The sequence below is a fragment of the Mytilus edulis genome, chromosome 4 (assembly GCF_963676685.1).
Source record: "Mytilus edulis chromosome 4, xbMytEdul2.2, whole genome shotgun sequence".
Lineage (NCBI taxonomy): Eukaryota > Metazoa > Mollusca > Bivalvia > Mytilida > Mytilidae > Mytilus > Mytilus edulis.
Window position 1 is genome coordinate 36,157,772 of NC_092347.1, and position 72,089 is coordinate 36,229,860.

General features: G+C 32.0%; 2 protein-coding genes and 2 long non-coding RNA genes across 5 annotated transcripts; all 4 read left to right on the top strand.

The window, feature by feature from the left end:
* The first annotated feature begins 3,479 nt into the window (after positions 1–3,479).
* On the top strand, positions 3,480–9,833 carry LOC139519570 (uncharacterized). Of its 2 annotated transcripts, XR_011663626.1 has the most exons (5): positions 3,480–5,524; positions 5,687–8,200; positions 8,697–8,851; positions 9,247–9,315; positions 9,661–9,833. It is a non-coding gene; the product is annotated as an uncharacterized lncRNA (long non-coding RNA). The 2 variants fall into 2 exon arrangements; XR_011663625.1 differs by having other exon boundaries at positions 3,480–8,200.
* Positions 9,834–9,947: 114 nt separating this feature from the next.
* On the top strand, positions 9,948–14,848 carry LOC139519571 (uncharacterized). The gene is made up of 3 exons (XR_011663627.1): positions 9,948–10,293; positions 11,358–11,422; positions 11,672–14,848. It is a non-coding gene; the product is annotated as an uncharacterized lncRNA (long non-coding RNA).
* A 26,866-nt stretch (positions 14,849–41,714) lies between these two features.
* Positions 41,715–47,249, top strand: LOC139519572 (uncharacterized transmembrane protein DDB_G0289901-like). Its single transcript, XM_071311739.1, has 5 exons — positions 41,715–41,852; positions 42,154–42,225; positions 44,280–45,341; positions 46,334–46,597; positions 47,132–47,249. Exons 2-5 carry the CDS (start codon positions 42,162–42,164, stop codon positions 47,140–47,142), a joined length of 1,401 nt encoding a protein of 466 aa, XP_071167840.1. The 5' UTR covers positions 41,715–41,852; positions 42,154–42,161; the 3' UTR covers positions 47,143–47,249.
* Positions 47,250–60,778: 13,529 nt separating this feature from the next.
* LOC139519573 (uncharacterized) lies at positions 60,779–64,647 on the top strand. Its single transcript, XM_071311740.1, has 5 exons — positions 60,779–60,835; positions 62,036–62,128; positions 63,064–63,798; positions 64,059–64,127; positions 64,521–64,647. Exons 2-5 carry the CDS (start codon positions 62,041–62,043, stop codon positions 64,532–64,534), a joined length of 906 nt encoding a protein of 301 aa, XP_071167841.1. The 5' UTR covers positions 60,779–60,835; positions 62,036–62,040; the 3' UTR covers positions 64,535–64,647.
* Positions 64,648–72,089: the final 7,442 nt, after the last annotated feature.

The window sequence follows — 72,089 nt, forward strand, 5'->3', positions numbered from 1 at the left end:
AATATGAAACATGAATTAAGTGGAATATACATGAATTCTTAATAACTGTTTGGAGACAACAAATAAATGTTCTTAAAATGCTAGTCACTACCTATATCATAGTATAATCAAGTTTCCTTCATTCAAAATTGTTTTTTTGTGGTAATAAAACCCTTTTTGTCAATATGAATAAACATGAATAAGAATGAATGTTTGGACTTAGAATTTTTTTGCATACATTTCATGAATAAGAATGAATAATGAGGAATAAATTTTGGACTTAGAATATTTTTCCATTGTGTGACAAACATGAATAAGCATGAATAAAGCTGCATGATATTATGACTCAGAATTATTTGTGGCAAACGGCATAAAAATTGATAATGAAATTTGTTCTAGGACTTTTGTATGTATATTTTTACTTGATTGTTGATGCTGAATAACATACATGTACATGTACATGTATGTATTCCACAGTTATATATGATATATAACTCGATGAAATACTTTGGAAAACCAAGTGCACATGACAAAAAACTCATGAGTAGTTTGATCATTTAGTGATGAAAAACTGTGAACAAACACTTGTGCATTTTAAAACATTGTTTTTGAAAATTAAAGCAATAATAAGATACTGATGCATGGGCAGTAATTTTGGTAGAAAAAGTACTCATATTAAATTCTAACAGCTATTATCAGTACAATTCATTTGTACCCTGTCCATATAATTTCAACGTTTTGAAGGCTATGTAATATTAGCTTGGATCGTCTGTAAGTCAGGTCACCTGTTAACTGTTTAAGTACTGTTCATCTTGTCAATTTAGTGTCATTATGATCTCTAAATTCTAAAGTAGTGATTTACCGCGAAATGCATTGGCTGAGCATTGAATAGAACATTTCACCTAATTATTAGGGGAAAATCATTAAAGTATGGTATTTTTTATTTTTTATTCCTGCAAAATAAAATTAAAAAATAAGATGAAATACTAGTTGCAGCTGAATTTTACGATAGATTTCATTCACAATACTAAAATTTACAAAGAAAAACGTATATTTGAGTTAGAATAAATACATTTTAAAATATTTCTAAAACACCCATATTGAGGGGAAGTTACTCTTCGTGATTTTAAATTTCAACTAACCAAACCCTGCAAATCGGCCGTAATTGCGTGACCTGACTGGCGGCCTGTTTTGAGAAGTTTCACTGAAACGCCGTTACGGGGACGAATCAACTTCGGGCCGATAATATATGGGGCGAGATTGACACATTGACGGAAACGCACTGGCATACGTCATCAAAATACGCTGGATAAACAAAATGGAGAATCACAACGCAAATGTTTTCAGATAAGTATTTTAATTTAACCTATAATAATTATAATAATTATAAAATGCAATTTGTTTAGGCACTATTATAATACATTTAGGATTAAAATCTCAGAAAACACCAGAGAGTTTTGACAGACAATTAATGTAATGAATGTATATGTTGTTGTCACATTCATGTACAAAGAGAAACTGTAGGTTAATAATGTGGAGTCAATAACTTTAAAAAAATGCACTACCACATTCTACTTTATAATGTAGAAATTAAATTAGGTGAACAAACTTGGTGAAAACTATAATCTTCAAGGGATAAAAAAGGGGGGGGGTCTTAATTTGCGTTTAGGCTTCCAATGTAAGATACAATACATCTGCAAAATGCAATAATGTTTCTATACACCTTATCGCTATTCCCGGCTGACCCGTCTGCTTGAACTTTTGACGTCAACAACAATCACTTTTCCATTGTGGCGTCAGACATTTTGTTTTATGACGTCAAAATATTACGGGAACCTGTGTGATTTCCAGCAATGGCGGACAAATAGCGATAAGGTGTATTGAATTTATTGCTTCATAACCTCTTGAACAATTGATTCTTTGTGGATATTTTTGTACTTTTAGGGGATTAAATATGAGCTGCCAGCAATTATATGAAACAGATTTTATGCAGACAACATTTTAACACCTGTATTCAGCAATTCTAGTTGGAAGTATAGAGACAGCAAGTTTTAAATTACAGAAAGGAAGAGAAGTTTATATCTGACACATTAGTTTTAATATTATAGTTATTAAATCAGTTTTTGAGTGAGGTTTTATTAAGCTGACCATAGTCAATGTTTTTATTCTTAGGTTTTATTCCGATAACCATGCAGGCCATATTTTTTTCATGGATAGGATGTTAATGTTATTATTTATTTAAATATTTGAATATGATCAGATAAACGATTAATGTGTTTAATCCATAATGCATGGCAATTAAAGCACCAATATTGAAAAAAAAACAAAATATACTAATATTTGCATTGATTTTTTTAATGACATTCTGATAAGAATGATCTCATTTGTTTTTTCCCCACAGATCTTTGATATAAGTTAGCTCATTATCATGTCAAATGTACAATGTATGCTTATCATTAACTTTTAACATGTTTAAATTACCCACCCCAGGCCATTAAAGTCTACATTTAAGGTTTCAATTTGTGTTAAAATCATGAATTTTTATAATTTTATCTGTAAAGTCACTTTTATTGATCTACATGAATTTTAGATCCAATAGCCACCCATTTATAGTATGGATCCCAATTCCAACCTTATCAAGCAATACGGGATGCATGGTTGCATGGGTGTTTTACTATTTCAAAAAAATGTGATACATACATGTACTACAAACGGGTGGATATTGGATCAATACAGTGGCGGATCCAGAACTTTTCATAAGGAGGGGGCACTCCAGTCATGCTTCAGTGATTCCCTATATGAATTTTGATCAACCAAATTTTTCCAACGAATTCATATTTCACAGCTATCATGATTTAAAAATATTTTAAACTTAAATGTCTGTATTTGCTTTTGGTTTTCAAAAAACCTCTCAAGGACACTTATTTCAATATTCATGGTTAATCTACAATATTCAACCATTCAATATTCATGGTTATTCTAGATTATTCAACCATTCAAATGACAATATTCAAGGTTATTCTAGAATATTCATCCATTCAATATTCATGGTTATTCTAGAACATTCAACCATTCAATATTCATGAAATATTCACATTCAAGGTTATTCTAGAGTATGTATTTAGCATTCAATATTGGGATAGATATATATTTTTCATTCATGGTGATTCTAGAATATTCTATCATGCATTATTCAAAGACATCCTATTTCATATTCATGAATATTCTATAGATAATTATTCATGTTAATTCTTGGTTATTCAGTTCATACAATATTCATGTATATTCAAGCTTATTCAGTTCAAACAATATTCATGTATATTCAAGGTGCCATTTAACATTCATGAATATTCATGAATATTCATGAACTGTTACCTTGAATATTCATGAACATTCATGAATATTATTCATGAATATTCATGAATTGTTCATGAATATTCATGAATTATTCAAGGTCAGGAAAGCAGGGTAAGGTAGGATTGTGTGGTTGTATGTTTTTTTCTCCAAATTTCCTCTAGGTGGCGTCAAAGGATCAGACAGCAGGTATGTTAAGATAAGAATGTGTGTTTGTATGCCTTTTAGTCCTAGTTTCTTCTAGGTGGTGTCAAAGGATCAGATAGACAGGTATGTTAAGATAAGATTGTGTGTATATTTGTATGCCTTTTTGTCCAAGTTTCTTCTAGGCAGCGTCAAAGGATCCAACGGACAGGTATGTTAAGATAAGATTGTGTGCATGTTTGTATCCCTCTTTGTCCAAATTTTTTCTAGGTGGCGTCAAAGGATCTGACGGACAGGTATGTTAAGATAGGATTGTGTGTTTGTGTGCCTTTTTGTCCAAATTTCCTCTAGGTGGCATCAAAGGATCAGACAGCAGGTATGTTAAGATAAGATTGTGTGTTTGTATGCCTTTTTCTCCAAATTCCCTGTAGGTGGCGTCAAAGAATTAGACAGCAGGTATGTTAAGATAAGATTGTGTGTATGTTTGCATGCCTTTTTGTCATAGTTTCTTCTAGGTGGTGTCAAAGGATCCAACGGACAGGTATGTTAAGATAAGATTGTGTGTATGTTTGTATGCCTTTTTGTCCACGTTTCATCTAGGTGGCGTCAAAGGATCCAACGGAAAGGTATGTTAAGATAAGATTGTATGTTTGTATGCCTTTTTGTCCACATTTCCTCTAGGTGGCGTGTTTGTATGCCTTTTTGTCCAAATTTCCTCTAGGTGGTGTCAAGATTCGGACGGACAGGTATGTTAAGATAGGATTGTGTATTTGTATGCTTTTTTGTCCAAATTTCCTCTAGGTGGCTTCAAAGGATCGGACGGACAGGTATGTTAAGATAAGATTGTGTGTTTGTATGCCTTTTTGTCCAAATTTCCTCTAGGTGGCCTCAAAGGATCAGACAGCAGGTATATAAAGATAAGATTGAGTGTATGTTTGTATGCCTTTTTGTCCAAGTTTCTTCTATGTGGCGTCAAAGGATCCAATTGACAGGTATGTTAAGATAAGATTGTGTGCATGTTTGTATGTCTTTTTGTCCAAGTTTCCTCTAGGTGCTGTCAAAGGATCCAACGGAAAGGTATGTTAAGATAAGATTGTGTGTTTGTATGCCTGTTTGTCCAAATTTCCTCTAGGTGGTGTCAAGATTCGGACAGACAGGCATGTTAAGATAGGATTGTGTGTTTGTATGCTTTTTTGTCCAAATTTCCTCTAGGTGGCTTCAAAGGATCGGACGGACAGGTATGTTAAGATAATATTGTGTGTTTGTATGCCTTTTTGTCCAAATTTTTTCTAGGTGGTGTCAAGATTCGGACGGACAGGTATGTTAAGATAGGATTGTGTGTTTGTATGCTTTTTTGTCCAAATTTCCTCGAGGTGGCTTCAAAGGATCGGACGGACAGGTATGTTAAGATAAGATTGTGTGTTTGTATGCCTTTTTGTCCAAATTTCCTCTAGGTGGCCACAAAGGATCAGACAGCAGGTATATAAAGATAAGATTGAGTGTATGTTTGTATGCCTTTTTGTCCAAGTTTCTTCTATGTGGCGTCAAAGGATCCAGTTGACAGGTATGTTAAGATAAGATTGTGTGCATGTTTGAATGTCTTTTTGTCCAAGTTTCCTCTAGGTGCTGTCAAAGGATCCAACGGAAAGGTATGTTAAGATAAGATTGTGTGTTTGTATGCATTTTTGTCCAAATTTCCTCTAGGTGGCGTCAAAGGATCAGATGGACAGGTATGTTAAGATAAGATTGTGTTTATATGCCTTTTTGTCCAAGTTTCCTCTAGGTGGTGTCAAGGATAGGACGGACAGGTATGTTAAGATAAGATTGTGTTTGTATGCCTTTTTGTCTTAATTTCCTGTAGGTGGCGTCAAAGGATCAGACAGCAGGTATGTTAAGATAAGAATGTGTGTTTGTATGCCTTTTTGTCCAAATTTCCTCTAGGTGGCGACAAAGGATGGGACGAACAGGTATGTTAAGATAAGATTGTGTGTTTGTATGCCTTTTTGTCCAAATTTCCTCTAGGTGGCGTCAAAGGATTAGACAGCAGGTATGTTAAGATAAGATTGTGTGTTTGTATGCCTTTTTCTCCAAATTTCCTCTAGGTGGCGTCAAAGGATACGACGGACAGGTATGTTAAGATAAGATTGTGTGTTTGTATGCCTTTTTGTCCTAGTTTCTTCTAGGTGGCATCAAAGGATCGGACAGACAGGTATGTTAAGATAAGATTGTGTGTATATTTGTATGCCTTTATGTCCAAGTTTCTTCTAGGTGGTGTCAAAGGATCCAACCGACAGGTATGTTAAGATAAGATTGTGTGTTTGTATGCCTTTTTGTTTAGTTTCTTCTAGGTGGCGTCAAAGGATCGGACAGACGGGTATGTTAAGATAAGATTGTGTGTATGTTTGCATGCCTTTTTGTCATAGTTTCTTCTAGGTGGTGTCAAAGGATCCAACGGACAGGTATGTTAAGATAAGATTGTGTGTATGTTTGTATGCCTTTTTGTCCACGTTTCATCTAGGTGGCGTCAAAGGATTACACAGCAGGTATGTTAAGATAAGATTGTGTGTTTGTATGCCTTTTTGTCCAAATTTCCTCTAGGTGGTGTCAAGATTCGAACGGACAGGTATGTTAAGATAGGATTGTGTGTTTGTATGCTTTTTTGTTCAAATTTCCTCTATGTGGCTTCAAAGGATCGGACGGACAGGTATGTTAAGATAAGATTGTGTGTTTGTATGCCTTTTTGTCCAAATTTCCTCTAGGTGGCCTCAAAGGATCAGACAGCAGGTATATAAAGATAAGATTGAGTGTATGTTTGTATGCCTTTTTGTCCAAGTTTCTTCTAGGTGGCGTCAAAGGATCCAATTGACAGGTAGGTTAAGATAAGATTGTGTGCATGTTTGTATGTCTTTTTGTCCAAGTTTCCTCTAGGTGCTGTCAAAGGATCCAACGGAAAGGTATATGTTAAGATAAGATTGTGTGTTTGTATGCCTTTTTGTCCAAATTTCCTCTAGGTGGCATCAAAGGATCAGATGGACAGGTATGTTAAGATAAGATTGTGTTTATATGCCTTTTTGTCCAAGTTTCCTCTAGGTGGTGTCAAAGGATAGGACGGACAGGTATGTTAAGATAAGATTGTGTTTGTATGCCTTTTTGTCTTAATTTCCTGTAGGTGGCGTCAAAGGATGAGACAGCAGGTATGTTAAGATAAGAATGTGTGTTTGTATGCCTTTTTGTCCAAATTTCCTCTAGGTGGCGACAAAGGATGGGACGAACAGGTATGTTTAGATAAGATTGTGTTTGTATGCCTTTTTGTCCAAATTTCCTCTAGGTGGCGTCAAAGGATTAGACAGCAGGTATGTTAAGATAAGATTGTGTGTTTGTATGCCTTTTTGTCCAAGTTTCTTCTAGGTGGCATCAAAGGATCGGACGGACAGGTATGTTAAGATAAGATTGTGTGTTTGTATGCCTTTTTGTCCAAATTTCCTCTAGGTGGCGTCAAAGGATACGACGGACAGGTATGTTAAGATAAGATTGTGTGTTTGTAAGCCTTTTTGTCCTAGTTTCTTCTAGGTGGCGTCAAAGGATCGGACAGACAGGTATGTTAAGATAAGATTGTGTGTATATTTGTATGCCTTTTTGTCCAAGTTTCTTCTAGGTGGTGTCAAAGGATCCAACCGACAGGTATGTTAAGATAAGATTGTGTGTTTGTATGCCTTTTTGTTTAGTTTCTTCTAGGTGGCGTCAAAGGATCGGACAGACAGGTATGTTAAGATAAGATTGTGTGTATGTTTGTATGCCTTTTTGTCCAAGTTTCTTCTAGGTGGCTCCAAAAGATCGGAGAGACAGGTATGTTAAGATAGGATTGTGTGTTTGTATGCCTTTTTGTACAAATTTCCTCTAGGTGGCGTCAAAGGATCAGACAGACAGGTATGTTAAGATAGGATTGTGTGTATGTTTGTATGCCTTTTTGTCCAAGTTTCTTCTAGGTGGCGTCAAAGGATCAGATGGACAGGTATGTTAAGATTGTGTACATGTTTGTATGCCTTTTTGTCCTTGGTTCCTCTAGGTGCCATCAGAAGGATCCAACGGAAAGGTATGTTAAGATAAGATTGTGTGTTTGTATGCCTTTTTGACCAAATTTCCTCTAGGTGGCGTCAAAGGATAGGACGGACAGGTATGTTAAGATAAGATTGTGTGTTTGTATGCCTTTTTGTCCAAGTTTCTTCTAGGTGGCGTCAAAGGATCGGATAGACAGGTATGTTAAGATAAGATTGTGTGCATGTTTGTATGCCTTTTTGTTCAAGTTTCCTCTAGGTGCCGTCAAATGATCAGAAGGACAGGTATGTTAAGATAAGATTGTGTGCATGTTTGTATGCCTTTCTGTCTAAGTTTCCTCTAGGTGGTGTCCAAGGATCGGAAGGGTGTGTATGTTAAATTAAGATAAGATTGTGTGCATGTTTGTATGCCTTTTTGCCAGGTTCCCTCTAGGTGGCGTCCAGGATGGTGTTTTTTTTCTTTCTTTTTTCTATAGGTGTATGGTGTTTTTACCCGGTGGACATGTTGTCCACAGAGTTAAGTATATATTTTTTTTCAATTTACTAACTGTTGTCTCATAAATATTAAGAGGATTTAAGTTTGTATTACAGATTGATGAGCCCAGATGAAAGTTCAGTCCTACACCTGGAGGAAGATGGTTTCATTTTAGTTACCAGATAATGCTGATGTAAGTATTTGGTCATAACAATTGTATTTAAACTATTTAAAAAAAAAATTTAGGTAATAAAAATCAGTTTTTCCTTTGAAAGACCACTTGAAATTTCATTAAAAAATTGTCGATAATTTCTTGTTCAAATTTATTCTCTAATGAAATATAATTCTAAAATAATTATTCTATTTGTAAATAGACTGATTCCCCCAATTTAGGATTTGAAATAAAACATGCATCACATTTATTTCTAATTTAATTGTTACAACAAATAGACTTAATATTGACAATTTGGATATCTATTTACATATTTATTTACATTTTAATTGGGAAAATATGACTTTGTTTAGATTGTTTGTTCAAAATGTATTCATCAGATTGTTTTGGTTAGCCACCACATTCTGATAATTATCTGCATACCTGTACATTAATTTCAGAATTAATGATGTTATCATTAAACAGTCTTCATAATACTGCTAAAAAAGTTAAAATGAAAATGGTTAATGAATTACAGGCAAAAAGAGCAAAGACACAGAAAATTGCGTCATTGACACAGATCTGGATAAGAAGCTTTTAGGAAGGTCCAAGTTTCAGTCGAAATGACAGATGAGTAGCAACTCCATGGAAGATGTTTACTTAGATCTTCAACCAAGTCTTAGGCTTTGCCATGTAAGCAATCAAGCAAGTATATTCAAGCCAATTAATTCTGTACATTATCAGGAAAAATGTGATAAAATCTATAAGGATTATCTATAAGGCAACACACATTTTTGTTATTTTGCACATTTACAACACACAAAAAAAGATATTTATCAGTTTGATAAATGTTTTTCCACTATACACGAATAAAATTTAATGCCATGAAAAGTAAATCCTGATAGAATTTTAACTTCCAAGGGAAACTTATTGAGTACAATAAACAGCAAGAATATTTCTTCCATCAGGAGATAACTCACTACATGTATTACACAATCAGAATACAGAATAGATTAATAAAAATTTAGGCTGGCAATTTAACAAATTTGTAAAATATATAATTTGTGTCAATTTTAATTCCTTTTTAGGTTATAAAACAGTGCCAATGTTTTCATGAAGGGGAGTAAAACTTGTGGTATAAGATATCTTAAATATAAGTACGTATATAATTCCTCTATTTAAAGAAATTTTATCATCATAAAATAAGTTAACGGAAAAAACATGCACTAGGCTTAAAGTTGAAAGAGGTCAAATGGTTTTTTGTTGTTGACTAAAGGTTATAAAATTTTGAATCGATCACACTGATGTCATTGTAAAGACTTGTATGCAGGCTTTGGTTAAGCCACAAAATGAAGTACCAACAAAATTACAATTGTTCACCAAATAAGACGCTCAAAATGGCTCTATTGATGCAGGTCAGAATATGAAGTTTGAAGGAATGTCTATTTCATTTATATTGGCCAACAGCAGTCTTATAAATATAATCTAATTTATAATTTTAGTTTTTGTTCAAGAATCCAGCCAGTCCAAGTTTCAGTCCAGATGGCAGATGAGTAGCAACTCCATGGAAGATGTTAACTTAGATCTTCAACCAAGTTCGAGGCTTTGCCATGTAAGCAATCAAGCAGCTGGAATGAAGATTAATTATTACATTGATCTTCAAACAAGTCTGAAGCTTTGTCATGAAAAAAATAATGCAAGTATATTCAAGCCAATTAATTCTGTACATTATCAGGAAATATGTGATAAAGTCTATAAGGATTATCTGTAAGGCAACACACATTTTTGATATTTTGCACGTTTACAACACACAAAAATAAGATATTTATTAGTTGGATAAATGTTTTTCTGGTACATGAATAAAATTTTATACCATGAAAAGTAAATTCTGATAGAATTTTTACTTCAAGGGAGACTAGTACAATAAACAGCAAGAATATTTCTTCCATCAGGAGATAACTCACTATTACACAATCAGAATACAGAATAGATTAATAAAAATTTAGGCTGGCAATTTAACAAATTTGTAAAATATATAATTTGTGTCAATTTTAATTCCTTTTTAGGTTATAAAACAGTGCCAATGTTTTCATGAAGGGGAGTAAGACTTGTGGTATAAGACATCTTAAAAATAAGTACGTATATAATTCCTCTATTTAAACAAATTTTATCATACTGTCAATAAAAAGAAACAATCAGCTATCACTGGGCTTGAAAACTTTTGGTCAGTAAATTGTTTTAATATTTGATTTATTAGTACGGGTAATTGAAAATCTTTTTTGCTATGTCAACTTCAACTAGGTAGCGATCTTTTTCTGGTTTTATTGGTGTTTTCATAGGCGGATCCAAGCCCCCCTTTTGTTAGAAAAATTTGGTTGATTATATAGGGAATCACTGAAGCTTGACTGGAATGCCCCCCCCCCCCCCCCCCCCCCCCCCCCCCCCCCTTCCCTCCCTTATGAAAAGTTCTGGATCCACCACTGGTTTTGTAGATAAGTTAGTGTACAGGTCATATATTTAACTTTAAATTGTCATTAACACAAAATCTCCCCCTAAGCTGTCATTATAAGGCTGAGAGGGATTCTCACTCTTTGAGGTTTCAGATGTTGGAAAGAGTGTCGTATTTGTTAGTGTTGTTGGGATGTTGTCACATTGTGTTCTCTGCATCTTCTTTTACCTTAAGGAAGCTTGCTTGTCATGTTTTAAAATTTTTGTCAGATTTTCAGAATTCTCTAGTTTTATCCATTTGAATGCATTAACAAATTAAGCCTGGTGACACCCATTTTTCTTTTTATAATTCATTTACATGTATGAGCATAAGCTGTCTGTTAAAATCTTAAAAATTTTAATTATTTTTTAATAGTTTTTGAGGACTTTAACTTGTAAATAATAAAAAGTCAAGAGAGAACATTTTCCCGCCAAAATTTCAATGGCTAATATCTCGAAAACAAGCATGATGACCTATATTTTTTTTGCTCTTTTGATTCCTTTATTAATCCCCTATCAATATATTTGATATCCATTCTCAATTTTATTTTAGTGTTTTGAAAAGTTAATTATTTTGAAACTGAGAAGCCAACTCCCTTAAAATGTTGTATATCTATTTTTAAATTTTTATATATAATGTACATATAAAGTATACCAACAGTGATCAATTCCTTTTTTACTATTTTCAATGACTAAGCATTTTATTTTTCAGGCTAGCATTCCAGCTTGTACCTACAGATTGATGTTGGAAATGGCTATTAGAGTTGACTTTTAAAAGTAAGAAAGAACTAATAATTTTTATAGATTTATAAAATTTTCTATTTAAGATCATGTAAACTCCCATGTGATTTGTATAATCGTTTTGCAATTTAATATTTTCTGGAATGAACTGTCAAGTTTTAGGAAGGGAAAATTATTATTTTGAAAAGTTTTTCTGCTTTAATTGTTATTCCCAGTTTGCTATTTTTTACCTATTTCAGTTTCTTAAAATATGACAGAAAATTGAAAAGTGTATTTCTTTTTCAGATAAGTATTACTGTGGCTGAAGGATATAATGATGTGATTAATTCTCCATACTCCTTATAGAGATGTTGTGAAGGCTCTTAATATGTTGACAGCTGGGCACTCTCTTCACAAAACATCAGATTTAACACCCCATTCTGACACTGGACATGACTGCCAATTTGTATATCCTGCACTACCAAACAGACGCCTTTCTCTTGCAAGGATTTTACTGCCAGTCTGCAGAAGACCAAGAGTGACCATATTTCCCTTTGGGGTCTTTCTAACTCTACTGAACAATTTCCAATATGAACGGTTCATACAAATCTTGCATAAACAAGAGAAAGAATGTATAGTTGATAAATTATTAAATTATAAGTGTAAAGATTCTCCATTTTCAACAAGAGTGGAAGTTTTAATTAAGCATGTTAAGGTTAGTGTATTTTGTTTTGAATTTTCACTCAACTTTCTTTTTCTCTCTACCATTAAATGCTATGGATTTTTTTACTTGTGGCTCAACAGATAAAATGGTTCTTATTAAGTTAACATTTACATTGGTTAAGAATGGAGAATCTAAAAATAACAAAAATATTGTAAATTATTTAAGTATGGCAATCATTTTTTATGGTTTTATATGGAAATCAAAAATATTATGGTCAAAATTGGTGTAATTATACATTCAAGAGATTACATGTAGCAATATGTATGTAATCCTTATTTACTACCAGTCACAGACATTTCTTGACTAAAAATCAAGCTTATTGCTACAGGTACTCGACTCAGTTGTAATTGATCATAAGTTTAACATTGTGAAGGGGAGGTAATTCACCTATGTAATGCCTCATACTAGAAGTTTCTTTAGTGCACAGTTTACCAATATAACTTAGACATTCTCTTCTGTAATTTGAGCAGTATGTTTAACAAAGCATCCATTAAACTTTTCATGCATTGAGTTATGCTAAGCATTTTTGGCTGAATTTTTGAGAAGTCCAAAAAACAGGAGAATATTGATGAAACACCTTACTTTCAGGGAATGTAAAATAATAGTTTCTGTAAAACAATAATTTGTGTACAATATGTACTTAATGTAATGATAAATTTTGTATATTATTGAATTACAGACCACCTTAACATATAATTGTCCATATTTTGAGTTAGAGCCGATAGACTTTTCTATAATTTTGATATAATTTGTCCCACAAGTAGTGCACTACACCTTAAAAAATTTCAAAACAAGTGTAATTTATTTTATTTGTGTTTATTGTCTACAGTAAAAGAAATGCACATTAAAATAACTGTTCTTGGGCCTAAGAGATGAGTTCAGTAACTGTAGATTCAGCAAATTCCCTGATCAGTAAATGTAGATTCTGCAAATTTCCTGATAAGGAGCTATGTACATCAAAATTGAGTTAGTTGAATTCCATCTTAAAGAGTTAACTTTAAGTCTGTAAAAAAAACACTTTTCAAAGATAAATGTACCAGTTTCCTTTCATATGAAACTTTTTCTTCTTCTGTAGGATAGTTTATAGTGGTTCAAATATATGCCTGTTGAGAATAAAATTACATGCAAGTTTTTGGAATTTCCACTGAAAAATGAAAATAAAATTTGCATTAAAGAAACTAGCCCCTTACTAAAAGAGACACTTAAATTTGGCAAAAACTTTACATAATGCAGGCATTTATTCTTGGTACTCATATGTAAATCATGTCACAAGTCAAAATGATTTAGAAATTGTTAACCAAAAAAAGGATAAAAATAATAGGCTAATATACAAACAAAATTTAGAAAACTCCTATGAAAATTTATAAAATGATAAAATATTAAATTTACAAGAGAATAGCAATCTCCAACTTTTTAAAAAAAATAAAGAAAAGCTATAACTTTGAACCATACCTACTTTCTCAAAATTTTGAATATAGACAACTAATTCAACTAATTTGTAAATTTCGAATAAGTGACCACCGTTTATTAATAAAAACTAGTAGATACAGGAAAATTCCCAGAGATTTAAGACTATGTACACATTGTGATGTACTACATCATGAGTTTCATTTCTTTTTTATGCCCCACCTACGATAGAAGAGGGGCATTATGTTTTCTGGTCTGTGCGTCTGTTCGTTTGTTCGTCCGTCTGTGTGTTCGTTCGCTTCAGGTTAAAGTTTTTGGTCAAGGTAGTTTTTGATGAAGTTGAAGTCCAATCAACTTCAAACTTAGTACACATGTTCCCCATGATATGATCTTTTAATTTTAATGCCAAATTATAGTTTTGACCCCAATTTCATGGTCCACTGAACATAGAAAATGATAGTGCGAAATTCAGGTTAAAGTTTTTGGTCAAGGTAGTTTTTAATGAAGTTAAAGTTACATCAACTTGAAACTTAGTACACATGTTCCCTATGATATGATATTTCTAATTTTTATTCCAAATTTAAAGTTTTTATCCAATTTCACGGTCCACTGAACATAGAAAATGATAGTGCGAGTGGGGCATCCGTGTACTATGGACACATTCTTGTTTAAATGTAAAATAAATGAACAATTAAGAAAAGAATTTTTAAAGGAAAAAATAAATATAATAACTTAAATGATATAGATAAATTAAAACATATCCTCAATCCTGAAACAAAACAGGACACTTGCAAATTAGGCTCCTTTTAAAAAAAAGTCACTAAGACTGAGGGCAGGGAGTCCTTAACATGATTTAAAAAAATCTCTTGTTGTATATTGATTTAAAGAAAGACAAGGATTATAGTTCAAAGTGTCTGCATTGTTAATTTTCGTTGCTTTATATATGTAAACTGTATATTATGTATCATGTTTTAAGCCATTGGCCAATATGGGCGTAAAGTGCTTTTCAATAAAGGTTAAAGATTAAAGTACCCTGTTGGAAAAAAAGTTCAATGCAAGAGTCTTATTGCACTTAGACTTTTTGTATCATATATTGTCAATTAAGCATAGAAATAACCAAAAAGAAACAAATTTCTCTTCTCTATAGCTTCTATATGCAATTTTATATGTAAATATGTGTTACAGCCTAAATTGACCTCAACTTATTTTTAGTCTTGCATCGTCTTTGACCATTTCCTAACTGTGTGGTATGCTATCGCAACTTTTCCATCCTGAAAGAATTATTTATGGCAAAATTGCTTCACAAATTTTAATTTGATGGACAAAATTACAATTTTTTAGAAGCACCCCCCCCCCCCCCCCCCCCCCCCAAATACTCTTTTAATTTCATTTTGTGTAATGCATAAAATAACAAGCCCCCTATTAATATAAGGTGAAATGGGATAATATCAACTTGGTTATCAGAATTTGTGATTATCTCCCCTTATTAATTATTAAAAAGAACTTGTGCCAGTGTAGGAATTTTGCTGGAAATATTTCGTTGTAAAGGAGGGATTTTAATACAATTTGAAGTAGTAAGCTGGAATCTGAAAGCACATTTTTTTATGTATGAAATTAAGAAAGTTCGCTTGTCATGTTTTGGGATATTTGTCAGGATTAAAACTAAAGAATAGTACAAAATTCCCAAGTGATAATGTGTTCTTCACAATTTGTCACCATAAGAAGAAATTACAAATAGAGAGTTAAAGTAGGTATGACATTAAACTGGATTAAGAATGTTAAATAAAATATGTTTTGCAAATTTGGACGACAATTAATTGCAATTATGTACCATTTCAACAATAGAAGTAGTATAGACTTGCAAATCTGTACCATTATAACACTGGAAGTAGTATGGTTGTCTGAGCGAAGCCAATTGGAAGCACGTACCTCTTAGTGAAGCTAATTGGGAGCACACCCTCTGTCTTGTTGCGAAGCTAGTTGGAAGTAGTACATATATACCTCTGTCTGCAAAAGCTAATTAGAAGCAGTACCCCTGGCAGAGCGGTCCCAATTAGAGGCATGTAACTCTGAGGGAAGCCAATTGGAAGCAGTACCTCTGCAAAATTTGATTAAAAATTATTCAACCAATTTTATTTAACATTCTTTTTAAAGTTTACTTTCATACCAACTCTCATTTTCTATTTATAATTACTCCCCTTGTTGACATTGTGACGTGCAAATTATCACTCCACCATTTAGTAGACCATTCTAATAAATTACTACAACACACACTCAAGTATTGTTATAAGAGTAAAATATTTTATTAATTTTAGTTTCTGCTCCTTTAAACAATTACTTACTTTAACTTTTTGATAGCTAAGGTTCCTCAAGATCTATAGAGAGGCTGATATAAGTTTGCTATCAAGGGCATAGGATACAGTAACAGGGGAGGTAATGATGTCGCTAATGTCAAATGTTACTTTTAGCCATGTCAAATAGTTACATATCAGGAAAAGACCCATTTTTTTTACTGATTTAACATGAAAATGAATTCATGGACCCTCTTTTTAAAAATTACATTAGGCTTGAATATGTCTAAAGATTATTTATGCCAATTTGAAGAAATCACCGATGGAATTTTCTAAATAAGATAAATATACAGCCAATAATTATGTTTTTTTTTACTAGAATCATGTGCTAATTTGAAGAAATCACCAGTGATATATTTTAAATTAGATAAATATGCATCTAAAAATGATGTTTTTTTTACTGAAATCGTGAAAATATAATAAAAATGAATTCTTTCAAAAGAATTGTTTCACAAATTGTACTTAAAACACACTTAATATGTAGAGATGCTATTCAAGTATTATTTTTTTTTTAATTTCAAAACTCCACTTGTGTTTGTCTTTATTAACTAAAAAGAAAGTATGTCTTTCCATTTGATGGAAATATCCAAGAAACCGAAATGTCTAGTATAAAATGTCTGAAATTTGACCACTCATCTATAAAAGCAAATTAAGGTACCTGTATTATTACATGTTTAAATTGAATAAGTGAATAAATAACTTGCATTTGTAAGCAAGCTGTGTTTTTTTATTTTCAATAAATTTTATTTTAAAAATGTAAAATACAATAAATTTTTTTTTTCAGATTAAATTGTCAGAGGATGGGGCAGAATAATCGGTTATTTATAAGAACAGACTTTAATTTATATTTGTGGTCTTGAAAAATCATGATATCCTTGAAATAGAATAATTACTCATGGCACCAAATAGATTTTACTAGAAATTATTTTGTTATGAAAATGGAAACCCTTAATATTTCTTTTAACAATTTTGAATTATAAACTTTAAAAAAAATTGTTTTAAATAAGTGAAGAAAAAAGTTGACAATTTTCAGTTTGAATTCAAATTGCAGATTTGACATGATAAATTTATTATTTTTATTTACATTACCTAGTAAGCTTTAGATTAGAAAATCTTGAAAAGAAAAAGAAAAAAAAAGTGTACCAGCCGTGAAAGGATTAATAATTTTAGAATGAATTCAAAGTTTTCCCATGTATATAGCTTCACACTAGGAATTGGTATTTGTTTACTTGACAAACAGAGGATTTTTATTTTTAGTCTTCGGGTCATGTATTAAAAAATGGATTTCAAGAAACTTGGCTTTTGAGGCTTGAACTTCTTTTCTTCACACTATTGAACACCAACCAAAAAGATAAACTAGTTTTCTCCAACAGTGGTGTGTTTACTAACAATTCAAACTTTTTGCTATTTCAGTTATTTTTTGGATATAAAAATACTCTTTTACTTTGATAGAAACAAATCATCACAATTTCAATATCTCAAAACGGACACCATAAGGACTCCCCGGTTAGAATGTTGGAGCTCTACAGCTTTCACTTTGTTCGTCTGTCTACAATTTTTGTAAATGCAAAACCTCCCCCTAAAAATAGGTAAATTAAAGCAATCTTTACCATTTGCTGTGCTTGCAAACACTTTGATTACCATTCTAGGGTTATGCCCCTTTACATATGGAAAAATTCCTGAATGTTTTCGTTTCTGTTCTCTTAATTTAAGTTTGTCTCATATTATCACTAAACTCAGTTTAAGTTCAAATTTTGGCAGCTTCACTTTTACAGTTCTTGAGTTATGTCCCTTTATAACCTTGTATGCTAGTGGGGGCATCATCTGTGTCCCTATGGAGGCATTGCCCCCATTTATTTTTAATATAATGGAAGCAGATTAGCTGTTATTTAGGTATTTTGTAGCATGATGTATTATAATTAAATTTTGCTCGTGTTTCATAGACTTATGGTTAGAAATAGTTTGAAAACCTTTACTTTTTACCCAGAAATGTCGAGTTTCTTTTTATATACTCTATATATAGCTAACTTATATATTTACATGTGATTGTGTCTTTTGTTTTGAATAGTTCTCCTTTTTTATACTGTCCAAAGTATACCTCCTGAGACAGTTCTTCCAAGCAAATAGTTTCAAAACAGGTTTCCAACATTTTTCCACTACATTGATTTTATCTCGTTTTAAACACAGTTAACAATTATTTCATTAATTATCATTATGATTTTCTTTATGTGTATATTTTAATGCTTATGAGTTGTATTTATGTATATTGTATGTATGCTAATTTCCTGGGCATAAAAGTATATCAGGAATTGCACATGTGTAATACATGTACACATAGGCGTAGGAATTTTAGCACCAAAATATTTGGGTTGTAAAGTGACATCTTTATGTATTTTAGACTTCTAGTTTGAACTTTGAACATTGTATTTTTAAGGATGTTTAAAGAACAAAGATTTGCATAATTTTGTATTTTGATATTAAATTAATTTTATGTAGGTGGAATGGCTATTATATATACAAACATAATCGTATTTCGACTTTTTTGTACCAAATATTTTATAGCTGTAGTCCTAATGACCAGATTTCTTTTTTACTTACATATTTACAAACAAAATTATTTTTTCTTTTTCTCATTTACCTAGTGAGGTCAAACAATAGAGTTTCACTAGTATTGGCAAAAGGACACAGGTTTCCTAGAATAGGGTTTCCTCGTCAGCCACAGAACATATTGTAATATGTATAATTTCGCACGTTTCGTAGTAAAGGGAGAAATTATTGTATATCTAGGGTACTAGCGTAGTATTTTTTTAAGATCACGTCAGTAGGTATAAGACACATGACTAACATTATAACATTATAAATTTTTTCCCTGAGATTATCACTTTGTAGCCCGCTGCAGACAGGGCACCATTCAAGTTCCATTCATATTATGAATATACTTTAATACATGCATTTATATATTTTTCAAAACAATATACGTCCGAGTATGTCTCGTGAGACGACTTGTCGCATTGGGTCGGAGCATATATGACTGTTTCCGGACCCTTGGGTCGGACCCAGGTTTCCAGTTTCCCATTATTGGGTTTGTTTGGTTGTTCCTGGCCGGCGAGGTCGTTCATGATCGAGTTATTCATTTGTTCAGTTATTCAGTTTACATTCATGTCAACCATATTATATCTCTTGTTCGTACAAGGTGTACTTTTTCTAGCTAAGTTGTACCTAATAGTATATTTCAAGGTTTTTGTTATTAGTAGTAATTGTGGTTATTGCTTTTTTCATATGTTTATACAAATATATATATATACAACTCGTCTAAGCATTAACCCAACAATGTTAGATCTGTAAATTTGCTTTCGCAAATTTTTTTGTTCTACCCTCGCCGGGATTCGAACCCATGCTACTGAGATATCGTGACACCTAATTGCCTGCACTGTAGCCGTCCCGCTAGACCACACAACCACCTGGACTTCACAAAAAAATAAAGCTTTCGGTGGCCGTGCGATACCTTTCCTCGTCAGTTTTTATCTAGCGTCGTAGTTGTACTACAGTACATGATATATAAGGCATGAAGATGTTATTGTTACAGATCAGCTCAATTATCTATAGTAAAGGATCCTACAAATTAATGCAAGATAGTGACAGAAAATAATTATATTTATAAGTACGTCTGAGTCAGTGACAACTCTACAACAGATTTATCCATCAGATCACCAGCAGTGATGGTGATACATGGCTGTGTACATTATGTATATACAGCTCGTCTAAACATCAACTTAACAATGTTAGATCTGTAAATTTGCTTTGCAATTTTTTTTCCCTCACCGGGATCCGAACCCATGCTACTGAGATATCGTAACACCTAATCGCCTGCACTGTAGCCATCCCGCTAGACATTAGGTGTCACGATATCTCAGTAGCATAGGTTTGAATCCTGGCGAGGGAAGAACAAAAAAATTTTCAAAAGCAAATTTACAGATGTAACATTGTTAAGTTGATGTTTAGACGAGTTGTATAAACATAATGTACACAGCCATGTATCACCATCATTGCTGGTGATCCGATGGATGAATCTGTTGTAGAGTTGTCACTGACTCAGATGTATTTATAGATATAATTATTTTCTGTGACTGTATCTTGCATTAATTTGTAAGATCCTTTACTATAGATAATTGAGCTGATCTGTAACAATAACATCTCCATGACTTGTGTATCATGTACTGTAGTACGATGCTAGATTAAAACTGACGAGGAAAGGTAACACACGGCCACCGAAAGCTTTATCTTTTGTGAAGCCCAGGTGGTTGTGTGGTCTAGTGGGATGGCTACAGTGCAGGCAATTAGGTGTCACGATATCTCAGTAACATGGGTTCGAATCCCGGCAAGGGAAGAACAAAACAATTTGCGAAAGCAAATTTAAAGATCTAACATTGTTGGGTTGATGTTTAGATGAGTTGTATATACATAATGTACACAGCCATGTATCACCATCATTGCTGGTGATCCGATGGATAAATCTGTTGTACAGTTGTATCTGACTCAGACGTACTTATAAATAAATATATATATATATATATTAAGACACATGTATGTAATTATTTAATAAATTCCGTTGTCCACTATGCTTGCTGGGCTATCAGCAACACTATATATATTGTATTCATTTATGCCTTATAATAGATATGAACGTATAGGGTATACATATATTGTTATTCAAATGCAAAAGGTTGACATGAGATTATTTCTAGCTCTAGTACTGGTACAAGTTATTGAGTTCATATTGTATAGTGTATGTTTATATTGATAATTTGTCTTATTAAATGGCAGCTCACAATATGCAGATGCTGATCTCGAGCTAGTCAACAAACATAAGTCTGTGTTGTGTTTTTCTTTAAGGATTTAAAGGTTAAATGTTTTTTGTGGAAAAAAGACTAATTTAAGATCCTATGTCATTCAAGCTGTCTGAGTTATTGGTAATTATAAGATGTGGTATAATTGCCATTTAGGATCAACTGTCCACAAGAGACAAAATGACACTAAAATAAACAACCATAGGTCACGGTACAGCCTCAACAAAGAGCTAAACCCATACTGAAAAGTCAGCTATAAAAGGCCATGAAATGACAAATGTAAAACAGTTCAAACATTTGTTTGTTAATATAAAAAAGATGTATGATTGCCAATGAGACAACTCTTCACAAGAGACCAAAATGACACAGAAATTAAGTATAGGATCACCGTACGGCCTTAAACAATGAGCAAAGCCCATACTGCATAGACAGCCTATATATTTGAGGGTAAGAAGTTAAGGTTATATACTAGTATATAGTTATCAAAGGTACCAGGCTTATAATTTAATATGCAAGATGTGCATATATGTATACCATCTTTTCCTCAAGTTTATTGTTTTCTGTTTTCTGTTTGATTAAATCGATAATTAAGATCCATTTTATTACATCTAGTGAGCTGTTTATTTGGCAATTGCAAATGGCAGTCAGCAGGGTTTAAGAACATGCGTTGTGCAACCTGAAGTCAAATGCATTTTGATAAAATATACTTTTTCACTTTTTTGGTCTTTTGGAAAATGTTGTTTGTGCTGTATTTAGACCCCTCTGCCAAGAAATTTTGTTTTGCATGCACACATAAATTAAAGTCGTATAAAAATTGCGGTTTTTATCCAACACAATCATGTTTAAAATTTGTTTTCAATTTAGACTTGTTTATATTTTTTGTGTGTGAATAGACTCATAAATAAAATTAATTTGACAAAACCTATGTTAATACCCCTGCATAATAAAGAACGGTATATTGAGTGAGGGAAGATGCACATGTCCATCCATCCCTATGTGCTTCTGAAAAGTATAGCAATTAATGTTTGTGAGAGTAGCAGTTCTCATGAATATGACATCAGTTGTTGGATATCTCATTTAAATTTTTTGTCAACAATAACTGCTTAATAACTGTGAAGGATAAATAAACAGCTATGGAATGCTATTTGAATGTCTATATGCAAATTAATCATTAAAGCCTTGAATTTGTAAACTGAATGCTAATGAACAGATGTCAAGTAAGAACTGTGAATGCTAGTAAACTGCTTAAGAACTGCAGTCCACTTTGACTTGTCAAAATGGGCTATAGGTCACTGTACGGCCTTCAATAACGAGCAAAGCCCATACCGCATAGACAGCTATAGAAGTCCCCAGAATGACAAATGTAAAACAATTCACACAAGAAAAACAAAGTTAACAACCTAGTCTATTTACAAAAAAAATTAAGGGAAAACAAATATGTAACACATCAACAAATGACAACCACTGAATTACAGGCTGCTGACTTGGGACAGGCACATACAACGATACCGAATGTCGCAAGGTAAATAAACATGTTAGTGGGATCAAATCCCTCCCTAACCTTTGACAATGATGAAACAGTACAACATAAGAACAAACTATTATAAAATGCTTTGCTGAGCTCAGCCTGATACGCGGACCGCAGAGGTTGAACCCTGAACAGTAGGTCCAAATTTGGACACAATATTCAAGTTTGATACTGTCTGTTTTTGACCCCTTTTTGGCTCTGAATTCCTAAACTGTTGGCACCATAACCCTCAAAATGAATCCTAGCCTTCTACTTGTGGTATCAAACATTGTGGAACAATTTCAGAGCAACTGAAATACTTATAGACAAGTTATTATTCTGCCTGAAAGTAGAAAAATGCTTGTTTTGGCCCCTAATTCCTAAACGGGTGGACCATTACCCCCAAAATCAACCCCAACCTTCCTTTTGTGGTATTGAACCTTCTGATTAAATTTCAAATTTTAAATCCATTCATGTAAACTAAAGTTATTGTCCGGAGTGTTTTACGTATACGTCTCTTGATTCAATTCAATTCCTTATTTTCACCAAGACACAAAATATATGTTACATGAGGACATTAATTACAAATCAAATACAATATATATGACAGAATAGACAGGTAACTAATAACAAAAGTGTACATGCATCTAACTAAATGAAGGTAGATAGTTTCTTGATAAATATTATGAAAAGCATCACTGGTATTAAAGAGATAATAGTAACTGCAATTACGATTATCCCAATATGGCGACGGTAGATATAGGTAAAATCTTTACAATCATTTTTCTTAAATGTAGCATGCTTTTGTCAATAGTTACTCAGCTGCAAGGTTTATCTATACCAGTACATCATATTTGAATCGTAAAGGTGCACTGGATTAGTCTAAGCGCTTTGAAAATTACCGTCGAAAAATTCGGGATCCCGATGATAATCGTAACTCGGAAAAAAAGATAATCGTAATTATGGTATTTAAAAATGGAAAGATAATCGTAACTGGAAAGTGTTTTATTGATATTGACACTTAAAACATATATCTAATAGCATATAATGAAGTTATGTCGATGAATTATTTACGAAACGTTCCAACATCTTATGACATTTCTTTTTATGCATATATTATTAACAGTTCTAAGGAAAACAGCTACATATGTGTATTAATTTATGTTTTTTGATTGAGTTAAGTCTGCCAATTGATATTTTAGCGTGTGTTTTTCTATGTTGTGATGTTATGCTATTGTTTTTTTACACTAGTAATTTTTGGGCCCTTTATAGCTTGTTGTTCGGTGTGAGCCAAGGCTCCGTGTTGAAGGCCGTACATTGACCTATAATGGTTTACCTTTTTATAAATTGTTATTTGGATAGAGAGTTGCATGTCTCATTGGCACTCACACCACATCTTCCTATATCTACATACTAGTATATCATAAAATTTAGTTTTTTTTTTTTTTTTTAACATTCATAAATTCTTTATTGCACTCTTTGCTGTTTTAACAAATTACTTAATGTACAGCATTCCATCAAGTATCCCTGTTACATACAATTATAACTGATATCCAGGGAGAATATACAGTAAAACTTATCTTATTTTATACATAGCCATTTAATACATTTCTATTTTCTATCATTACTTTATAAATATACATAATATCGTATAAAATCTTATCGAAGTACTTAAAGATGTTACAGACCATGTGTCATGAAATTTACGGAAAAAAAAAAAACGTTATCGGTTCTTTTAATAGAATTTTGAACCATATGAAAATCTGAATGAGATACAGCGTGGTTACTGTTTCTGTTAACTTTTGTTAATTCGTACCTTTGGATTTATACAATTCTTTGGAAGTGTTTGTTAATACTAAAAAATGGTAAGTAAAGTATTCTCTTTGTATGTTTCTTATAAGCTTTTGTCATGATTTTTGATTTTACAAATTTGACCCAAATTTTATTACCTGTGAACAGTCTGTGACCTGTCTGTGACCTTTATATTGTAAACATTAGAATTATCCTTATTATTCTTGTACATAATATGTTCATATAGTTTCACATAAAAAAAAAAAAGAAAAACAACATTAAACATATGAAAATGTACATAATCTTTGTTGTACAGATATAATAGAATACATGTTGAATATTTATTTTTTTTACCTTTATCCCCCCTTTTGTTTCCAAATTATTTTTATACTTCACTTTCATGCAGACATAACTTACATACCTACATACATGCATTCACACTTACATATATATTCATTCACACATATGCTCTAGTTACATACATACATGTCCACACACATATAACATGTATAAAGACCTTTACAAAAAGCTGCATTCACATACATTGTACATGTATCTACATGTGTTTTCATACATTTTTTGTACATAGACACCTATACTTATATTATAGTATCATATTTTTTTACTAGTCCACTGGTGAAATATTGAAAACAAGTACACAATATTAACATTCTAGAACATACATTCTGTTTTTTTCCAAGAGTTAATTTTGTTTATTTCAAGATCTGCAACACTTTTTTAAACATTTTGTTTATTTCCATATTGGCCGTATAATATAATTCAACTGTACTCGAGATTTCATATTTAAAAATTTTCACTATATCTATTTTTTTTGCCTTATTATTGGATTTATAATTTGATTTATAGACTGAAAAAAACATTAAACTCAGCAAGTGATTGAGTCCAAAATAAGCATCATCATGAATCTTGTATCCTATTACTAGAGAGTGTATGCTTATAACATGTTTGTCAATACCTATTTTGTTAAATATATCTCTCATTGATCTCCAGAAGTTTGTGTTATATGCGCATGTGATGAAAAAATGTTTGTAGTTGTCTTGTTCATTACAATATGAACAAAGGCTGTTTTCAGAAATTTTCCATTGAAATAATAGCTCTTTATTTGCTAAGATGAAATGCATTAATTTCCACCTGAACATCTTAATTTTATTATCTTTTAAGTATTCAAAAGTGAATTTTATCGTGTCTTTGAATTCACTATTTATATTTCCTGTATGTAATATCTTTTCCCATTTCAAAAAACCAATGGGTGTTTCTGTTTTTATTCTACTTTGCACTATCTTATAAATATCTTTATTATTAATGCCGAGTATATCCTCATGGTCTCTTAATCTGATTTTTTCTCTGTTAATATTTACTTTAGTTTTGAATGATCTCTCAGTTTTAAGCTTCTCCTCCCAGTTATTTGGTATGGCTTTTTTAAGTTTTGAAAATTCAGCAATCCAATTACCTTTGTTTTTTAGTTTTAAATTGATTACTTTTTCTGATATTTGTCCTCTATTGTCAATTATGTCATTTATAAATAGAATATCACTTTCAATCCATTTATCAAAAAACAGACATTGTCCTTTAAATTTTATCAAGTTATTGCCCCATATTATTTGCTTTCTGATCTCTAAAAAGTTCCATGTTTTATTATTTTTAGCTTCATTCAGATTTACCTGAATCCATGATTTTATCAGTTCTTGATAGAATAACGGTGTATTGTTCCATATTTTTTTGTCAATTAATTTTATATTTCTTATATTTATCTTGAAAATTAGCAAATTTTTGCCAAACTTATTCAGGTATAGTTTAGGCAACACTGACCAGTTAGCATTTTCTGATTGTATTATTTTTTTAATCCATTTTATATGTATTGACATTATATAAGACTCCAGATCAATCATTTTTAATCCCCCTTCAGCATAATTTTTTGTTAATATTGACCTCTTTATTTTATCTTTTCTGCCATTCCAAACAAACCTATAAATTATATTGTTGATGATTTGCAACTTATCTTTAGTAATAATACCATTAGTAGCAAAATAAGTTAAATTTGGTAGCAGAAGAGCTTTTACAATTAAAATTTTTCCAAGCAATGTTAAATTTCTTTTTGACCATCTGTCTACAAGTTTTGTAATTTTATCCAAGATTTTTTCTATGTTCAATGTTTGACATTCCTTATTATCATATCCAAAATAAATACCTAGACTTTTGACTGGTTTATTTGTCCAGTTTATATTTTCATATTTATCTTTACTGCTTTTTAATCTCCCTAACCATATTCCTTCTGTTTTATTCCTATTAAGTTTCAGCCCTGATAGACTTCCAAATGTCTCTATTATACTGAGAGCTAGACTTATATCTTTACGAGACTGAAGAAATAGTGTTGTGTCGTCTGCTAATTGACAGATTTTTAAATTACAAGATTGTCCGTCTAATTTTATTGTTATTCCCTTAAGTTCTTTATTTTTTCTTAATCTTATGGCCATTAATTCAACAGTTATAACAAACAGTAACGCAGAAATCGGACACCCTTGTCGAATACCGCGGTATATTTTAAATGGACCTGAGACCCACCCATTATTCAAAATACACCCTTTAATATCATTATACATAGTTTCAACCCATCTGATAAATCCACTTTTAAATCCAAACTTTTTGAGAGTTTCTGTCATAAAGATCCATTCTAAGGAATCAAAAGCCTTACTGAAATCTAGAAATAGTACTGCTCCTTCTATGTTAAATTTCTCTGAATAATCAATTATGTCTTGAATTTGCCTTATATTAAAACCAATATATCTATTCTTTACATATCCAGTTTGGTCTAGACTTATAATAGATGGTAAAACTTTTTTTAGTCTTTGTGCTAACACATAAGCCAGTAGTTTTGTATCTATGTTAAGTAATGTAATTGGACGGTAATTATTTAATGAAAGCGGGTCATCTTTTTTATATATTAAGGAAATCGCACCTTTTTTTTGTGAATTGGTAAGTTCTTTTTTCTCATAATTATTATTGAATACTTTAACCATAATATTTTTTAAATTATTCCAAAATTGCCTATAAAATTCCACCGTCAGACCATCCAGGCCAGGGGATTTATTTAACTTCATTTTAAAGATTGCTTCTGTACATTCTTTCTCAGTTACTTCCCCTTCACATTGATTGCTTTCTGATTCATCTAGCTGTTTTGATATTTCTGTTTCTGTTATATACTTCTTAACCTCATTATCACAGGGATTAGTTGATTCATAAAGTTTTTTATAGTATTTTACTTCTAACTCTAAAATTTTATTTTGATTTTTAGTAGCCAAACCATATTCATCATATAATTCAGTGACAACTTTTTTTGTTTGACGACTCTTTTCTAGCCCCAAAAAATATGCACTATTTTTTTCACCTTCTTCAAACCATTTTACCCTTGACCTTATTTTTTGACCTTTAATCTTATCTTTATACAGAGTGTCTAACTTATTTTCAACATTCTGTATTTCTTTTTGTAATGTTTTATTTATATCAGTACTATCATTTATTTTATTATTAAGGTTATTCAACTTTGTTTCTAGAACATTTATCTCATCTTTTCTTACTTTAGCTTTTCTTTTACAATAGTCTAAACTTGCATCCCTTACTTCTATTTTCAAATTATCCCAAAGAATCCCCAAATCATCACAGTTGGTTAATTCTTTTTCATATTTAGATATTAGCTTTTTAATAACATAAACATATTCTTCATTGTTCATTATGCTAGCATTTAACTTCCAATACCCCCTTCCTTTATTTCCTCTTTCAGTATTTATTTTGAGTGACACTGCATTATGGTCAGTTATTTTTTGGACAATAGGTCTAATATCACAATTTTTGCAGTTTTTTTGTACTTCTTTAGAAACAAAAAAATAATCAATTCTGGTAGCTTCTGTTCTATCTTTCCTACACCAAGTAAATTGTCTAGTATTTTTATTTTTATTTCTCCAAATATCAATTAGTTTACATGATTTTATAAGCCCTTTTAAACTTGTTACAGGTTTATCAAATTTTTTGGAAGATTTAGTTTTATTTTTTGTATCTAGCAGTGACCAAATGTCATTAAAATCACCTCCTAGAATGACTTGCCCGAGTCCGTATTTATTAATAAACACTTTTATTGTTTTAAAGAAACTATTTCTTTCTCTTAATCTGTTCGGAGCATAGATATTAACTAATGTGTGAATATTTTCATCAATTTCAATATTAATCATAATGACTCTCCCTTCTAAGTCTTTATGTTCATCTATGTATTTGAATCTGGTTTTATCTTTTATCCATATCGCTACCCCACGTGAATTGCTTGTCCCATCGCTTCTAAAAAGATTTTCACCAAATTCCTTTTCTAATGTGAACTTCATTTTATTTGTAGAATGGGTTTCCTGTATGAATAGAATATCATTTTTTTGTTGATTCGACCAGCTTACAATTTTACTTATTTTTTCAGGTTGTTGCAGGCCATTGGCATTGACCGTGCTTATATGTAGATTATTCTTCATTTTGGATTAAAAAAAATTTGATTGAGCGTTTTATCTGGTAAGTACCATTTTCTAATCATAGTTTTCAAAATATTTTCCATATATAATATACAGCTGTTGCTATACATTTGTATATCATTTTTATACTTTGCTTTTTCATAGGGCTTTTTATTCATTTTTTGGCAGAAACCTTTTACCATATATGTAGCATTTTTATAACTTTTAAATGTATGTTTACAGAAAGGTTTTAAATGGCTTTTTCTTTTCATATACAGGTATATTTCCTGAGTATTTACAAAATACGCTTCACTGATTCTTACGGATTTAAATTTTATCGATGTACCTTTAAACAATTGTCTAGCTTTTACTACCGGCGATTTTTTGTTACGGTTTATCCTACATTTATTTAAATTTGCTTGCCTCTTTACATATGTTCTAGATTTTAACCTACTGTTATTAATAACTCTTCTATTGAGTCTAATGTTTAAGGCTGAATCGAATTTTGATGAGTGTTTCCATTGTTTTAATGATTTACACTCATTATAAACTATGTTATAAAATTTAATAGACAACCATTTAAGACATTCGTCAGTAGATCTTGTTGCAAGATACAAAACTTTTGAAATTGATTTAAAAGTCCGTTCAAGGTCGAATGACCTATATTTACTTGCCCACGTGACACTGTATGTAAACACAAGCACGTGTTGACACACTTTTTTTAACCACAAAATAATGCATGTAAACTTAGGCGCTTTTTGGCACAATATGCAGTTATCAGTACTCTTTTCATCATAAATATGATAAGATAATTTTATCACAATACATATCTCTAGAACGTATATCATTAGTATTAATAGATATAAAAATGTCCATACATAATAGCATACATATACATATAAATTTCTTATAACAAAAACATGTGATATATAGTATACTGTTTTTCTCAAGTACACAGTTTGAAAAATAGCATTTTTAGAGCTTTTACTATTAGGCAAAATATTAAAAACCTTTTCTGAAGCTAATCTGAGTATTGAATGTGTGCTTCTTATATATTTTACAAACAAATTTAACATTATTATCATTTGACAAGTCATAATTCGCTTTGAATAGAAAAGATTTGTTTTACTCAAATTTATTAAATGTAATTTATTCACTATCTTAGTACACCTTTGTTCTATATCAGAATCTTCATATTTTATTTTTACTTTTTTCTTTTTCAGGTTAAACATTTCAAACAGGATTAACTTCAGTAGAGTTAAAGAATCTGTTGAAACTAGACCTTCAATTCTCTTCACAACTTGCTGCAATAGAATACAGCTTACATCAAATTTACAGATCAAACATTTTAGATAGTAAATACTGGATGATATAAATAAAAACAGTGCTGTACAAACTATTTTGTGAGACATTTTAACATGGCAATGCATTTTTTTTAATGTTTATATATAATTTTTATTAAAAGTATTTCTATCTAAAGTTTGTATTTTTAATATCATCATCATCAAGCTAGCGTCTCTTCTTTGGCTTCTTTGCATCTCTCGTTGCGTCATGAAGATTTTCAGTTGGCGTCACAGGAGATTTTTCAACGTTTGGATTTTTATTTCTTAACTGTTTAGGCGTATCATTAATATTGTTAGTGCTGTCTTGATCTCTGCCTTTTGTTGATAGATATCTTGTTATGCTCTCTTTGTGGCCTGTGTTTTTGTTGTTCTTTGGTGTTTGACCTTGTTGTTTCTTGGACAACACACTTTGAGTTTCAAGGATTGACTGAGACTGTTCTGGATTGTTATCCGTCTTCTTACTTTCCTCGATACTCATTGACGGCTTTGTTATATTTTGGGAATTTCCTTCCTCAAGAGACTGATTGTTTTCACCTGTGCAATCATCATTGCTTTCGTCATCATCGTCATCATCATCATCATGATTTTCTTTGTTGAACGTGTTATTCATTTCATCACCATCATCATTTACCTCACTATCAGAATTCATATTTTCTGTACATTCAAATTGTTTATGCCCAAATTGCCCACATTTTTTGCATTTCCAGCCATTTGGACATTCTCTTGCTGTATGTCCTTCATCAAGGCACTTGCTGCATTTTGTACTTGGCCTTGTTGTATGAGGTTGACCATAATGATTTATGTTGGCCCAGTATTTCCCAATCTGCATAGTTTTAGGTAAGGGTTGTTCAAAAGTTTTGCATATCAATATGCGGTCACCATTTTTACAATTTGTAATCTTGTTGTCTATTCGGAGCCTATCCCTATAACAGCTAAGAACCTCACATTTACTGACAGAAGTTTCTAATGTTCTTATTATTTGGTTGTCGTCAGCTGAGAGGGGAATGTTTTTTACCCGTACTCTGATTGTATCTTCCTGTTCACGAAAAGTAATTTTTGGATTTCGAGTGTACAGGGTAACAGAAATCCTTCTGATTGTAACTCCTTTGGACAACAGGTCTTTTTTGTCCATTTCGTTATCAAAGTATATTCTCCATATACCGCGTACTCTTTGTAGACCAGACAGTGATTTGACTGGAACTTGCTCATTTATTGCATGGTAAACTTCATGGTGAGTTAAAAAGTAACGCTGACCATTGGAACTTACAAGATTGTTTCCGAATACATCTTCTTCCAGTAAAAAAATAGGTTTAACTCCGGTCATTTTATCATCATATGCTTGTGATTGTGTATTGTCACCTTTTGCTGCCTCGGCATATGAGGCAGCCATGTTTTTTTCTTTGTTTGGATCGTCTTTGTCAGTACACATTGACAATAGTAATTTACTGGGTTTTATCCCGAAATATTGCAAAAAAGTTCTTTAGAGTAGTGCAACTACCTACTGTCTTCAACACATATAAGAATGTTACCATTAAATCTTCAAAATCTTCAAATAGGTTTAATTTTCGTCGGAGCTATGTAACACCCGTCACCTTAGTTCAGGGGCCGCAACTCATTCATTCATTCAAATTTAGTTTTTTTAATAAATAATGCCGTTAGTTTTCTCGTCTAAAGTGTTTTACATTGTCATTTCGGAGCCTTTTATAGCTGTCTATGCCGTATGGGCTTTGCTCATTGTTGAAGGCCGTACGGTGACCTATTTTTGTTAATATCTGAGTCATGTTGGTCTCTTGTGGAAAGTTGTCTCGTTGTTAATCATACCATATTTTTTGGGCATTTTAGCTACTTCAGGACTCACTGAAATTTCGATATCTCAGAAAATAACTATAAACAACACAAAGGAGAAGGTCCGGTAAGACCTCTTTTTGGCCCCAAAATATAACAGTTTTACAAAATTGATAAAATGTAAACTTTTAGTTATTTATTGGACAGTTGAATGCTTCTGCTACATAAATATGGGCTGTTTTTGACCATACAATGCACATATATCGGGTTGTAGCACTATTAAGTCATGCTAAATTACTGAAATCTTCAAAATTCAAGCATTTTAGGTAAATTTTAGACGGTTTCCGTGTAAAACGAAAGTGGCCGCATTCGTGTTCATCCTAAATATTGAAATGTAAGTTGTATTTTATGATAATGCATAACATATATAAAGGTTGTGGATGAACACGGATGCGGCCACTTTCATTTTTGACAAAAACCATCTGTAAAGTGACATTTTTCAGCATATTTGGTAGATTTTTCATATTTGAGCTTGAATCGGATCGTTTTTAATGACTAAATCAGTTAAAATCTTTCACATTAACTAATTGAATCAAGTGAAATAGACACTTAAGTGTTTAAAAAGTGGTCAAAATCTTTCGTCAGATGAAACTGAAATTTGAGGCCAAAATGAGTCCTTACCGGACCTACTCCTTTAATTTTGAATTATAACAATATGACATCCTTTAAACAGTTAATGCTATATAAGAATAGAGAAAGGTTGGGATTTTTTGTGTATTATGAAATTAAGTAACGTGGAGTTCTTTGACAAACATGGATTTGTGTTCTCTTATAGTTTGGCCAAAAGCCCGAAAATGAAGAATTGTTATGTTATGCCTTCTGATGTAATTTATCAATATACATATTTGTGTGTGTTTTTTTCAGTCCGTCAAGTGCTTCGTATTAAGACTATAGGTAAGGTTAAAAAAAAACAAAAAACAAAAGTAACTATAAACAAAAGTAACAATAAACAAAAGTAACAATAAACAATAGTAACAATAAACTGTAACTATTTTAGATCCTTTACCATACACACTGTTTAAAGAAACGTCCTAAAATACATGGGTATTTGATCAAAACATTTGAAATAAATTTTTAAAATCATATATTATATCAGTATAAAATAGAAAAAAGGGAATCAAAGGGGAAAAAATGGACGGCTATATTTATTGAATTATAAGGAAAAGGGAAATATGAACACTCATATCTACCGATAAAGGTATCAACTGTTAAATCCGATAATGCAGTTATAAAGTTATTGACGGAAACTTTTGTTCATTTCGCGCAGAATTTTAATATAAACGTGATATTGGAGGCAAAACATATATATGACATATGAAAATGTGGTATACGTGACTTTCATTTTGAGCAATGAATTGAAAGGATTGCACTTTTGGGATATGGGATATAGCTAATCCCCCTCCCCCTCCCCCTAAAAAAAACAAACAAAAACGGACGTAAACGCGCACACAACATTGAAACTTTGAAAAAAATCAAAATATCTACTTACCACAATAGCTGTCTCGACAGCTGCTTCATTTTCCGTATCTTTAACAGGTACATGTATATATCAAAAGGTTCACCAGCTAATAGAAATTTATTATAGGATATGCATGTCACTTGATGATCGCTGTATAACATCTCTTATATTATGTGATACCTCGAAAGCTTTTGATAGGGTATGGCATAGTGGCCTCTTAATAAAACTAAAAGCGTATGGTATTGATGGAAATCTGTATAAATGGTTTGAAAGTTGTTTTTCAAATAGAAAACAAAGCGTTTTCGTTTCAAATGCCTATTCGCCTTTTGATAATACTAATGCAGGAGTTCCGCAAGGCTCTGTATTAGGTCCCCTACTATTTCTTATTTATGTAAATGACATAGCTGATAATTTGACAAGTCTAACTCGATTGTTTGCTGATGATACATCTCTTTCTTATTCCAGCAATAACCCTTACACGATAGAGGATGTCTTAAACAGCGATTTAGAACAAATTTCAGTATGGTCTAAAGATTGGCTTATTAACTTTAACCCTAATAAGACAAAGGCTATGATATTCTCCTGCCATACTTCCCCAGATGATATTGAAATAGAATTTCAAAACCAATTAGTAGAATTTGTCTCCTGTCATAAACACTTAGGGATTACTTTTGATTCCAATGATAAATTCCATACACATATAGGAAATATTTTAAAGTGTGCAAGCACGAGATTAAATGTTCTTAAAAAATTTAAATATGTATTGAATAGAAATTATCTTGCTCGTATATATTTAACTTTCATAAGACCCGTTATGGAATATGCATGTGAGTTATGGGATGGTTGTACTCAACAAGAAGCCGACAATTTAGAACATGTTCAGTTAGAAGCAGGGAGGTTAGTAACTGGGTTGCCCGTGTTTGCTAGTCGGGAAGCTATATATTTTGAAACTGGCTGGCAATTGCTTGTGAACAGAAGAAAATCCAGAATGCTCAATATGTTCTATTCTATACATAATGAGACTGCCCCTGATTATCTCTGTGATTTAATGCCCCCGCTTGTTGGTCAAGTATCTAACTACGATTTGCGAAACAGTAATAATTATGTAGTACCCGGTTATAGACTAGACATAACTAGAAAATCCTTTTTCCCATCCACTACTTTTGAATGGAATAGCCTTCCCCCCGACATACGTACGTCCAAAACATAAATATTTTTAAACGAAAGATGAAGTCCAAATTGATACAGCCACCTTCCTATTTTAGTTGTGGGGATAGAAAATTAATATCATTCATACACGTTTGAGAAATATGTGCAGTTCTTTAAATTCAGATTTACATCGTGTTAATATTAAACCCAGTCCCGCATGCAGCTGTGGCCACCCTGTTGAGGATAGTATACACTATTTTTTACAGTGCGCTCTTCACAACGAAGCCAGAGAAATACTGTTTTCAAAATTAGAAAGTTATGCTATATCCATTGAGCTTCTTTTAGCTGGTGACGGTGACCTTTCTTTTCAGCAAAACAAAGACATTTTGAGTCCGTACAATCTTATATCAGAATAACACAAAGATTTAAAGCAGTCAATTAACATTCTAAATTTCTACTTTACAACCTTTCCTTCAGTCTAGTTGTTTCATTATTATTCCTTATTATATTGTATTTTTTTTTCTTTTTTCTTTTTATTTCCAATTTTTGTTTGAAGTATGTATTACATGCATTACTACTATGTTGTGTTTTTTTCCGCCATTATCTAATGTACTTTGTGTTTATATTTATATTGGGAGAGGACGTCTCTAATGTTGTTATAACTTGTGTCCAATCCCTTTTGCTACTTTTGCAAGTAAAATATGTTTAAACTAAAAGGTTATGCATATTGTTGTCAGTTATAAATAGATATACAAGTTGAAATGATAGGACTTTTTTTTACTGGGAACTCACTTTAGTCCCATGACTGTATATATATATAGGTAAATTTGTCCTAGATATTAACCTGTAAGTTTCTTCATTTATTTTTATATGCGTTTATGTCATCGTTAACTTGACATTTGCATTTTTAACACACAAAATACCATTGAAATGCTGAAAGACACATTTATTATGTTTCAGTTACTATTATCCGATAAAGAAAATTACGATTATCAAAGAAGAAAAATACCATAGAGTTACGATAATCATACCGAATTTTTCAACGGCAATTTTCAAAGCGCTCAGACGATTCCAGTGCACCGTTACGATTCAAATATGATGTAATGGTATAGATAAACCTTGCAGCTGAGTAACTATTGACAAAAGCATGCTACATTTAAGAAAAATGAGTGTAAAGATTTTACCTATATCTACCGTCGCCATATTGGGATAATCGTAATTGCAGTTACTATTATCTCTTTAATACCAGTGAACATGTTGATGATCAGAATTAAGCATTATATGCAGTTGCCACACTATTATAGGGCCGTAAATTGCCTGTCCTGTAAGGACCGGCAGTCTCCCAAAAAATTTGGACCCATTTTTAATTTTCCTGTATGCAATGCACTTTCCTAGAATCCACCACTTCTTAAATTTTTGTAACATTTCAATATACAAGCACCTGAAATATATGGTTATAAATCAGACTGTTAGAATAGGTATAGTAAGATTTTTTGTTTACCGTCGCCTTTATCCTGCTTTTGACTCTTCACAATTTTTTTTTACTTAATATGAACCACCACCATTGGCGGATCCAGAGGGGATTGGAACCCCCTTTTTTGGACGATCAATGCATTTAAATGAGGACATGTGGTTGGACCCCCCTTTATCCTTCAAAATGGCTGGATCCGCCCTGACCACCATCACTGATCATCATCTTCATCAACAAAAAACGTCATGATAATGTTGAGACCACTACATATAACATGCATAATGTTGGGACCACTACATATAACATGTATAATGTTGGAATCAATGCATATCATGTTGGGACCACTACATATAATGTTGGAATCTATGCATATCATGTTGGGACCACTGCATATAATGTTGGGACCACTGCAAATAATGTTGGGACCACTGCATATAAAGTTGGGACCACTACATATAATGTCGGGACCACTGCATATAATGTTGGGACCACTGCAAATAATGTTGGGACCACAGCTATAATGTTGTGATCACTGCGTATAATGTTGGGACCACTGCATATAATGTTGTGAGCTCTGCATATAATGGTGTGACCAGTGGCGAATCCAGAAGTTTTCATAAGTGGGGACCAACTGACTGCCTAAGAGGGGGCTCGATCTCGTCACGCTTCAGTGATTCTCTACATAAGCAATCAATTTTTGTCTCAAAAAGGGGGCCCAGGCCCCCTGCCCCCCACATTAATCCGCCTCTGGTGGCCACTCCATATAATGGTGTGACCACTGTATATAATGCTAATCTTCAACATAAGGCAGTCATGGTGTTTCATAACAACCCCTTCCGTAAGGGAGTGATATCATACCACCATAAGATATAGAACATAACCACGGTATCGTATTATGCAAACAAATTGTTTTATAATAGATGTGTTTATTTCCGATGCAATTTAAAGGTGACTGACAACATTTTGTGCTTTGTATAGAATATTGCCATAATAGATTGGATGTGAAATGCCTGAACGTATACGACGTGTGCATGTTGATTTATTTCCATTATGCACAAGCACTCAGTCATGAAAATATATACCGATAAAAATGTGAAATACAGAGTAAATCTTAAATTAATAGTACTGACGTGCACATGGTGCACAAAATTACATGAATGTGATAAAAAAAAAATCATTGTAGTGAGCATGAAATGATTTCGGCCAATTTGTAGTTACGCTTTGACTCTGCTGTCTGTTACATAGTGATGCCAAACGACGTCAAGGAAATAGAGAATCTGCACAGGCACTTTTCTCCGAACACCCCCCTAATATACTTTAAATTAACACAAGAAGGTATATAAGGGTCGACATAATTCTTAGAAAAATGCATGTGGCAATCCTACCGTATAGTCAGTTTTAATTAAAATGCCCTGATACGAAAAATATGAAGAAAAACAATTAGAAACCTTACGGCATAATCTATATCAAAACAATGTTAGAAAAAACGTATGTAACAGACATAAACTAACGACAACCACTGAACTAACGTGTTCCCGACTGGGGACTTGCCACAGGCACTTGTCTCAGAATTTTTTCCCTATATACTTTATTAAAATCATGATAACACGCATATAGGATTTTTTTTCTGAGACAAGTGCCTGTGGGACGAGCACATACAGAATATCAACTTGAGAAAGTTCCACACTAACATAGTAAGTACTTAACCCAATTCGAACGATTTTCATCTTATCTTTTGTGTCAGGTCGTCAATTGTGTATTCTAGATCATGTACTTCTAGAATTCTATTACAGTAATGTTGTTATTTATTTTAGAGTTGTTTGCTTTATCTTTTTACCAGGGCTATGCAAAAGATGACACGGTTTCAATATGAACGGTCTTGGAAAAGTTGAGTGAACTCGAAAACGTAATTGCCTTTCAGAACCAGGAGTTACGAAAACTTAAAGAAAATGAACGAAATCTCTTACAAAGGATTCAGAATTTGAAGCATAAACATGCCTTGAAAGAAAATGACTTAGAAAACCAAAGTGTGTCTGTTACAGGTAATAAATTATAAGACTTCTTCGAGCAGTATAGGAGATTAATACAGTCGAAATTCTCACATTGCTTCTCATTTTTGAAATTCATGTTTTGCGTTTAAGTTTTAAAGAAACGAAACATCAGATATCAAATATTATGGCACATTTTTATTCCACGTCACTTTTCCTTCTTATAATTATGTTTTCCACTTTTTCTGTTCGCGCTAGTTGTCGGCTTTAAATAGACAAATGCTGATGGAACATTTCTATAATGAGGACCCCTATGTGAAGTTGATCCTCTAACTTTGGAATGGTTCAAGATGATAACCCCCTTTCTAAGGAAACTGCTTGAATTATTAAAACATCCATTGGTGGCCTTCGGCTGTTGTCTGCTCTATGGTCGGGTTGTTTCTCTTAGACACATTCCCCATTTCAATTTTATTTATTTTAAGATGTAACCTCACTGACTGGGTAATTTTAAATATGCAGACAATATTTATGGAAATAGGTCGAAAGTTTAACATTGATCTTAATTATCGTTATGTGTAGTAAAAAATCACAAAAATTGCTAGAAGCTTTACAGCCGTAACATGCACTACTTAGTATAATATCAACAGTTTAAATGAAGCTTGGCTGAAATTTGTATCTGTGTCACCAATTACCATGGATATGTTAAAATTGTCGTTCACCACAATACCGGATCTTTCCTGGACTATGACTTCTGGATCCACCACTGCATCCCCAGATGAGACTTATTGCGAAAGTGTACTCACAATGAGCCCCACGGCTTGTTTTCACAGTACAAGCTTGATTTACTCGCTCTTTCAAATCATCGGAGATCACCCCATATTTAGATAGAGGCCGTGTTCCTCAGTCGTCATGTTTTATTAAGTTTTTTTTTAGTCTTTTGATTTTGCCATGGCGTTGTCCGTTTATCTATATCCATCGGATTTTTAATGCCCCCATGGTATCTTCTGACTCTCTTTATAAATAAAGGGCAGATTCACAATAGGAAAATCCAAGTCATGTTTGTAAATTCAACTGAAAGATATATCGTAAATGACACGAGACACGGTCATCTAACACGGTCACAAAAGGATATCATTTTATAATTGATGGTTTAATTTAATAGGTTCTGACCAAACACTCTGGCAGACGCAACGTCAGGTATTGCTACCATTACGTGTAACAGAAAAATGACGTTAAATTAGAAACGCGCACTATCTAATTCTTCCTGCTTTCCTTTTTGAGTAAATGCAAAGTATAACACACAAATATAAATGCCGTGAGAATCCAATCCAATATGATTTTATAATTATATAGGATATTCAATTTTACTGCTAGTAATTATGTGTTTTTGAGAAATATTGCTGCATTATATATTTAACCCGAGTATGATTTTATTCAAGCAGTGACATACATTAGCTTATAGTTATGATACTGTAGTTTTCTTACTTTTTGATCGTCTTATAGATTTATGTATTTTTGTAATGTGTGCATCATTTCGTTTTGTTGAAACCAGGACATTCATATTTAGTGGAGGAAGGAACACGCGAATGCAGTTCATGCCGTCCCTAGCATATTACGCTTGTGGAGACGTCAAATTATGATAACGGACAAACTTGCAAGACATTTTCATTAATCCGTATTTTTTATACATAACCCTGTAATCTTAATGTTATTTGGTGTACCAACTTCAACTTTAAAAGTACTTTTTATTGGTATAGTTATCAAAGCCGAAAAATAATCTTCACGAAATCAAATCTCTGTTTTTTGGCCTTAAAAGTTTTGTGAAGGCATTAAAGTTTAACTCGGACACTTCCGCAAGACATTGCAAACTTATTGTTTTGAATTGATTATGTAGCTCAATTTATTTTTCAATTCAAATTTTGGGAGCTTACACTAGAGTACAAAACGATCGTGCTTACAATTTAATGAATTATCTGTCAACATTTTATTTTTGAACTGATTTTTTTCAAGTTTCCAAATTAAATTTCAGATGGGACATTTCCGTACATCATATTCTTTTGAAAATATGTTTGCAAATTCTAAATGGAGACAGCCATGTTAACTAATACTTAAAGATATCACGTCATAGAATGTTCATGCAAAATTTCGAAGAGTTGCGAGAAAATTTCACGAATTGTTCGAGTTTCATGTTTAGAGTTTGTTACATGGGACAACGCTAAGTACGTTTTTCGGATAATCTGTGTCTTCCTTAGGCAGCAACCATTTGATTTTCTGGGGGGGGGGCTATGGTTTTTTTTTCTGTGCAAACTTTTTTTTTCGCCTTTGGCGAAGAACAATCTATTTTTTTAGCGACAAACCGAAGACAATTTTTTCTTTCAATTTTAGCATTACATATAGTGGCAGCTGAGGGTGAAACAAACAATTTTTTTTACTCAGGGTCCAAAACAAATTATTTTTTTCACCAAAACCTGGAAACAAACTTTTTTTTCCAAAAAAAACCATAGCCCCCCCCCCCCCCCCCCCCCCAGGAGAGTACATATTCTGTCAAGAATAAAGAAAAAAAAACACTTTCTGCATTAATATACCTTGAAGGCCGTACCTTGACTTATAATTGTTTACTTTCATAAACTGTTATTTGGATGGAGAGTTGTCTCATTGGCACTCATACCACATCTTCCTATACCTACTTTATGGTAATCTTGCTTTTGCTAATATCGAACAACTTTCGTAATAACTTTGCAATTGGAATTTTCTTTCGCATGTGAGACACCACTTTATATATTTGTTAATGAATTTGCACTCGAATAGTGTAAAATTCTGTGGAAACATACATGTCTTTGTTTCTCGAATGCGCTCAATGTTACTTCAAGCAAGTGTGCCCGGAATTAATGTGTTCAAAATAGCTATTTGAGAAGAAAACCCAGTTCGGTGCCATGCTTTTTTCATATTCAAATTTATCCTCCATAAACATAATATGATATGATTGCTTCCCATAAAATAATACACAATCTAAAAGTAATTTAACGGAATTGTTTTCAAATAGTTACCCAATTCAGAGAAAAAAACGTATAAAATGGTATTAATTTTCAAAAAGTGTTTTACACATTTATTTTTTGCAGCTGATGCATGAAACATGCTGTATTGCGCAAAAATTTATAAGAACTTTAGGTATGAATATTAGACGTGAAATGATTATTGTTGCAGTTCATATTCGATTCTTTTTAGTCGAGCCTGCTACATTTATGATGCAAAAGCGAGACATAGGGATCATAGATTCCGTATGCGTCGTCTGTAGTATCGTCGTCGGCCACGGCGTCAACGTTTTGGTTCAATTACTTGGTCAAATCGTAAGGAATTTTATGAAATTTGGACAGAACCAAAAAGACATTAAAAAAAAAAATTTATTTCTATTTTTCCTTATTCTTAATACTGTTTATATTCATTTTCTGTATATAATTTTGCATCTATCTGTAAAGGTGCTTTTACAGTTGAAAGTGGCCAGAGTGACATAACCATTCCACGACAACTTTTTATTGACAATAAACTTTGTAGCTCAATCGTGTTAACATAAAATGATTAAGCAAACACTTCAGATGGCAAAACCTATGCTTTTATCTTTTTTGTTTCTACAGAAAATAAACAATCAATATTAATGTATTTTTTATTTTTTTATTTCAGTTTACTTTCATTGGTTCATATTGAACAGATACATGTAGAAACGGTAAAAGTACATACTTGTCTGTATATATAATATTGTCCTTGATCCTACAAACAAATTATATCATATATGCATATTTTATTTGTTTATTTACAATTACGAATCTAGGTATCTCTTTGAAATAGAAAATATATGATCGATCTACAAAGAATAATTTATCGTAAATTTTGTATGAAAACATGACACTTTTGTGATGAATTCTACCATATTGTGCATTTTAACAGTCGCCCGCTCAATAAACTTGTCACTTTTCTGCGCAGGTCAGCCTTTGTGGTTATGTTACACGCCTAGACAATAAAGTATAAAATCAGCGGCACGCAAGATGATGATACAGTTCTATATTGACAGCATTGCAGCTAAGAAGTCTAAGGTAATTTTAAAGGTGTATATTGTTTAATTGTATGAATCTTAATATTCAGAAAAAGGAATTTAATATGAAAAAGGAACTGTCAACGTTTTAAAAAAGATCTTTCATTTTATTAAATATTGTGAAGATTCACGTTTTTTATTAATTTTATATAAAAATTTTTTTTTGAAGTAGCGCACTTGACTATCATTATAATATGTGTAAAGTTTGTCTTATTAATTTCATTCAATATTGTATATCTTTTGTTATCATCTGTAAACTTTTGTATAATGAAAAATCACTGTTTAATATAGTTTTTTTCTTCATTATTTTTCAGACATCATTATGATTTTGGTTGTCACTCTCATTTTCGCCAGTACAGCTGGAGTTTTGGCAAACGGAAAAGGAGGTATAATTTATTTATTCAGTAGTGTCTCGTAGTGCCATGTGTCTTTCATATGTTTTAACATATTAGTATAGATTGATGGGGTTCAATTAAAAAAAAATGTTTTCATTACTGACGTCTTTTTCTATAGAATATGTCCTTTAAATAACAGTGTGCTTCTTTTTAACAAAAGGCCTTTAAATTTTTTTTTTAGAAATAGACCTGTGTTTTTTTTCACATGTGAAAAAATTTGAAATGCCATTATAAAATTAATCATTACAGGAGATGTGAAAATGGCCATTCCACATTACTTTAAAAAAAAAATATGGGAGTAAAAAAAATGGGTTCCAAAATATTATGGAAAAGTTAAAAACTGATTTACAGTTGCGAGAATCCTAAGTCCAATAAATTTCCATATCGCGCGTGTTCTGTATGAAAATAATTTAATGGGAATATGCACTTTCAGAACAATTCTTCAAATTAGGTACCATTACATATTTGATGATAAAAATTATGAAACTTAATCAAATTGCATCATTTAAAATATTGTAATAACAAGGAATTGTATCTCTTAGTCAATCTTCGTAATGATTCTAACATAGATATAGGAAGATGTGGTGTGAGAGCCAATGAGACAACTCTCCATACAAATAACAATTTAAAAAGTAAATCATTATAGGTTAAAGTACGGCCTTCAACACGGAGTCTTGGCTCACACCGAACAACAAGCTATAAAGGGCCCCAAAATTACTAGTGTAAAACCATTCAAACGGGAAAACCAACGGTCTAATCTATATAAACAAAACGAGAAACGAGAAACACGTATATATATTACATAAACAAACGACAACTACTGTACATCAGATTCCTGACTTAGGACAGGTGCAAACATTTGCAGCGGGATTAAACGTTTTAATGGATCCAAACCTTCTCCCTTTTTCCTGAAACAATAGCATAACATCACAACAAAGAAAAACATACGATAAAATATCAATTGGCAGACTTAACTCAATCAAAAAACGTATGATTAAACAATGAACGAATAAATTTGATCTGCGATATCTGAATACAAATGGACAGTTAATTAAATATTAGAGACAAACATTCATGACCAAAAAGCTAACAAACAAATTCAAACACAGGACATGACTGAGAAATATTTAACCAATCAATGTTCACTTTAGAAAAAAACCGTTTTTTCTATAATCTTGAAGTTTATACAAATGTTGTAAGAATAAGTGAAAAATTGAAGATATTACAAATAATCAAAGCTGGTGTACAGACAAGATCCATATAAATAAAAAATAACAAAAAAGCATTATAAACAGTATCAACAGGTCGAATTAACAAGAAAATACGATTTGAGAGTACTCGCAGTTACTGACAGCTAGTTAAAAGCCAAAACCAATTAATAATAAAAAATCATGCATCAGAGACTAAAATCGACTAAAACACATCACAGGGATTTAGTATTTTAACGTCATTAATAGTCAAAGAAGACATGACTTGTGCAATGCCAAAAATAAATGTATCGACAGGTAGTAGTATAGTGAAGAGCGACTTCTATAGAAATAAAAGTTAACGTGTCTGTGTCTCTATACATCTCGCCTCAAAATATATATAGTTCACCTTTTCGAAACTTCATTATTGTTCTTTTATACCATTTTCTATCCAATATTTTCTATAATATTGATCGTTAGTTACTCTGTTAAACGTAAATAGAAAAATAAAGCCTGCGTTCTATTAATTCTATCCCGATAATTATCAATAAAATAAATCTTTTTATTCAAAATTTCAAATTTAATTGAAAGTTGCTTAACATTTGTAAAAACAAATCAACACACCTTGAAAGAGCCGTCAAAAAGGATTTAATTTACATCTTTAAAATGTACTATCACGAAAATTCACCATTTCTATGAAAATTTTTACTATAATTCACTTCTTGAAAATGAGGTAAATGTTGATTAATTTTTAATAATTAAACAGACTTAAGGAATATGACATCATAACACATTTTTAATTGGTTATTATTAGTTAATTTCAACTGAGAAATGTCATTAGATGTATTGTTTTTGCAGGAATTGGTTCTGGTGTAAATGGTGCCATATCTGGTTTCCCAAGTGGACGTCTTAGTAATGAAGGAATTGTAGATCGGAGATTCGGTGTTGGTTTAAATGGACAAAGATTAGCAGCAGAATTGGGTGGAACTGTCGCAGGAACTGCAGCCGGACTAGCATCTGCTCTTAGTGGAGGATTAGCTTCATCACTTGGCGGAGCAGGAAGATTTTCTGGAACAGTCGGAGGTAATTTCAGAGGCAGATTTGGACCTGGTGTGAGTGCAACTGGTCAAGGTTTGAGTGGATTTGGTACCGGTGTGAGTGGATTTGGTCCGGGTTTGAGTGCATCTAGCTCCGATATAAGTGGAACTGGTCCAGCAGTCAGTGGCCTATTCACAAGTGGATTCGGTCCTAGTACTAGCGGATTTGTTACCGGACGAGATGACACAACCAGTAGAGCAGGTTTCATTAACATAAGTTACCAGGCATACATCAGATTGATCTCTTATATTTCATCCCTCGAAAGAACCCTTGCTATCAATACAGGTATCAGAATCGGCCTTGGAGGAAGCCAGCTTGGAAGTGGATTCTCAGGAATAGTATCTGGACCAGGAGTTCAAGGTAGTATATCCACTTTCGGACCAAGTGGCTTTGTAAGTAGTCCTAGTGGCGATCTGTCAGTAAACCGCCCTGCAGGCCAAATCGTTGCATCTTTCCAACCACGAGGCTTTGTTAGCAGTCCAAGTGGTGATCTGTCCGTAAGCCGCCCTGCAGGCCAAATTGTAGCATCTTTCCAACCAAGTGGCTTTATCAGTAGTCCAAGTGGTGATCTGTCAGTAAGCCGCCCTTCAGGCCAAATTGTTGCATCTTTCCAACCAAGTGGCTTTGTAAGTAGCCCAAGTGGCGATTTGTCAGTACGTGGTCCTGCAGGTCAAGTTAATATACCTTTCCAGTCAACTGGGTTTGCTGGTAGACCAAGTGATTCTACTTCAGCAAGTTTGGAGGGGAGTTTTGGAACAGATGGCTCTAGGACATTTGGACCAGTTTGGAGATTTGGAGTGAATGGTGTCAGAGGTGTTGCAGGTAGGTCAACATTTATTTGTTGAGAAGAAAAACAATGGTTACACTTTAAATCAAAGACATATGCAAGTTTTATTTCAACCCTATCATGGTACACACACGTTCATATACGTAATAAACTTGTAGTTATCATATATAACATTTTTTTTTTTTTGCAAATTTGAATTTTTTTTTTATCATAAGATAAAATTATAAAAGAACGTATCTATTTTCGTGGATACCAACCAAATTAAAAATGTTTGATGCATTTCGTGTGTTGTTTTCAACCTTTATTAACATACAGTATTTGTGTTAATACATTCAGTTGACTAAGAATTAGTTCCTTCTAAAAATAAGTACTCCAATTTCAGCTAAAATCAATATAAATCAAAACAGTATTACCAAGTAACTACATGACCGATTTATTTCAATTAAATACAAGAAGATGTAAAAATGTTTAAAGTTTTATTGTGTATTGGCCATGCAAGTATTTAGATTCAATTTAATTTGCTGCTGAGGTACAGAGAAAATGTTTATGGAAAAGTTTGATATGCATTCTCACCAAATAATAGTCGTAAAATAAGCTCTCGTGTTTAACCCATCACAAAATAAAAAAAGACCCCCACGCAAATTATGACCAAATAAACAATAAAAATTTTGAAATATCTTCTTTTTATGGTATTCATTTAATAAGAATTACCCATAAAATTACTTTGTTATATTAAGACTTCTTAGGAAGAATTCACTTTTCCCCACTCGCTGTATATTCTCCCCCGATTACAGTACCATTATAAGCTCACATTGCAATTTACAGCTGAAACATCTGCTGACAACATCATAATTCACTTGTTGTTGTTCAACTTCAGAACTGAAAAAGTAAATGATTCCAACAATTTTGTTTTTTAATTAAAATATTGTGTCTTCTGTTTTTTTTTCAAACATGATATATGTTTTTTGAACAAAGTAATAAGCTTCTTGTTTTGAACAAATGGAGGTAAATCTTATATAATTCTTAGATCGTAGCGGAGTAAGAATTACAAACGGGAGAGGAGGTCCAACCTCAGACGGAAGTGGAGTCAGTGTCACAGACGGAAGTGGAGTCAGACTTACAGACGGAAGCGGAGTCAGAATTACAGACGGAAGTGGATTTAGAACCACAGACGGAAGAGGATTCAGAATTACAGGAGGGAGTGGAGTCAGAACTACAGGCGGAAATGGATTTAGAATCACTCACGGAAGTGAAACAGGGAGAAGTGGATTAAGACTTAAATCTGGTGGAAGTATGTATAATTTTATGATATTTTTAATGACAAGGAAATAATATGAAACGAATGTAACAAATAACAAATGCTTTTTTTGATTTCCGAAGGTCAAGATTGATTCTTTGTAAATTCATGTTTGAATTATTAAGATATTATAATTTTATTTTTAGCATGAGTTCGAAATCCGGCCAGGGTAAACAAAAAAATTAGTTGGGGAAATTTACAGATCTAAAAATTTGGACTGATATAGACGAATAATTAAGAAACTAGTACATACCAAAAAGTTAGTTCTTGGAAACTTTGACATTGATATAAACCAAGAATACCAGATAACCGTAATTGTTGTAAAATTGAATTGCCTAAGAATTCTTTAAATATTCCATATGTTAAGTAACACTTTTAGTTAACTCATCAATGTTTCGTTTTGTATTTTACACTTAAAGATATCCAAAAGAAAATACAAATTGGTTAAGTTATAACATTGTTATTTGATACTTTTTAAGCTCATTTAGAAAACATATATAATTCTGTGGTGTTTTTTTGACATTTCAGGTACCTATTAAACCCTTTTGCAAGATGTTTATCTGAAAGAAATGTCACTTTTTGCTTGTGATCTCCATTTACTTGTATCATAGTCAATTAAGTCAATAAAGAGCTTTATATTTCATAACTGATTATTTATTCATTTTTCATTTGTTGACAGTAGTATACCGCTGTTGGAAACTCTTAAATCGATTGAGAAAAAAATCCGGGTCACAAACTAAAACTGAGGAAAACACACCAAAAATAAGAGGAGAACAACGACACAACAGAAACACAACATCAAATGTAACACACACAGAAACGAACAAAATATAATCATGGCAATTTTCCTGACTTGGGACAGGACATTTTAAGAAAAAAAATCTTAAAATGGTGGATTGAGCCTGGTTTTGTGGCATGCCAAACCTCCCTCTTTTAAGGTAATGATAAATATAACATTACAATGACAACATTACATGCTAGGACTACAGGATAACATTTGTACGAGAGTCTTTTAATGAATAGTATGTTATGAAATACTGTGTAGATTTAAACCAGATAAACAATACGTAACTAGTTCTCTAACGACCTAGTTTTCATCTCTGATATTGAAATTGAAAAGAAAAAAACAATGCCAAAAAAACGACCAATTATGTAAGAAAATAGACCAAAAATGCAATACATGAAGGGGAGGGATATCATACTTATGCATATGACATGTTCATGTACACTCGGCATCTACAATATTGTTATTATATGAAGACATGGCCATATATGAACCTGATAGGTTGCCAATATGCATCTTTTGTGGGAAACTCGTTTCATTGTGGTCCACCAACTCGAAATTGACCACCGTGGTCATGAAAATAATTCAGTATTTACACATAGAAATCATTGACTGAGCCACTATTTGTATTTATTTAAGAAAGTCATTATGTAATGTGTGTTACCTATTATCAATCGAAATTCTCGCTATTGCAAAACTTATTGAAAATCCTCAGCTTTTGTAATTTTTCAACCTTAATTCATTTTTTTCTCAATTGTGTTACGGTTGCATCACAAGACTGAAACGGCTGTGTAAACTATCATACATAAATAAGATTTAATACACAATTTTCTTCATAAGGAATTTCGAAATGCATGCACCAAGTTAGAAATAAGTCTACTTATGTATTTTAGCTTTTCATTTTACCATTTGATAATGGAGTTTCTGCTTTTAATTGTCCTTTCAGTTCGGAATTTTCATTTTCATTTTTATTCTAGCTGATGTCAGAGTCTTTTGAAGATGAAACGTGAATGTGGCGCAAATACAAAATTTCAATCCTGGTATCTATGATGAGTTTATTTACCAATGCATACCTGTCAACCTGTGACGATTTAAAGGCAGGTCATGACCTGCATTGAAGAATCAAATCTCAGGTCATAACGCGTACGAACTTTTTCGAGCTGAATTTCAGTATTTATGGTACATTTTCTTATAATGTATATCAAAGATACCATAACATCAATGCATGTTCACTTGGTTAAGTCATTTTAAATCTAATTAATTATTATTTCAATGCACTTTTAAAGATTTTTACAAATTTGTGTAACACAGTCTTATGTTCTTTACTTTTTGTAATCTTAAATTACAAGAATTTTTTTTTCAATTTAACTATAAACTGGCTATGTTGCCATTATACATACCTTCACTCAATTACAAGGAAATTATAATATGATAAAATATAGTAATACAGTTAAAGGAAGTATAAATGTAAAAAATATTTTTCAACTTTTTTTTAAAAGTTGTATAAAGGTATAAAAATAATAAAAAGTTATTTTTCAATATGTATTTGAATTTTATATTTTTATGATTTAATCTTTTTCACCCATAAAACGTAAATATAAGGAATAATTTTGAATTTTGACAAATAAGGGGAAATAACTCTAGTTGAAATATATAGTGCAATTTTTTTACGACCTAAAGCTAAGGTAATTGGTGTTAATTAACACTAGTGTGTTTGACACCAAAGCTGTCAAGTGAAGCCATGCACTTAATGGGTCACTTAATTTGACAGATAACATAGCTAGATGGTGTCTTCCTCCTATTCCCACTTTTTAAAAATACCATTCCTTCTATTCCCACTTGCAAATAACAATAGATGTTTTGATAAATAATTTGTTTTTATAACAATCAGGGTTAATTAGAATTTCACCTAAGATTTACCTGTATTTTTTTTTAAAGCATAACATATTTGGTACACTGTTTGGGTATAATACCTTGTTTATTTGTAATATGTTTCTTTTTTCATCAAATTGATACTTAAAAATAGAGAAAAATTATGATAAATAGATTGGAGTTAGATTTATTTTTAAACTTTTGAATTTGTACTTAAAAATGAAGAAAAATTATGATAAATAGATTGAAGTCAGATTTATTTTTAAATCTTTGAATTTGTAACTTTAAAAAATTGTCTGCTTTACTAATAAATCATGATATAAATAATATTATAACCAAGTATAATCTTATATGTATATATATATATCTTTATTCTCACAAACCAAATTACAGAAAGGTATAGAGATAATTATACATATTTCAATACAATTACATAAATAAATAATGTATGAATGTAGATAGAGGCATTCACAATTGTTCACCCAGAAAAGTTCAATTTGTTATTGATCTCCTTAATAAGTTTACAAAGTTCGTTCAGTTCTGTACATTTTGGGGAATTCATGATCATTAAGTCATAAAACTTCAATGTGTTTGTTCTATTTCTATAATAATAATTGTAAAATGCAATACATTGTTTTCTATAATTATCGAAAGCTGAACAATTAAAAATGTAATGGTATTCATCACCAATGGCATCTGAATTACACAATACACATTTTCTGTTTTCTCTTTCTATGTTTTGCCATCTTCCAGTTTCTTTTGGAGATTTCATGTTCAAAGTTCCAAATTTAAGAAATAAGGATATCTGCCGGTCATCCAAAATAAATGTTTCTCAAACTCCAAAGTAACTTTAAATAAACGATAATTTAATGCTTTTGGTGATTCCTGTTGGCTTAAGATGTGGAATAAAAGTATACTTTAAAATATAATTACTTGGACCAATAATCAAAGATGTAAAATAATGGGTGAAAACTGTTAACTTTACTTCATTATTTATCTTGTTTAAAAAAAACAGAATTTAAACAGATGCAAAAATAACTTATTACCTGTTCTAATAAAAAAAACCTGGTCAATTAACAGTTGATTAAAAAATGTTTGTACAGTATAATCCTTTGTTTGCACAAGTTTTCCTTCTATTCCCACATGAAATTTTACCTTTTCTAACCAGATTTATAAAAAGTGGGAATAGAGGGAATGAACCAGCTAGATGAACTTCCTGTTCATGGAAGAATAACGAATTTGCCGGTATTTCAAAGGAATATTACTTATGAAATCAATCTCAAGGCTACGGGTGAAATCGGGTCATTTTCGGAATTCCCGGGTGATCCCTCAGAATTGTGAAAATCTCGGGTCACACCCACAAAATACGGGTCAGTTGACAGGTATGCCAATGTTCAAATCGTACTCCTTCACTTTAGTTTAATAATGTGTTGAAAAAGGTATTCCTTATTGGTCATATTTTCACATGAGGATGTGTATTTCTGATCTCTTTGACAGCATTTAACATAACTACATATGACATTAATTGTCGAAATGCGTATCTTGTGCACAATAAAAGGTATATGAAGGAAATAAAGTAATTCAAATCACGTAGGTTGTCATACGCATGAACATTTTCCCCATGAACATTATGCAAATAATAATCAAATAGTTATATCTTGTGTACAAATCTACTCATCATAGATTCCCATCCTTAGATCGATACTAGTGTCACATCATACGGCGGAAATTGCAAAAGAAAAATAGAATTTATCTATAGATAAGTTTCATACAACATTGATAAAATGTTTTCTATTTGTTTATTAAAAATTTCGTACGGCTGCTAATCAACTGTGGATGTATGTATGTGTGTGTGTGTGTGTGTGCATCTTCGTAAAGTTGTCTTTTGTAATGTTTGTTGAAAATAAAGGTAACAGTAGTATACCACTGTTCGACAGTCATAAATCGATGGAGAGAAAACAAATCCGGGTTAAAAACTAAAACTGAGGGAAACATATCTAATATAAGAGGAAAACAACGAAACAACAGAAATACTAAAGTGCAACAAAAAATACAAACGACAATGCAACACACACATAACACAAACTAAAAGATAACAGTTGCCATTTTCCTGACGTAGTACAGGTCATTTTTAGAAAATAATGGTTGGTTGAATCTGATTGTGTGGCTAGCCAAACTTCCCGCTTTTATGTCAATGTTAGACATAACACTAAAATGACAATATTATAGGACAAGACTGCAATACAAATAAATGGAAAACATTTTTAATTTTTAGAGGTAACAGGTTTATAAATTACAAGACGCTCGTTTCGTCTATATAAGACTCACTAGTGCACTCATGTCACAATAGTAAAGAAAATCAAACAAAGATGAAAAGCATTAATGACCCAAAATTCCAAAACGTTGTACCAAATACGACTAAGGTGATATGGTATATTTCTGTTAAGGTGTGTAAATTTCAAAATTGAAATCGTCTCGTTAGTCATTGATTCTGGTACTGATATGACACTAATGTAACATTCTAGGTTTAGGCCTTATTATTAGGCAAAATGAGCCGTGTCTGTTTTGATTGTTAATGAAAACGAACATCATCAATATATACGAAAGTGAGTTCATGATCTGGCTTCTTTTATAACAAGCGTTCGAAAGAACTCGGACTCAAATGCAAATAAGAAAATGTCTGTCAGGAGAGGTGCACATTTCGTTCCCAGAGGAATGCCTACAATTATTGAAAAAATCTACCTCAAATGTGTTTTTTTCCATTAAAAATCTAAACTTTTCTGATCGGTCTCATTAATATATATTCCTGAACTAAATATTTTAGAACCACGGATAAGTCTTCCTTGGTCTCCTTTTACGACTTATATTTCGAATATGACAACAGCAAACACTACTAGAATCTGTTACAAAATGGACAATTTCAAAATTTAGTACCTGTTGTGAATCATTTAAACTTCACTCGTGTATAGTTTATACATTTCTCAACATTACAGCTGCTACTCAGACTTCAAAAAACGTCGTTAATGTCTTGACGAAACATTAATGAGACAGGGTTTTGTCACGGAACGTCATTTTCCTAAAAAAAAGTTCTTTGGCAAAGAGATAGTAGATAAATATTCAATCTCTAATTCTTAAACAATATACCATGGCTCTGAACTATAAATTCTGAGTGCTGACATTGTGTATTGTTTCATTTATGCCCCATTTATGAGAATTATGTTTTTGGCCTGTGCGTCCATTCGTCCGTTCGCCTGTTAATGCGTCCCGCTTCAGTTTAAAGTTTTTGTTCAAGGTAGTTTTTGATAAAGTTGAAGTCCAGTCAACTTGAAACTTTTTTTTATTTTTTATTTATTTTTTCAATAGTCAGGATTTAACATCATCCTTACAGCACCACCTGACTAAGGTGTTACAGGGTTTCAAATATCAAGATTTATCTATTCTCTCTCTCTCTCTCTCTCTCTCTCTCTCTCTCTCTCTATATATATATATATATATATATATATATATATATATATATATATATATATATATATGTATCTCTACAACCTTTCTGAAGTATACAAAAGTATTTCTTCCAGTCTTCAATGTAAGAATGCAGCTCATCCTCCCATTTTGAAAATTTTACAACTGGAGGATGTGCACATTTTACAATAAGATTATTATATATGAATTTGATATTTTTTACTGCTAGTGATTTTCTCCAAAAAATTATCCTGTAGAGTAAAATTTTCTAAGTCAGTATCAGTGTTTTCCCTAATTCACTGTTTTACCTCCATAGGGATATTTGATATTAAACTGTAATAGTGCATATAATTATTTGTCTGAACATTTTGTTTAATATGATCAAATGTGAAAATATCTCTCCTTTGATGGCCAAAAATGTGACAGAGGTTTTGCACACCAGCAAGTCCCCATCTGTTCAGCAAGTCCCCATCTGTTGTATAATGGGAAATCTTCTGTTTTCACAAAATTCAAGATATCAAGTGAGAGGCACTTCTTGACATCAGTTTTAACATGTGGTTTAGATGAGTGTAAAGCTTGAAAGACATCTTTCCAAAAAGGATTGCTGAAAAAAGTTTGAAGTTTTGTAAAAAAAAAGACCTTGCACCTCCAAATTTATTCAATATCAACTTAAGAATATTTTGCCAGTCCCCATTCAAATTTTCCAAAAATCGCCTCACCAACCGACTTTAAGATAAAAGTTGAAAGATTGTAAATGAACCATTTTCAAACATCCCTCCTTTTTATCTGCAATCAGTGTATCACGTTTGACTTTTTCTGTTTTTCCATCCCATATAAAATTAAAGAATAATCTGTTGATTTCATTCAACATGGATTGACATATATTAGGTAAAGATGTAGGCAAATGAATAAATTTCGGAAGTGCAAGAGTCTTAATAACGGTAACTTTGCCAAGTAGTGTTAGCTTCCTATGCTGCCAACTTTTCAACAATTTTAAAATATCAATGAGTTTTGCTCTGAAATTCAAACTGGGCATACATTCTAGATCTAAAGAGAAATTTAATCCAAAAACCTTAAAGTTTGAACAAGATCAGCTTAGATTTGTTTCAGGACATAAAACCAAGTCAGAATATCTCTTACTTCCAATCCGAACAACTTTTGTTTTAGTTGTATTTATCTTTAATCCTGAGACTTTTGTGAAATTTTTCAAAACAAGAAAGGGTCTCTTTTAATGAATCTTCACTTCCATCAAGTGTTAGAAATGTATCATCTGCATGCTGACTAATGAGTGGCAGATCCCCATTTATATTCACCCCTTTTATTTTTGGATTCCCTTTTAGCTCTATGGCAAGTAATTCCATCCCAATAATAAATAAATAGGGAGATAACGGGTCCCCCCTGGCGACAGTCTCTTTTAAGGTTGAAAAATTGGGACATATTACCATTATTAATGACACAGCTCTAAGAATCTATATAAAGCACATCAAACCATTTACAAAATGAAGGACCAAAATTAAAACTAACCAAAGCCTGCTTTAAAAAATTCCATTCTATAGAATCAAAGGCTTTTTTCAAAATCTACTAGTAATAACAATCCTTCTAAATCATTTTTTTCTAGATAGTGCATTAAATCATATAGAAGTCTAGTGTTCTCTCCTATGAATCCCCCTTTCATAAAGCCCTATTATGTGTCACTACTAATGGCGAACAGTACCTTTTTAGCTCTACCAGCAATAACTGCAGATGCAATTTTCATATCTGTGTTCATAAAGCTGATCGGTCGCCAGTTACCCATGTACCTCCTATCTTTCCCTCCCTTAGGAATACAAGTAATAATTCTTTGGTATTGAAAATCTGAAAAATGCCCTAACTCACATCCAAATTGCAGAGATCTAAAGACAAATGAACCAATATCTTTCCAAAAAAAAAAAAATTTGAAAAAATCCACTGTTAATCCACCAGATTCAGGGGACTTGCCATTTTGCATCTGTTTTAAAGATACCCTACATTCTCTATTAGATAAGTTTCCCTCACAAAGGAGTTTTTGTTTTGCACTGAGTTTTTTGTCATAATTAAAAAATTTATTGTCATCATTACTGAATGACTCAGATGTATAAAGTGTCCTATAAAACTGCTCCTGCTCAAGCAATATTTTAGATTGATCAGACATTTGATTTCCTTGGTAATCAATGAGTTCAATAATGGTTTTATTTATGAAGGCTTTCTTTTCTAACTTACAAAAATAGTTAGTGCATCTTTCTCCATTCTCATGCCAATTTATACGAGAACAGAGAATGAGGCCCTCAACTAATGTCTATCGTCGCTTCTCTAATTCACACTTTTCTGATTGAGTGACGTCACATTAATTTCGCTAGGGTTGATATTTACACTGTTTTCTAAAGACTGGATTTCTAACTCCAGTCCCTTGAAAACATCCTTTTCTTCCCTTGATTTTTTAATACAGTAGGAGATAGTAAGACTACAAATCTTTATGTTTAGAACCTCTAAAATAGCTGATCACTGCATGATAACTGAACATGAAGAAAATCTTCGAAATCACCCCCATATAAATACTCAGAAACAGTGTCTCTGATGCAGTTTATAACTAAATCTCCATATGCAGGTTCTTTTAAAAGCTGAGAATTAAATTTCCTGTATCCTTTGGCCCGCTTAGCTGAGGATGCTGTAAAAGAAAATATAATGGCAGAGTGATCTGTCCTATATCCAGGAATTATTTTTGTTGATTCCATCAATGTAAAAAGTTCCTCAGATACAAGATAATAATCAAGACGGCTCTGTTTAATGGGAGATTTCTGACGCCATTTAAATTTTCTATCACTAGGATAACAAGTCCTCCAAGGGTCTAACAGTAAAAGTATTTCCTTAATTTCATCAATCTTTTTCCTAGATTAGGGGTTTCTGTCATGTATTACATTATAAGTATCATCATTCTTATCCTGCACTACATTCCAGTCACCGAAGAAGATGGAACTTGTAATCGAAAATCTCATAGTTTTCTGTAGGATATCACAGTAACAAATCTGGTTTATCTGTGTTAAAACCATATAAACCTACCAAAGTTAACCTTTGATCATATAGAGTCAAGTCTAATATAATGTATCGTCCATGTTGGTCTATAAGAGATTCATGAACTTCGTTATCATAACCACACCTGAACATGACACAAACTCCAGCACTTCTACTATCACCATGACTGAAGAAACACTGATGACCCCATTTACCCACATAAAGTTTCAATATCTCTTGTACTGTGTGTCTCTTGAAAACACACAATCGAACTATTTTTTGATTTCGCCCAGTTGAAGACATCAGATCTTTTTTTAGAACTAGAGAAAAGACCCCTAACATTCATTGACAAAAATTTTATATGATTATCCATTATGTTATATTGACTTGAGATACAATATTTTTGTCTTTACACAAGAGCAAGCAAAACAATGCAATACAATGAAATAAACTTAAATGAACTACATTTGCACAATCATTTACACAATCATTCTCTCTCACATTTATACTGTTAAGATAACCCACATCTATATAGATGTTCTCTTTGATGTGTGTCAGCTTTTATGTCATTAAATACTACATTCTGAAATGCATGTTATTCACACTTTAGTCTAACAAAAATGACCTTCTATTTTAATTGATTGTTAAACTAAAATAGTACTCACAAATCTAATCCCAAAAATTCTCCAGACAAGTAAATAGAGGACTTCAAATTATGCACAGTTTTACTGAAATGTTCTCACTACACTTTTGAAAAAAATCTTTTTTCAAAACTTCCAAGGTTGAAAATCCGAATTTTCCCAACAAACGTTACATCACTTTGTAGAGATAATCATACTGAACATCCTCATATGAATATCACGCATTTGGTCAGTCAAAAATCACATAAAATTGCCAAAAAACTGCAGAGCCCAAACCTCAGTTGGCTACCTGGGCGGCCATCTTACCTTTCTCTTGAAACTTAGTACACATGTTCCCTATGATATGATCCTTCTTATTGCCAAACTAGAGTCAACTGAACATAGAAAATGATAGTGCGATTGGTGCATCCGTTTACTATGGACACATTTTTGTTTCTTTATTTGTTTAGGATAACTATGTTCCTTTTCCTTGTATGACTCTTTGCGTGCCCTTGTATTTGAGCATCTAAGTATAGTAGTTTGGTTTCGGGAATTTATGGTGTGGGTGGATCGGTGGAGCAATTCGGACACATGAAGTTTTTAAAGTGTTCTTCATTTTATTTGCATTCGTATTTATATTTACTTAATTTGTACTTTATCAGAAAAATGTATGTGAACTTATGTTTTACTAAAATGTAGTTACAATCAACTACAAAAACTTGTTTATTAACGCCTTTGTCAGATTTATTTGTATAGAATACAAGAGTAAGATGTGGTATGATTGCAATTTTTGTTTGATTTTTTTTAAGGCGTTGCCAACTTGGTGTTTGTTTAAACAGATTTTGGCCAACAGAAACCATGCATTGTCATTGTTATCAATATGTCAATATAACGAAATTATAAACAACTGTCCTACAAGTCGAAGGGTTAGCTAGATATACCACTAGGTTTAACCAACCATTTTGGTCAGGAATATGACAGTTGTTTTCTATTTATTCCGTTCCTCTATTCACTAGTTGCCGAAGGTTTTATTGTGTCAGGTTTTAAGGACCCCCCTTTATTTACTTACCTTAGAGTTTTGTGTTTTTGTTAATACTTTTCCTCAAACATTCTTACTCTGTAACGAATTTTCACGTATATGACAATTAGAAATTTGAATATATACATGGAAATTAGATAGGAAACAGAGAATTGTGTGCACCAAATTTGAATAAAATATATTCAAATCAATAAATATTTCATCCACGTTTAAGTTAATAAAATGTGGATTTTATTTCGATTAATGCTTTCATCGCAAAGCTTTAATCTTGAGGATACTTCTTACATTGTACTTGTTTTAACTACTAGGTTTAACACTTGCTGTCGTTATCTAATTTCAAGGAACTTCTTACCAGCTGTCGTATGTGATTTTAATCTGAAAGAAATTTCATGTTTTGGTGCTCTTCTGATTACTGCTGATCTTCATTTTTAAGGGAGCATTAAAAAATTACAAACAAAGAGAAAATGAAAATTGACCAATACCATAAAATTGCGTGAGTTCAGAATCTCTTGAAGAAAACGCAGATTCTGCTTTATTAATGGCAACCGTCGTGGTGTAACAACATATTTTATTGATTAAAAAATTATCAGTCGATACTTTTCGAAATTGAAAAAATTGTGTGTCTACTCCAGATGCAAAATTGACATTAAATGAATTTGGTTGGTCTTGTCGGTCGCTTTTGGTCAAAATAAAGGCAACACTAGTATACCACTGTTCGTTTTCCTAACGTTTGAAGTACTAATAACTGGATTTGTATGCTACAATCATTACTTTTAAGAGTTATATCATGTTTTTCGTGTGTTTTTCTATTCGTTGTTTTAACATGATCACAGATACCACGCGTAGTCAAAGGTGTTGTATTCTATACGGAAATACAATTTGAAACATGCATGTAAATGTTATTATTTGTGGATACAACCATATTTATTTACATCTAACAGTCTAACCATTGTATCAAATTTAAAAGATTAATACTTTTAAAAATGAAACATAAGATAATGATAGAACATATATAAATAGAACAAAAAAGGATCATAGTTCAGCTAAACACCACAATGTAATAAAATTTATTTTAATTTGTCATATATCACAATTGAACCATACTTTGACATATCGAATATGATTGACACATGTTTCGTATTAGGTATGGAAATGATAATAAAGAAATAATCTTATATATTGCAATGTATGATGGGTCCTTCATTTCTGTATTCTCTATTTTTCGCTTATCATTCTTTACCTTTAAAACAATGAATAGTCTGTACCTGATAACTGTATTCTGGACATTGTTCTTTTCTGTACTCAGTTTATTTTTATCCCACATTCTTTAAGTTATGCAGTAAATCATTTTATTTTAGCACCCCATTATTCTCTAATCTTAATTTTTTCTGCCCTTCATTTTTATTTTGTAAACTTTCTTGGACTTTTGTTTTTAACTACCTTTAAGTATCTGTTATCATTTACCTCAATCAAGTAACAAAAGCTAATTATAAAGTCTGCATTACTATGCCTATGGAATTTGTAAAAAAAGGATTGATCTTTATAATCTAAACCATTTTAATACGAAAGAATTCTGTCACCAAACACACCACTGAAGACCGTACCGTACGTTTACGTTCACTATTCAAACGCTACCATACCACTCTCATTATTTAGTATCATTACTTAACTGTTTGTTGTTAGTTTGGGAATGGCATCAGTAGCCGTAAAGTCTTAAGTATTTCAACTACTGTTGCATTATCCGATCATCGATCCGACCGTGTGAGGGCTGTATAGGTCGTTAAATACTTCCTCATTATGTCATCGTTGAAGTTGAATTATTGAATCCGATACATCTTTAATTTAAACATTTTCGAATATTTTTTACGAATAGTTCTTATACATAATGTGAATGTCTCACTAAATTCGTCAAATTAAACAAAAATGAGTTTCCCCAAATCAAGAAAATAAAAATGTATCTTTTGAAAATTAAAAAAGTTAGAGAATTTACAGATAAATTAAAAAAAATATAAAAGGAAAACTCCATCACTCAAAATGATCACAAATACCTGTTGCACTAAAATTGCAAAAAACGACGGATAAAAATATTTCGACACAGTTTACGCTTACATTAATATTTTGACCAGTTGAAAAATAAAGAAATATTTTCATGTCCATTTTATAAGCATTTTTGGTTAAATATTACAAAGAATTTATTATCGTTTTATTGATATTCATGACTAAAATACATCCTTTCAATTTTTTTATGTAGTGGTCAAACATGTTGATATTGACGCTTGAGTTTATATTCTGATACTTAAAAAAAGATAAACATATTGTTTGTAACTTTTCAAATATATTAAAAATCTCCAAAAGCGGAAAAAACATTGCTATGTGACACATTTTTTTATACACCAAAGTCGTTGACATATTTTGGCCTCCCCTTCATAAATCAGAAAACATTTTATTACATGACATCGAATTAGTGAATTTATCCAAATTACATATTTTGAAGGTTTAGTTAGAAAAATGTTGACTTACCCCATGTTGATATACATATAGAATCTTGATTCCTGTATATTTCTTTATTTGTTATTTGCTTAATAAATTTTTGCATTACAGTTTTATTTTAAATGCCTTTTTATTATTTTTTTAGGTACAAAACTAAATTATTAAATCATTATGATAAGTTTACCTCTTAACAAATCGTTGACTTTAATGTTTTTTCAGTTAGAAATACTACTATAATAGTATCTAAATAAAGCCAACAGCTGGACATCCTTGGCTGGTTCCAATCATTAAAGAAACCGTTTATTTCGTTTAAGAAATATTGTAAGAAAAAAGGTAGGAATAAATTAAAAATAATCTCTAACAAATCGTACGATTGCGATGAAAGCTATACATTTATCATCAGTAAAGTATAATCTAAAATTTTGTTAAAGACAGTATCCCATACAAAAAACAAAACTGTTAAAATATAAAATATTAAAGAAGATAAGACAGAATTATCAAAGCATATACTTAATATAAGTTTTAACAATGAAAAGTTCTTTGCTGATCATGACTAATAAAGGAATAATTTATTGCACATAAACTCAAGCAAAAGACTTTTAATACGACCACATTACGTAATAGTTTATTTGACCCTATGTTATAATTTGCGGGTAAACTTTTTTAATGTTTGATATCAAAGAAAGATTCTGATTAATATTTTATCAATAAAAATTGTCTTGTAAACATAGGTAAATATACAACATTTTGTTTTAACATCACGTTAAACACGAACAATAAAACAAACAATTTACATGTTGAAGTCAGTGTTCGGGTGATCGTTTGTGGTCGGCATAAACAGCGGAAAGCACGTACGATCACTCGTATAAATACGAATTTTCTCCCGACTATTTTCACACTCCGCTGTCACAGTCCCAGTAAAAGCTTAAGAAACTCAGGTAATACAAATATTTACTAGTATTATATTTTAAACAATTTTTTTCATTTTGATGTTGATTTTTTACAATTGATAGTTTACTTTATATACACTGTAAAATAATAATTTTATTTATTAAACTAAAAGCAATACAATTCTTTTCTAAAGATTGACCAAATACATTTTTGGTGATTATTTTTTTTTACGTTAGATGGTTAAAAGTTCACTGTAAAAGTTTGTTTTATTCTACTGAAAATAATTATTTGTTAAAAAGTGTATCTGAAAAAAGTTTCCTTAAAAATAAGTTTTAATGTCATTAAGATTCGTATTTTTTTCTGATTCATGATGTACTTGAGGATTATGTTATCCAATAACGTTTGAAAATACGTTCGAGGATTTTCAAAATGTCTTACATTCTTTATGTAGCCTTCAAAAACTCACCTGCACATCGAGTACAGTATAAACAAACCTAACGAAAAAAATCGTATATATAGTAAAAATGGTAGATGCAATATCAATTTAAATCAAAGTATAGTGATAATGGATTTAAATGTTTATATGTAGGTCCAACTGTATAGAAATTTTCTTAACAAAACTATTATCATGTGATCAAGGTAAATTTTTACATTGGCAGTTGAAAAGCATTAATGTTTCTACCTTGACAAATCAAATTAAATTATTTCTTGAACCACGGAAAAAGGTGTATTTCATAATGTTGATACAAATGTGTTTTTCTATAATATATAAAGTAAAATGCTCATTTGCATGTAAATATAGTCAATATGATAACTATCTTTATAAAAGAGGGACGAAAGATAACAGAGGAACAGTCAAAATCATAAATCGAAAATAAACTGACAACGCCATGGTTAAAAATGAAAAGGACAAACAGACAAACAATAGTACACAGGACACAACATCAAAAACTAAAGAATAAACAACACAAACCCCACCAAAAACTAGGGGTGATCTCAGGTGCTCCGGAAGCGTAAGCAGATCCTGCTCCACAGGATTAATTAATAAATTAGGCTAAGCGTTAAAAATACTCAGCGTATTATTTTTTTTATTTGAACGGAACTGATTTCGATTTTCAATATTTTGATAATACTGCAAGAGAAATTTCAATAAGTATCCCTAGCAATGCGTAAAAATAGCAATTATGTGTACTTTCCTCCATCCTAACAGCTTATATCATTGTATAATTTTTTCTTATTTTTTTCAGGCAAAATGAATACTTTGATAACTTGTGTCGTTCTGCTAGTTGCCAGTTCCTGTACTCATGCCGGTGGCAAATTCGGCGGTGGTGGTGGTGGAGGTAAGCAAGTTATCTCCCTTATTCCAGATTAAGATTTTTAGAGAATACCAATTAGAAATTTATCAGTTAACAAAGTGTACCCTTTTTTTAAAAGAATTTGATCTAACTTTAAGTGGCTAGTATAGCGTAGTGTACAATGATGTTTTCGGAACCTAGGTCTAATGATACTTTTACATCAGACAAATATTTTAAACTTGTTTTTCATTTCTCGTGTGAAAACAAGTCCTTTCCGTTTCCGACTTCCCAATTCGAATATCGGTTTTACTGAATTTGTTAAATTATGAACAAAAGCAAAACACGTGCTTTATAACTTGATTATAGGGACTACTATTCAATAATAATTAGAGCGTCATTTCTTAACAATGAATTTCTGAAAAGATGGTTGGCTTTGGATTCACCATTGAAGTATTAGATTATCATTCTATGATTAAAGATAATTATTTTAAAAGAAACAAAATATCAAAAAATATCAAGAATGCTATTATTCTATCGCATTTTTTTAAACAAGACTCAGCATGCAACCACTTTTGTTTTCAATTATTGCATTTTAATTGTTATTTCGTAAAAGTTTGTTATGTTTGTCACTAAAATCAAACTTTACAAAAATGGATTTCCATCATAGTGATCGGTCTCTTGGGTCGTAAATAGATTAGAGTCACTTCAAAATCTCCAATTATAATGCTTAACCTTCAGTTGTCCTTCAATTTATTTTTTACCTAATTCCTGATCGGCTCAAGATTAATTGTTAATACTCAATTCAAATTGTATTAAACACAGCCGTCGAATCTTGCATGATCCTTTTCAGCTGTCGTAAAATTCAGTCGTAAAATGTTTCATGGAAGGTCTTGCAGATTTTTGGTCGTCATAATTTTTTGTTTGGATATTTAATTCATTCAATAGATTAAGAATAAAAAACATGTAATTTGACATTTCAGGAGGTGGCTCCCTCAGCGGATCTCTACAAGGATCTCTAGCTGGAAGGTTAGGCGGTGGACTCGGAGGTGGTCTCGGTGGTGGTCTCGGAGGAGGAATAGGTGGTGGAATCGGAGGTGGTGGAATCGGAGGTGGTATCGGCGGAGGTGGTATCGGCGGAGGTTTTGGCGGCAGTGGAATATCTGGATCTCTAAGCGGTTCTCTAAGTGGAAACTTGGGCGGTGGCGTCGGAGGTGGAGCTATTGGCGGTGGTGGTGCCGGTGGATCTATTACCATCAGCTTCAGTGCCTACCTCAGATTGATGTACTATGTATCAGCTCTTCAACAAGCTGTTGCAGCTAGTAGTTTAAGCGCTGGATTCTCCGGTGGCTTGACTGGTGGGTTAGGTGGTGCAATTGGAGGTGGTTTAGGTGGTGCAATTGGAGGTGGTGGTCTAGGCGGAGGTTTCGGTGGAATCGGTGGAGGTTTCGGATCTGGCTCTGGATTTGCTGGAAGATTCGGTGGTGGATTTGCTGGTTCTGTTGGTGGATCTGGAATCGGAGGTGGTTTCGGTTCAGGCTCCGGATTTGCTGGTAGATTTGGCGGTGGATTTGCTGGACGTGTTGGAGATTTAGGAGGTCTAGGCGGAGCAGGAGGTATTGGTGGACTTTCAGGAGGACTCTCTGGAGGATTAAGTGGTGGCCTATCTGGTGGTCTAGGTGGTGGTCGTGGAGGAGGTGCTGGATCTAGCATTATGGGTAAATATTACAAACTGATGCTCCATGATAGAAAAAAGCAGTATATTGTCACAACCATTATGTAAACAATTTTAATGCATTAAGTTATATATATATATAGAACAAGTGGAAAATTTCTAATATAATTGCAATACTCAAGTGATTTTGAAGGATTTGTTTTCTCTCGAGAAAACGTAGACATTTCCTTGTCAATAAAGAAAACCAATTTCAGCAATATAAAGACTAAAGAGAGAGTAAAAAGAACTACACTTCTATTTCAGGAACTCTTGGTGGAAGTTTGAATGCTGGAATCAGCGGCGGAGCTGGTGGCATCGGAGGTGGAAAAGGTGGTAAGTAATTTTGTAAATGATTCAAGATTGTTTTGAAGTAACTTGTACATATATTACATTAAGGGAAAATAAAGAAGTCCAAAAGTATTCATAGAAAAATAAATAAGCTTTGACCTATATATGTATTGCTTCTTAAGATATTTAAATACCATTTATTTAAGACACGGAACAGGCTAGCCGATGTTGCATTTGTTAATTATATTTCGTATAAAAGAATATACTGATAAATGACTTAATTATAAAAGCATTTGTCTTAAAATGTTTTCAAAATATCTATTTGTTTTATTTACGCTTTAAATGAAATCAGAATTGTATGCAGTATTAGTACATGATGCTCATATTTGTGTATAATTTTGCATTTTAACAACAATTTTTTCTCTTTTTCTATTACAGCAAGTTATTATTAAATGACAGATATATAGTATTGGACGCCCAACGTTGATGAATAAACATGATCTTTCCGTTTTTTTCTGGTGTGGTGATTTTTTTGTGTATATAGAATAAATACTTGCATCCCAAATGTCATCTTTTTCCTTTAATGGACAAACAGTGTATAGTATAAAAAAAAAGAGATGAACAATTTAGTATGGTCGCCAATGAAACAAACTATCAAAATGATAGTACTGATGGCGTACACGTAAGCAGCTATAAAAGGTCATCTTTCTCCAACAATGCACAAAAACCATATCGTATAGCTTACTATAAAATATTACCATTCAAACTAGCAAACAAGCAAACCAACGGACTGATCTAAGCAGTAATCATTTCAGCACTTTTGCTAGACAAGGGTTAATATCCACTCCCATCCTCTCCTGTGGATCGTAACCATTGGCTAGCTAATATGCCAATTTAGTAGTCCGGATTACATATAAAACAGCCTAATTCAACATAGTCACTTGTTCATTATTGAAACCCGTATGTTAACCTTAAGATGTGATTTGGGTTTCTGTGTAGTTAGATTGCGCCTTTTATTGATAGGAATACTTACATTTTTCGTATTACTATATGAAAAAAGAAAATGGCCATACAATGAGACCCCAACCAAATGTCACAAATAAACAAAGTGCCTTTAGAATCCGAAATGATGTCTTCAGTAATGGACAAGTGTCTATGTAAAACATCAAGCTTAAGATCGATCCGAGTCTATACAAATTGTAACAAAGTAAAAAAAATAAATGTTCAAAGATTTAACGGGGCCTTAGTGGTCGAGTTGTTTTATTAGTTCTACCACTCTAGCATAAACCTGACTATCCACACAGAGGTCATGCGTTCCACTCCGATCATAATTGATTATTATTATCAGTTTTCCTACAAAAGGTCTGTGTTTCTCTCAGGGCATTCCGGATTCCTCCAACGATAAAAAACTGAACGCCATGAAATAGTACAATAGCGCTGGAAGTGGTGTTAAAACAAACCAAGCAATCAAAGACCTACACCGACACTTAATTCTTATTTCATAACAAACAACTTTAGAATATGAAACAATACAACAACATACGCGCTTCCCTGCTCATGAGTATATTGCAGGTTTCTACTTGTTTTGTACATCTTAATGCTCTCTCGTTTAAATCTTGTTCAGTGAATGTAATATAAAACTACAATGAAAGTCAGTATATGAAAAGTATTCAACTCTATAATAATGCTAAAATTGATATCAGAAACAAGTATAGACAAAGAGGCAATAAAATATTATATGATCTAGGTTACTGACATCAAGCTGTCTTACATTCGAATATCGGTTGCTTTATTTATAGATTTCTCATAGCAAAGTTATAAACATTACTTGATAAAAATGTCATTAAAGATACCAGGTTTGTAATTGGGACCCGTCATTGACGCTCGAGTAAAAAAGTTTAAAGGCAAAATAAAGTACAGCGTTTTTAGAGCATTTTGAGTACCAATTTTTTCAATTGTTCATAAATCGATTGCGGAAAAAAATATATCCGGGTTACAGACTAAAACACATCAAATATAAGAGGAGAAATTCGACACAACAGAAACATAACATTATAATGTAACACAAAAAGAAACGAACTGTTATTTAACAATGGCTTTTTTCCTGACTTGGTACAGGACATTTCAAGAAAAAATGGTGGGTTGAACCTGGTTTTGTGGCATGCCAAACCTCCCGCTTTTACGACAATGTTAAATAGAACATTAAAATGACAGCATTACATGACAGGACTACAATACACATTAATAGCAGAACATATAGAAGAGAGAAACACACGAATAATAGCAACCAAAAGGTACAAGGTTTAAAATTTAATACACCAGACGCGCGTTTCGTCCACATTAACCAGCGACGTTCAGATGAAAATGTCCGAAAGCCAAAACAAATACAAAGCCGAAGAGCACCGAGGACCAAAAGTTCTAAAACATTTTGCCAATTACGGCCAGGGTTTTCTCATTGGGATAAGAACATCCTTATTATTTCGAATAATTCATAGCTGCAAACAGTATATTTTTTTAAAATGACTATACAATAGATAAGCAATCAATAAATCCTATGTGATAATGATCCCCCAAAATAACAAAAGCAATGATTGAACAACAATAGTTTTGCCATTATCTTATCAATAAATCTATTAAACCAAAGAGAAAAATTTAAAGAACAGTTCTCAAACTTGCTAGCTTTGTAAAAAAACAATACCGTGAAAAGATGCATGTACAATACAACTGTTCTTTTACAATAAATATCTTTATTTGTGATTAAACGACGTAACAGCTAAATTAATGCATTAGTAATTTATCAAATCTGTACTACTAGTATTAAAGAGGGACAAAAGATACCAGAAGGACATTCAAATGTAAAAATCGAAAATAAGATAACGCCATGGAACAGACAAACAGACAAACAATTGTAATTTGGATTTTAAAACACATCATAAAAAAACTAAAGACTAATAAAATAACACGAACCCCATAGTGCTCTGAAAGGGTAATCAAATCATGGACTTTCCGAATTGATTTTCCTCTAAGTTCAGTATTTTTTTTATTTTACTTTTTTTCACACGTTAATAAAATTGAGAATGGAAACCTATCTAATTGCTCATGTTATAACAATTCCGATAACAAGTATTATTTGTTAGATAACATTCCTGAAAAGGGGACGGGATTGACGTTACAAAAATGTATGACATCAGGAACATATTCGCTATCATCTATGAAACAAATATTCCATAACGGTCAACTAGCTAGTGATGGCGTCCGTAAAACTTACGACGGGATGAGTTTTTTGTAATAAACATATTTCATTGAAACCGGAGACTTTCCTTTAAACATCTCGCGTATCTCGGACAACTGAGAAACAAACACAATTATAAGATGAAGCCAAGGTATATCAAATGCTAAGAAATGTAAGAAAATTAACAGTTGAAAAGTAAAGGTGGAACGATTAATACATGTTGATATAAAGCTTACCATTACAATTCTTTTATCAAGGTTTTAAACAGACTATTGGACAGTTTCAATACTTAATTTAGTATGAGAAGTTGAATTGAACTAAATTACTTTAGATAGTGGACACCACACATGCAGAACTTTTACTAGAACGAAGAATGGAAACATGTTAAAGAGACATTACTTGTTAGCAATTGGGATATGATGTTTTAGTATTTTCAATTTTTACATTGTGCACATTTTTGTATTGTTCATATGCCTTTTTACCTATAGGGTTATAACTCTGCATTTCTAAATGAATAAGCGATTGTGAATACAACATAAGAGATTGAAGAAATTAAGTTTTCTATTCCAATATCACAAAACACCCGTCTAATGAAAAAAACATGTGTTTTAATTTTGCATTCGTCATGGAGCATTTTTTTTCTTCGAGAAGTTTTCATGATCTTATCGGGTATTTGTGGGCCACTTTAATGATTCTAATGATTAATCAAGATAAGGATTCATTTATTCAAAATGTTCCTTAATTGATATCAAAAGTTTAAGCTGTTGAGTTATGTGGTTTAAAGGATATACAACTTATGCATGAATAGACAATAAAGTGCATTGACTTGACATATCAACGATATAAGGATGAGGCTTAGAAGGAAATGCGAGGCTGTGCCGAGCTATTTCCCCGTTTCGGGCCGAATCCTTATATCGTTGATATGTCAAGTCAATGCACTATAATGGTCCTTATACTGCAGTCTAAAAAAACATTTTCAATTGTTGTTTAATGCGTTATGGTTATTTTTTTGAATTAAATATTGGGGAAAACCCCCTTAAAAAAAAGGCCTCATATCATGCTCGCGGAGAAATATACAACACAATGAAATGTACATTTACCTGTTAAAACCACACTCGATGGTGAACGAAATCATTCGAGTATGGACTAACATATCAACCATAAGCATAAAAAATAATGATTTAAAAGAGGGACGAAAGATACCAAAGGGACAGTCAAACTCATAAATCTAAAACAAACTGACAACGACATGGCTAAAAATGAAAAGGACAAACAAACAGCAGCACACACGACACAACATAGAAAACTAAATATTAAACAACACGAACCCCACCAAAAAACTAGGGGTGATCTCAGGTGCTCCGGAAGGGTAAGCAGATCCTGCTCCACATGTGGCACCCGTCGTGTTGCTTATGTGATAACAAATCCGGTAAATAGTCTAATTCGGTAGGTCACATTCATGAAAGGGAAGGGGATTGTAGTTACGACGTAAGGAACATATCCGATATCATTTGTGAAACGGTTATTCCATAACGGTCAAACAAGGTTGCAAACAAAAAATATTAACAAATGAAATATGTTTTTCCAATAATTGCACAGAAAACAAGGTTGAGTCGTTCCACGCATCGTTGTATGCATTAGAAACAGGTTGAAGAGGTCGTATGAATAATTAAATATTATTTCGGTAACATCTATTTAAATATTCACGAGGAAAGGTGATATCGGGTCAGTGACTGTATATGACATAGAAATATACAGTCAACGCATTTTGACTGCTCACATAGAACGAGTGCAGTAAAAACACAACTATACGAATTAGTCGAAAAGTCTGCCACATGTGTCGAGGAATCACATATGCATTATAATGCAATTTAACTAATTATTGCAATTTGTGATACAATATAAAGCTGCCAGTCCGATTTAGATTAAGATCTATCATAACTCGTGCAATTATTGAAGCAGAAATCTATAAACTCATGACATTAACGACATTAACTTAGATTTAGAAAAATATTTGAAATAAGATTCTTTATGTTCAAGTATTTGTAGAAGTGGAATTTTGAAACAATATTTCGCTATAAACAGTCGGTTTGACCTAAATTTGTCAAAGTAAGCTCAAGACAACGCTAATGTATCATTGACATGCAAGTAAATAATTAACATAAATGAATCCGTATTCACGTGTACTTTAATATAATTACTTAATTGTAGACGGGTTACGCATGTACTTTGCGTGTGTATGTTTTAAAAGCAAACGAATGTCAAAATTGAAAATGAAACAATGTTTAACCATTTCGATGACTTATTTTACCCAGAAAAGGCATTCTTATACAGATACAAACTATTTCTTATTTTATGAAATTAAACAGATCCAAGTGCATGTGCTCGCCATCTATTTATATTTATGTTTATATTGACTGTCGGCAGTCTTCACAGGTCTTCGACATCGTTAATCAGATTTACCTCTACACTAAAATATATTCACGACGTACTGATACATATTATCGAATCCATTCATGAATGATTGTTTTTTAAAACTTTTTCTAAGATGTTTTAGTGTGTCAATGTGAGAATGGGAGTCAATCAGTGAAAATAATGACTAAAACAGATGTTAATCAGTATAGTAATTTGAATTATAAATAACAATAACAAATAATTATCAACGAACCAAAATGTATATACTTAGTAACTACTTTCACACCGACTCATGATATTGCTGGTATGACCCCCATGCAAACAAAATTCCACAAGAAACACAGAAACACTCTCAAATCAATACAACTATGCAATTTATTAAAGAGAAATTAGTATACAATTAAAATACAATTACAATGCATGCATTAACAAATATGGAAACAGACAGTACATTTAATTGTGTATTTAACGCAATTTACCTAATCAAGATTACCTAACCAAGAGGGACGACAATCGATAATACATGTTTGGTATATCTTGCTATTTGTTTTTAATACAATAATACCAGTTGATGCGAATAACTGATTAAATGTTTTGACAATATTGCGGAAATATTTTTTTTCCTTTCTGAACTAAAATAGTTACAGATGCCTTTGATGTGTCCTGTTAATGTAACAAGACACCAAAGTTTGACCACAAACACTGCAAAGGAGGTTTCCTGGTTTTTGTCTGTGTTGTGTTTTCTGATTTTCTGCCACAAATGTTATGTGGTTGCGTTAATTAATGAGTCTGTTAAAAATCCCACAGTCTGATAAAACCTTTAATATATGTACTGTACTTACCTTTTATATATCGGTATATGCGTCCACAGCTCTAAACTATGCTTGGTTTGTCCTGGTTTGCACGCTAGTCACAAAGGTAGACATGTGCATGTTCGTTTGGAGCTTTCCCTGTCATCAGTGTTTCTATCTTATGTTTTTACATCTCTAGTATCTTCGGTTCATATAAACAATTTGTGCTGCATGTTCATTTTTACAGTTTTGCCTCAACAGAAATCCCTTCTTTGTCACGTGTTTTTTCAACGGGTTCAACAAGTTTGATAAAATTCATAACTGGACATGGAAGAGAATGGAATTCAATATGAACAAGTTGTAGTAATTTAAAAAAAAAATCATTAAAGTGCATGCTACATTTGTATTTGTTGCATTTTTATGATCGTGTAATATTTTATGCAGAACGTAATCAAAATTTAAACGCATTTTTACAAGTTGTTTCCATTAGTACAATATCGCTTCAAATCATGACATTAGTAAAAGATAAAAATGCATAATTTCATTTTTAGCTATTGATGTCTATTTTTCATCGTATGCTTTGAATTGCGACTTTAATTTCGTGCAATATTAAAAGTGATACAAGGTGATAATATTAATTTGGATTTTTTGACTAATTTGATTCGTTCAGGAATCGTCACATTTTAAACTATAATGCACCGTTACCTTTAGTATATCTAAAAACCGGGTTATAGTGTTTTTTATATGACATTGTAGGTTGCGCTTTGTAAATACAGCTGTTTCTCAAAACACGCCTCTTTTGGGGAGAACTTGAATATTAATAGAAAATTAATTTTGTTTACATACTGGTTCCCAGTTATGCTCTCTGTGTTCTATCTCACAGAGACATAACTTAGCAATGTTACCAGTAAATAAACATGTGCATATTGTTTACATTGAAATCTGTTGTAACCTTTCAATCGAGGTAGGGGTAGTTAAGAAAATAAGTGTTAGTTTAAACTCTGAGAAGTTCCGGGCATATAAACGTTGAAAATATGCCGCACAGCCCTATATTTTGACCTTTGAAAAAAATTGTGGTGCATATGAACATTCACTTCTAGGATCAGATTTTTCAAAACTTCATAGTAAAAGTGCTACAGTTTTAGCCGTAAAAGGAGTTCCTATGGGAAATTGCATTGTCAATATTTACAGAAATGTAACCTGTAAATTATTTATTTATATAATATTTGGTCTATTTTTTTTGGTAATATCTTCTTGGCGTAACGAGTGTTCTTTATATGACATTGTAAATTATTTATTTATATAATATTTGGTTTATTATTTTGGTAATATCTTCTTGGCGTAACTCGTTATTTTTCGTATTTTTGTTTTTCAGTTTTGCTTAATGCTTTGCCTATATGCCATCGTGTTTTTCTTTGTTGACGTTTTGTTTATTTTATAATGGTTAAGAAGTTAATTCATTGTGACTGCTGTACTCCTTTTTTTTATTTTTCTACCTAGTCTTTCTTTTTGTTTTGTTCACATATTCTTGTCAATAAAATGGACTAGTGCGATTGCCGTACAAGTGAG

What these genes read in the sequence shown, in the direction of transcription:
- LOC139519572 (XM_071311739.1), top strand. Translation starts at nt 42,162, where the DNA reads ATGATTTTGGTTGTCACTCTCATTTTCGCCAGTACAGCTGGAGTTTTG. An exon ending in TTTGGCAAACGGAAAAGGAG is followed by an intron (nt 42,226 to 44,279) that starts GTATAATTTATT and finishes TTGTTTTTGCAG; the next exon opens with GAATTGGTTCTGGTGTAAAT. An exon ending in TGGTGTCAGAGGTGTTGCAG is followed by an intron (nt 45,342 to 46,333) that starts GTAGGTCAACAT and finishes TATAATTCTTAG; the next exon opens with ATCGTAGCGGAGTAAGAATT.
- LOC139519573 (XM_071311740.1), top strand. Translation starts at nt 62,041, where the DNA reads ATGAATACTTTGATAACTTGTGTCGTTCTGCTAGTTGCCAGTTCCTGT. An exon ending in CGGCGGTGGTGGTGGTGGAG is followed by an intron (nt 62,129 to 63,063) that starts GTAAGCAAGTTA and finishes TTGACATTTCAG; the next exon opens with GAGGTGGCTCCCTCAGCGGA. An exon ending in TGCTGGATCTAGCATTATGG is followed by an intron (nt 63,799 to 64,058) that starts GTAAATATTACA and finishes CTTCTATTTCAG; the next exon opens with GAACTCTTGGTGGAAGTTTG.